At 37.7% G+C, this 72,089-nt stretch overlaps 1 protein-coding gene across 1 annotated transcript; it reads left to right on the top strand.

Annotated features, from left to right (window-relative positions):
* The first annotated feature begins 19,236 nt into the window (after positions 1 to 19,236).
* Positions 19,237 to 71,317, top strand: MTNR1A (melatonin receptor 1A). Its single transcript, XM_058838028.1, has 2 exons — positions 19,237 to 19,658; positions 70,441 to 71,317. Exons 1-2 carry the CDS (start codon positions 19,466 to 19,468, stop codon positions 71,307 to 71,309), a joined length of 1,062 nt encoding a protein of 353 aa, XP_058694011.1. The 5' UTR covers positions 19,237 to 19,465; the 3' UTR covers positions 71,310 to 71,317.
* Positions 71,318 to 72,089: the final 772 nt, after the last annotated feature.

The raw sequence follows: 72,089 nt of genomic DNA, 5'->3' as shown, positions 1-72,089 counted from the left end.
AGCTCATCCTGCTCTCTATGCAGCAGCAGCTTGGGAGCGCTGCTCAGATAGAGACCTTGAGTGCCAAAAACTCTTCTGGCGGTCACAAGGTGCCGCTGTTAGCTGTTAGAATCCAGACATGAGCTTGGGAAGCCATCCATGCATCCGCATCAAGGAAAATTCTCAGAGCAATGAAACTGAGTGGTCAAAAATGCGGGAACTGCTCCTGAACTAGAAGACATATAGGTTTCTTCCAGGCGAGAAATGTCTTTTTTTTTTCACTTTTTGGCACAGGATTTAGATTACTGCTACTGTTATCAGGGAATGGAACCAGTGTAACACTATGCTGCTTATTAAGAAGCCACAGAATTACAATACTTGAACTGACCTTTAGATAGTGCAGATGGCATGCCAGCCTGAATTAGTGAAACTGGATATTGTCATGGCTGCCCAGTATACAAATTACAGAGGGAAACTCTTGCCTGGAGTAAACAACCACATAAAGACTTTAAAGTAATGTGTGTGCAAGCTTCAGTCATAGCCAAAATGTAGGATATGATGCTGAATGACACTGGACAGACAAAAGAAACCCAGGGGACCATTGTATTTCAGATCTTAGGATGGCATCAAACTGTACAGCTGAGAAATCATCACCTAGTCTGACACACCTAGAGCAATACTACCTTTGCGATTATTTGTATTACTAAAGCAGCAAGACAGTAAGGGACCCTCAACCTGAACCTGATTCATAATTATTCTCTGAAGCATCTAAAAAAAGTATTTATTTCTAGCTCAAATGAAAATATAAATGGATTTTAAAATGACTGCAATTTCTCTTCAGCTTGTGATCACAACACCAGCCTGGTTTCTTGTGCTTAAAGGACCTGTTCAAAGACTTCTCTGCTATTCTGGTTATACTATTAACTTCAGAGCTTGCCCAAATGAATTGCCAGCCTCTCAGGCTGAAGGAGCCTGCACCCAGCCTTTTGGACTACATTTCTGGTGCTCACTGTTGCTTGGGTAGGAGAAATACCCAAGACAGTACTCACAAGAACTAGGATTACAGAACATTGTTTGGTTTGAACTTCAGTGCATGTTGCTGTTCACATACCAGTAAACTTCTGGTTTAAGCCTCAGAGAAGGGTCCCTTCTCCCATTTTAAACAACCAGGCATCAGTGAGGGTGAAACAAGTGATCATATTATTCCTCTGAGGTAACAAGGAACTAAACTGAAAAGCAAATTAGTAAAGATTTGTCTTCTATAAAATTGCCACACAGTCCTGACAGCTGCAAACTGACTGGAGGTGGGCATTAGAAGGAGCAGTAGTCAGTCCAGAATCTGCATTAGTAAACAAAATCGAAAAATGTGGTGAATTTTCTTCTCCAGTACAATAACAAAACAAATACAAGGAAATCACAGTGAGACCTGGACAAACATCTCTTCTTTTATCAGATTCATCTTACACACATCTTCTCCACCTCCCTTTTAGGAAACTGGATTAGAATATAGAGATTTTTATCCCTTGGTCAGTCTGGCCTCTCGTACAGGCTCATGTCCCTTCAAGTCAGCCCCCAAAGCAGCTCAGCTCTTTGCTGGATTCCCACATCCCACATAGCTCCAGCCAGACAAGCAGCCCTTTTGCAGCTCACCTCTGCTGGAGGCATTAGCCACAGTAAAACTTCTCTCTGCCTGTTCCTAAATAAAGGCTGTGCCAACCTTCCTACATGCTCTCCTTGATCCTGCCCAGCCCTCAGGTGCAATGCAGGACACTGGGGACAGACACTCTTATTAACCCCTTCATATCAACATGCAGTACTTAATGCAAAGCTTCATAGGAGTAAATTTTCAGCAAGGATCTGAAGAAAATTCACATGACAATCTGGATGGGGGGGAAGGAAAGGCAAACAAGGATTTCAGGAGTTTGCGGACTCAGTTACAAAGGGTAGAAATAACTGGCCTTTTACAATTAGGATTGTTCACAAGCAGCTCAGAAACAACTGTAAGATAAAAGTGTAGCCCTTTGCTTTATTAGTCATCTAAATAGACAGAAGCTGATGTCAGAATGAGACAGACCAATTCCCTTCCAAATATATGCACTGCAGCTTGCTTAAAACCTCTATGCATTCCCTTCAGCCATGACCCCACTGTTCAAATTCCCACTCTGGCTAATCTCCAGCTTGAACACATCCTTCTTGCCACTGTGTATTTGCAGTCTTCACAGAACAATAAGCAACACCACATTATCCTTGAAGATTTACCCCCTGGTAAATCCCCTAGTTATACTCATCTAGCTTGTTAAAGAAATTCTCTTCCTACATTAACTGCAGATAATTGCATTTGGGTCAGCAATAACAATTTTTTTTAAAATTTTTTTTTACGTACATATTTTTTTGTTTAAAATTCCCTTTCTTAAATTGTTCACCTTTGCCCTTGTTTACTCACCACCATATATACTGACTCTTACAATCAAGTTGAAAGTTCACAGTTTTCCAGTTCTGTCAGCCAGCAAATAAACCTCAAAAATCTTAACACCAATTCTCTTGTGACTGATTCAGCTTCTAAAATATACAGTTCATTGGTTTCAACAGTACATTTTCTTTCACATCAGATATGCTGTACAGTTGTATATGACACTAAATGAAGAACAGCTTTCCTGAAATAGCAAAATAATAGTTGTAAACAATATAGTATTTGTATAGTATGTGCTCTGAAGTGGTTGCTTAATTTAGAAGACAGAAAAACACACAAAATCTTTCTGGAGACCTTTTCTTGCCCATGCATATTTGTGTGTGTGTGTGTATGAGGGCATTTCTTGGGTCTGTAAATAGATTGTTTGTCCATATCACTTTCTAAACATGCTGCATTGCTGAGTGAGAGGCTTAGGGTTTCATCAGTTCTTTGCTGTAATTGCTGTAATTGTTAATACTCTGTTCCACCATGAAGGATATCTGTTTACTGTATTGTAACAGCATCCTTACGGGTGCACAGTGAATACATATTTAGAGAGAGAGAAAATTACCTTGAAAAGCAAATACAAAGATGGATGTGGACAAAAGGCTACAGTAATAAGACAGTCCATTAAAAACACAGTTAAATCAATAGAACAAGACAGGAAAATGGGATAAGTTTCTAGAGCACCCACCAACACTTAATAATATGTGGTTGCAAGGGACAACTACATCAACTGGGGGAAAACGTCCTTTTTTTTTAAGCTTTTCACTATTATGTAACTTCTTTACAGTTAAGTTGTGCCCAAAGGGCTTTGCCTATAAGAAAGGATACAGAACTATTCTAGGAGACAGTCTTGCAAGATACATGGATGCTACATTTTCAAGGACACCTCAAAGCCACTAAAAAAATCCATAACTGACAAAAATCCCCCAAATAAAAAAACCTAAACCCAAAATAAACCAAAGGGAAAAAACCCCAAAGCAACCATGCAAACAAGCAAAAAGCCAGCCAAAAAAACCCCAAGTAACCAAATTATAAATAACAACAACAAAAAAAAACAAAAACAAGAAAAACAAAATGAAAAAATTACCCAAACAAAACAAAAACCCATAAAAACCCCACCCACAAAAAAAAAAAAAAATCAAACCCAGTTCTGATTGTGTTCAGACAATGGAATCAAGACCAGATGCACAGTGCACTGTGCTGGGGTACCAACAGTCTGTCCTGGCCAGCACTGGCCAGCTCTGCTGCCCTTTCCCTCACCTACCCCTGAGAAATCCAGCTCCCCACCTCTCCACTACACTAGCGCTACTTCTGCTGGTACAGCCTTGAGAACCAAAGCAAGGAGTCCATGTGAGACAGCAGTTGAACTTGCCCACAAAAAACAGTACTTCAAAGGGCTGAACAAATGAGGGTATTAGAGGGCAAAAAGTTAATTTCCATTTCTCTTTAAGAAGAGCAATATTGTGGTTTTGGCACTCCCTAAACCAGTGAAGCATTGGTATGATTCTATAACCCATTGAGGTTTTTCACCTTTCATAAATATTTGATCAGAAAAGACACATTCTCTTCTCCACCCCACATCTACTTTGTTTCAAGCACTCATTCCTCCTAACTTGTAACTACTGAGCAGTCTTTGTCCCACTCTTCTACTGTGGAGGACCATATCTTCTTTCTCCTTACACACAGCATCTGCAAATCATTGGTTGCTTCATCTCTCCAAGAAAAACTGAAAACTGTGTCTTCTAGTACATGCCATAATAGGGCTAAGGCTCAGTTTAAGAATTTTTCTTAAAAATTCTTTTGTGTGTATTGATCCAAGCTTTAAGGTTCATCTGGTGTACTTTAAAATTTGTTCCTTAGCGGTGGAGAAAAATGCAAGGCTAACAACATCCAGGGTAATAAGAGATGGAAAATTCTTCCCTTACAATTAAATATATATTTATATTAGGGTTCATTTCCCTGATTCAGCTGTTTTCTTGGTTTAAGCAGGAAGTTATTTTCCTTGATTCATCTACCTTTTTTTCTATTTTTTTTTTTCCTTTCTCCAGGTCTTAAGAAATGCATAAATATAATAGCTGTCCAGAGTGAGATGCATAAATGCCTCTGGTATTTAAACTGCCTCTCATACAGCACAGGATTTTCTTTTCCAACTCAGCTATCTAATTCTTTGTTTTTCAGTTCCCAAAGTGCAAGAGGGGACTTAGAGAAGAGGATTATAAGGTCCATGTTCCCAGCGTACCCAAATGCCACTTTAAATCCAAATTCCATTTGGAAAATCCTTCACTCTAGTCAAAACCAGAACACAACTAGCTTACTAAGGAAGAGCCATGACAAGGCTCTTACAATGGTAACAAGGACATTTAATTGCTACTAAAGCCATAAATCATCACACAGAAGATGAACTTCATGATGATTAATTACTTCATTTGTTTTTAACTAAAGTAACAGGATAGGTGCTAGGAATAATAGAACAGAAAAAGCAGAAAGACCGAAGAGGACGTGACATCTATACAGGGCTTGTCCTTCCTCTTCTACCTCACTGGGTGATTTCCCTTGCAATACTGACATCAGGACAATGGACTCCCTGATGAAGTTGTGCCAGGGTCTCCAACACCACTCCTGCCCAAACAGATCCTGCTCTTTGAAGGATGATAGAAATTGCATATTTTGACAGCAGATCTGCTTCCTATCCTTCTAGAGTAGGTTCTCCCAGTAGCAGTGCCCATGGAAAAGTTACCTTAAGGTCCAGTCACCTAAACCATATTACTTGTACTGAGCGTAGCTTCATACTCATTCAAACACAACAGGAATATATAGCACAGCTGGCAAGTTTGAAGAGGCTATAGTACTCAGAAAGGAAGAAAGGAAGAAAGAGCTGGATCTTGTCTAGCCAATGACAAAGAAGGTTTTGTTACATTATTGAGCACTCTCTTTCTCATACCCATTTGAAAAGAGTATTTGTCTCCCAAAAGAAAATTATTGTATGTCAGAGTGATTTCAAATGGAAACACAAAGAATATGACAGAGGGACAAAGGGTTCATGTGAGAAGAAAGCTTTCCCAGATTTTTTAACCTGCCTCTCCTGACAGACTTCAAAAAGCTGAAAGAATCTTAAAAAGAGAATTTACCTTGATTTGGCTCTTTCTCATGTCCATCAACTCCGTGCAGGAAATGAGAAAACTCAAGAAAAACTTCCAGGCTCTGGCATCTAGGTCTAGAATAGACCTTGCCTAAGAGCACAAGAAAAGCATCTAGAAATACCGGTTCTCTACTTTCACACAAAATTTCATTTAAGAACAAAACATGCCCTCCTCAAGAAATCTTGACAAAATTCAGACATCCTGTCCTAGAATGGGGACACCATTGCTTCAGTGTGGGCTCAATCACTTCTCACAGGAAGGATATGGCTGTTGAGTTCAGGGTCTCTCTCAGAGCTCCCATGCAATCCCACAGCTCCCCTCTGGAGCTCCATAAACAATATTTTCCTCATTAACAGGGGAAGGCTCCAGGTTTTACACCGACCCGGCAGTGCAGGGTCTCAGGGTTGCCTGTGCCTTGACCCTAGCTGTATCTGCAGGGCACAGCATCTCCTCCAGCCCCCATCTCCAATCAACACCAGGGTCCACACCTTGTTCTGCACAACCCCAGGGATCCCTTCTGTTTGCTGATATGTCCAAATCCCAGTTACCCACTGTGTTCTTAATGTCCAAATGCAGAATGAAATTTGTAGAAAAACAAACATACACTACACTGAAGTTCACCTTGCATTTCAATGGCAACATATTTTCTGGCTTGTGTCCTCCAACTTTGCTCTGAAATAGGTCAGTGTCGTGCAACTACAGCTCACAATGCATGTTCATTAAAGGCAATGCCTCACTGACATGGTCATACAAATGCAGGATAACCTGAACAATCACACAGAAAAGAGACATTAAACAGCTGGCAAATAAAAATAAAAAAGAAAGGAAAAAAACCCAACCTGTTCTCGCGTGTGGAGTTTGATCACACATTGGAACATGTCGTACAATACTGGAAAAACACACACATGACTTCACTAGGCAATCCTCTAAGTCTAGGCTGTCTTTCCCATGCACAGAACAAAATAAGGCACAGATTCTCTCTGGACTCATCAGTAGGCATGTATGCTTGTGAGGAAAGCCTAACAATTTAATTTTGTGCTGTTTTCCCAAGAGTTTTCCATTTCTTGTTTCTGTGCTGGGTGGTAGGAGTGCAGCTTACATTCAGTGCTTGTCATTGCTGCAAAAACCATATGGGGAAGAACATAGTGGGGCAGAATGGCTCTGCTCTCTTCCTTAAGGGCCACCCACTTCTGTGATGTGGTGATCAATTCCATCAGGTTTACTGGTATTTTATTATGCAGATTTCACTAGATTGGAAATAGATTACACTTAACTCAAACTTTCAGATTCAAAAATATTTAAATAAAAATGTTCTCCTTCTGCTACTGCCTATATTTTTATTTGCCTTTAAAAAAATGCATGACGATGGAACACACCTAAAAACAACTCTAGTAATCACCTAAAGGGTGACAGCAAAATTTGGAAAGGAGTTTTCCTTTGAAAAAATAACACAATAGATGACAAAACCCACTAAAATAAAAAAAAAAGCAGTGTGAAATCAAATGCATTTCATTTTCTTTTACTCTCAATATACCTGTTGCCTACATGCAACAGGCATCCAGCAATGAATTAAGGAAATCCACAACTGTGCTAAGAATTTCATGAATCATTTAAATTACAGATCTGTTTCCACTGTTTCTTTGGTTTAATCCTTAAAAAAATTTAAATATCAAAAGATCTGGCACTCCCTACAGTAAAATAGCTCAGCACTACATGGTGAATTTTCTTAGAGATTCTTGAGGCTTTAGTAGCACTGACAAAAATTTACTAACAGTGCATAAGACAAATGCACCATAAACAAAGCCTAACACTTGTTTTACTTGGAGACCAGAGGGCTATATCAAATTAAGGTAAATTAATAAATAATAGAAAAATCTCAGCCCATAACTTAGTGAACATTGTTGTTCTTAGTAAGAATGTACATGTTAAAAAGAGGACCTTCAACCTATTATATAACTTACAAATTATTTCAGGAGGTTTATCAGCAAGAGAAAGAAAGACCATCCTAATTTTCCTAACTACGGATCTTCTCTCTATACTGAGAGGTAGTTATAAAAGATTATATATTTTTTTTCTTCGTTCTCTTATCTGGGATATTTTGTTACAGGCAAATAAAACTCATTATAAAGCACATGCTGATCCCAAGAAATACCACTGAGACCAGGGCCTAAATGTCTGGAGAGAATCAAAGCAAGAGATACAAATAAATCCTCTTGTACGATATGAGAAGAACTGAGAGACAGTTCTTCATAACTAACAATTCACATGACAGGCAAAATGACAGATATATTTCTGTATGATAGGGCAACCTGGCAATCCATTTTCTCATATAAGGAAATATCTACAGCACCTGAAAAATTACAGACAAAAATAGAAGGGATAGTTAATAGCAGTGAAAGAAACTCATAGAGTTCATATTCATAGATAAATGAATACATTGTGAAAGACTTTAAAATTGTGATTCAAAACAAAAAAACCAAAACCTTTTAAAAACTTCTCTCAGAATAGAAAAAAAAGAAAAAGAAAAAAAAAAATCCAAACAAATCTCCAAACATGTACTGGAAGGTTTTGTACCATTTATTTTGTTTATTTCACTTTATTCAGCGGACAGCTTTTTTGCTGCTTTTTATTTTGGGTCATTTCCTCCAGATACATATTTAAAAATGTACTCTAGTTGAACAAAACCAGTCAATAATGCTACATAAGTCTTGCCAGGAAAAATAGTATTGAGTTCAAATTATCCCACATCATTTGAAAAGTAAAAAACTCAGGAGTTGGCTTTTAATAAAAATCAAATCACAGGAGTTCTTCAGTTATAATGAAATAGCTGTAAGTTCAACCATCTCAATTAAAACATTTTAAGTATTATATCTGCATTCTTTATTGGTCAGATAGTTGTTCACCAAAGATGATTTTAAGTGGATTCAATCTGCAAATAAATTGTTGGGTCACTAGCTATAGAATAGAAAATTTCTCAACAGACTAATTAAAAATATTAATAACTTCCAATCAGGCATGCTAGCTGTAACCTTGAGTTATACTCACAGATAAAAGAGCAAGTCATTTTCCACCTCCATTGCTTTCTTATTGTGTCAGCTGAATGTGCTACAAAATGCTAATAAAAGGAGTTTTTCTTCTTTGAACATTGTTTTGATCCATTAACTAGATGAAAAGCACTAGTTTATTTCATATAAAACACTGAATGGTGAAAATTTATCAGTCAGATATAATAAAGATAAGGAAAATCAGTCTTTTTTAGGAGATGATATGTTTTTAGAAGGTGATATGTCACAGCTGCTGGAGTTTAGAAAAACCTTCAGTGTTTAATATCACTGAGATGATATTTTGTATTCCCCTCCCACTTAATATATTATTAAAGAATATACAATTTTGGAAATTTTTCTTATTAACAGCTCCACTGTTTCCTCCTCTCTTGAAGAAGTAATAAATATGATTAGCATTACTGGGATTTATCTCTTACAACAGGCTGTAGACCACTTCCTCACACATAAACAGGGGAATATCACAGGAATCAGAGTCAAAATGCTGGTCAACATTTTCAGCAATGGAATTACACCCTTGTTCCAAAATAAATCCAAAGGATATGTGCACCTGTCTGAGAAATCACAGTGATATAAATATAGCTAAAATCTGCTATGAAATTCTAAATCAAAAAAGCTTCCCTGAAATGGATCACTATAACAATTTCAGTAATTATTCAGATAAATTCAACAAAGTCAATGCACAGTATCAAAATGACAGCCTTTATTCTCTGTCCCAGATCACATAAAAAACACGTGGCAACTTTATATGATGTTTTACTATATTTAGATTAAAATCAAGCCTAAAAGGAGTATGTCTTTTCATAATGGAGATCAAAGTTATATGAAAAGTTCTACAGATTTTATCAATGACAGAAAATTCAAACTTCAGAGACAACATGTCTTCATCAGACCCTGTAGCAAAACACTGCTGAAATGAATCACTCACCTAATCAACACACTTGAAATGGATGGTACCAAAAATTGCTGGCTAATATATAACTTTACCTAGCATAGATGACTTTTGAACATGTCTGCACTTTCATACATAGGTTACTGCTGCAGAATTTTTCATAGTTGAAGTCCCAGAAGGTAAAAAATTTAGATGAGATGAAATTGCCAACACAAAACTGATCAAACGCTTCACCCAGTTCATCACAGAATCACAGAATTCTTTGGGTTGGCAGGGACCTTAAAGATCATCCAGATCCAATTCCCCACCATGAGCAGGGACACCTTCCACTAGACCAGGCTGCTCATCCAGCCTGGCCTTGAGCACTTCCAGGGATGGAGTGTCCACAACTTCCCTGAGCATCCTCTGCCAGTGCCTCACTACCCTCATAGAGAAAAAAATTACTAAAGAAATCCTTCATTAGCACTTTATTTATGTGCCAATTTATATGCTCTGAATTTAAGTACTTTCCTATGTTTTTTCATAACTTTGAGGTTTTCTACCAAGAGTGGGCTAACTGTTCATGTCTGTTTTTCAAGAGCTGTAAAAAATCATCATTTGATCATGTCAGACTAATAGGTATTAAATCACAAGATGAGTTACAAATATTATAAATTCTTATTTTATAAGAATTATATATAAAAGTTTAAGAGAACTTAGTCCAGAAGCCTGGTGCATATAATTATACTCTCGTGAATATTTTCTAGCATTTTCATGATTAGAAGCTAACTGGGCACTTTTTTTTAATAAACTAGTGAGAATAAGTACACTTTATGGTAATCATCACAATTCTCACGGAGTAAAGAATTTTATATTACTTTTGACTCTTTCATTATACATGCTGTCTTCTCATGCACTTTTGATTTGCATATTGTCACTTTTTTTCATTTTGTTTTAGAATGCAAAACAGTTTCAGCAAAATGAGAATTTTTATTTTCAGAAATTAACCATGGATTGATGATGTCAGATTTCTAAGCCAATAAATATAAATGGTATCCCCTAAGTGCATGTGTGTACTACAAGGGGTGCTTATTTAATGATTAATCACCAGATTTATTTTATTCTGTTCTACTGTCTTCCCATTTTTCTTCATCTTTTGTGAGAGACATGGGAGGTTTCTTGCTGAAAGAAGGGAGTAATTACCAGGAAAGAGCTTGCTCTGAAAAAAATAGAGAGCACAAAATAATAAATACCTTTGTCTTATTGTCCCAGGCTGAGGATTCAAGGATAGAAAGAAGTGAAATGAAATCTGTAAGTCCAGAAATTAAATGTTAGGGTGAAACTGCCTCAGAACTGAAGAGAAATTCTCTGGCTGAGCACGAGGATTGTGACTAAGTCAGACAAACAAACTGGATTTCTCAGCAAGAGGATGGGATGTGCAGAGGGAGATAACACAAATACTAAAAAAAGCTGCAAGATTATTAAGTGTTAGATAAGCGCAAGCCCACACAAATATCTTGACATGAGGATGCAAAACCAGCAGATGAAATGAATAGAATCAGCCCTGAGTAGGACGTGTGAGGAATCAAAGACACAGGTCATGTTACCTGCAACAAGCTGCACCAAGTGACAGAGTGATGTAGTGCTGACCACTGACTTCAATAATATTTCACAGCCTCCCATCACCACTCCAGATTTTCCCTGAGCAGATACAGGAAACGAGACATGTCTTACATGTTCTGAATAATATTAACTATCTCAACATAGCAGGTATCCTGCTTGCAGTTTCAAAAAAAAATAGCAAGTTCTTCCTCTGAAGGCAGAATTGCCCTCTCACGCCTCATTGCCTCTGAAATATAAATACAGGTACAAGAGTAACAGAGACGGCATTTCTGTTCCCTGGATGCACTGTACCTCTTCCACATAGAGGAAACATTTCTCAGAGCTGTTACTTGTCTCTTTGAAGAGCACTGTATTGCAAACACAAAAGTGTTTTTTGATTACTGAGAAATACTAAATGTTCAATCCTTTCTAAAGAACCTGTGATGTGTCACTTGTTTAGTCTTTGAGGAAAGCATCACATTTGGTGACTTTGAGATCCCTGAGAAGATTAAGTAACCTTTGTTGAACTTGTGGTTTATTTTGTGACTAGGTTTTATATTGACACAACTCTTAGCTACCTGAAGAGTTACTAATACTAATATGGATGAACTCTAGTGCATCACACAGAGAGGGAGTTAAAAGGGTACAGCAGAAACTGTCACCAAATCCATTTTTGTTTATTAGTGAAACAAAAAGAAAATAAAAATAAACTAGATAAAGTATGAAATAACCTGTTGAAAGAAGTAAGGAAAATTAATATAAAGAACTGCTGAGCAGAACACAATTGCCAGCTCAGAAAAATTACTTATTTGGCCTTTCTAGCCTCTATTTCTTCATGAACATTTTCCCCTTCTGAAATTCAAGTTTAGAAACTGCTCACAGTGGCATGTCACCTGGATGATTTAGTGGAAGTTTTGTAATTTTCACAGGCAAACAGGGAAGGTAAATAAATCACTGTCATGAACCCTATTATCATCTACAAACTGTATCCAAGCCTACCCTGGGAATACTGTGGGGATGTCTCTATATGTGTGTGTGTGTGTGCGTACAGGGGGAGGAGGGAGTGTGTGAAACAAACAAATGAAAAGGCCCCTAGAAGTTGTTCTTTGTAGACTCAAGCCTGAAAAGATTTCTGGAAACACTGCAGACAAGGCAAACTGTCTAAACATCTCTTCCTTGACTTGCTGGTGATACTCTAATTGAAGAAAATGGCTCAACCCATATTTGCTGAATAAAAAATTAGAAGCAGCTATGTTGCTGAGTCTTTTTTTTTTTGAGATTCTGTAGTAACAAAACCATTATTGAATGGTTAGTACAGCATCTGAGGACTTCAACTCAGATTAAATCTTTGTGTTTTCCCATCAATTCTGATTGCAAATGATTCCACATTTTTAAAGGTCCCATTGTGAAGTGCTCCTTAGCATTACAACATGGAATTGTGTCATCACTGTTTCAATCAAGTTTTATTCCACTGATTTCAGTTCCTTAATAGCAGCCTAAAACCAGAATATTGACTACACACAACAATCCCATGCTTCTCCATTTTAAGCATTTTACCCTCTTCCAATCCCCCAGACTCAGCACCCCACCCCACTCCTCCCCTGGCTCATTCTCATCTAGCCTCATGTCAAAGGCTACCAGTTTTAAGACTAACAATTTCAATTTTTCCCATTCATTTCAACCATTTCCAATGTAACTTCTCCATGCATTCTCTGAGGCTGTGGGCATTTTTCTGCTTTTCTACACTTGGTAAGAACTGCACTGGCTGGATTTTAATACTTAAGCTTTACTAAAGTCAATTCTTTTTGTAGTCCCTTTCCAGTTCAGTGATTTCAATTCAAGACATGTTCCCTCTATTCCCCATATTTAAACAAAAGGAAAGCCAAAGAAAACATTCACTCAGACTGACAAAAGAGTCATAAAAAAGAATACAAGGAGATATTGAAAGGTTTTAAAGTTGCTGCCAAGGAGGAAAAAAATAAACACAAACCAGCAGAATATTCAAAGGTGAATATAAAAATATACAAGAAAGTGAATGTTATTTCTATTTTAAACCATACTCTATGCTCTGTTAAAGGAATATGCTATTTTGCTATTTCCCTGACTGTAATAGATTGCTGTATAGAAAAAAAAAATACAAATCAAATTCAAATGTTAAGTAGACAGGCTGAATTTGGTCAGCACAGTGAGAACACCAGAGAAACGGGTGGGCTGGAATCTGTGCAATTCTGAGTTTGCTTAATAAAAAAACATTTTAACAGCATATAAAAACAGGCTGCAGCCTTGCAAGAAAAGAATACCAGCTAACAATCTGAATGTGCAGGTACATTCTGGCTTCTGGCAGAGCTTTTATTTTATTGCAGGAGTATTTAAACCTCTATAGTTTAGCACGTAAATGGTATCTACCACGAACTGTGGAACTGTGCTCAGAGGGCAGGGCAGAAGAGTGACATGTTGTCATGACACTAAAAGCACTGTGAAAATCCTTACTCCTAACATTTTAAAGGCAGACTTGGAGGAAGCAGAAGGCGACCACAAGTAATAGGACAGTTCTGTTTCCTCGGTGCACACACGTGTGGTAATCCAGAGTGCTCTCTCTCTCTAGCAGCCTCGCTTGTTACTGCACTGCTCACATTGTGGAACAACCTACGTCAATAAGCTCTCAAAAGCTGTTGCTGGGGACCAATATCCTGGAGAATCACAGGACAGAAAAATAGACATGGCAAACAAATAGACCAGAAGAACAGTCTGAGGTAAGCAACCGCACTCTGTATGTAGCAAGGTAGGTCTCTTAGTGTGATCTACCACGAGATGCACTGATTGAGAATTCTTGGAGCCCCTGAATATAAAGCTGATAAAGCTCACCTATCTCAGCAACAGTGGTGTGTGACTGTGGGCTTCAAAAAGTACCAGTTTCTGATCAGGATTTATAGCCCTGAACCTTACCCCATCTCATCTCCCCAACTTCAAAATTAGCTCCAAATTAATCTTTAAAATCAAAATTATGAGGTAGCATGCTTGAAACTGTCAATCACCATATACAGCATTTCACTTTCTTATCCTAAAATACAGATAAGCTGAGATTAGTTATCTTTTCTGCTTGCAAAGTTCCAAAGATAATTTTCTAATCACCCTGGAGAATGCTTTAACAATTATATAATATGCCATTCTACAGTGAGAAGCTAGTATTTCTTCCTTTTAAGGCCATTTCATATTGGAGGAGAAGAGAGTATTAATGCAGAGAAGAGTCCTAGGATGTAGTTTCATTTCTAAATTAAATTCCCTGTCCTAGCCATGTGGTGAATGGTGCCTCACCTTAGAAACCCCAAAGCCAGAAGCAAAAGCAGACTGTGTTGCCCAAGAATTGTCATAACAGCACTCTCTGAATACAAAAACTGTGCTCTAAGGCAGCGCTGAATGAAGAATTAAAGAGCTGGCACATTTCCCATCAATCTCTTACATCATCTGCCCAAACCCGATACTCACAGAGAGAATGCGATTTACAGAGCTGTTTTATGACTTATAACATGTAGGTAGGAGATGCCACAGATTGTAACTAAGAAAAAAAACACTGAAATAAAAGACTTATCAGGGAAAGAAAGCTGCACATCACAAAATAAAACATGGCAAAATTTCAGCACTCTGAATCACTCCTCTAAAAGACAGAAGGAATAACAGCTAGGGATTTTTTGTAGTGCAGCATCACAACCAATGGTCTGATGTAATGAAGAGTAGATGCCTCCTGCCACGGGATGAGCTGCAACAAACCTGCTGCTACAGCAGTTTAACTGTTGAGGAGGTGGAATTGCTCCATAGATGTATCAGCAAGATTTGTGTACTGAACAACAGCTGTTAAGGGAGGTTTATGGGGAGAATTAAATGACTGTGTCAGTGTGCCAGGAGAGCAGCCCAAGAGGCTGGCAAATGTAATAGTGAAAATGTCTCTGAGCACCACAGTGGAGAGGAGCTGTGGGTTTCCTTTCTTTCCTAGAGTGCTCAAGAACCATCAGCATCATAACTTTCTTCAGCATTACAGGGGAATTGGGAAAGTCTCAAAATAGTAAGGAATGGCACCAGACAGAATCTGCACCCACTTAATTAATGCTAAGCATTCAAGTGAGCAGCTGCTCCTACTCTCCACACTACTGCTCAGCCCAGAAACATACTGCCAGTTGGCTTACCTCATTTTTTTCCACCTCTAAGATAGTTTCAGCTTTTCACTACAGAAACACCTATTGTGACTGAGCAGAATAGAGTCTGCACTTATATATTTCATGCAGCTCCTGGGATTCTCTGAAGGAGAGAAGGGCACCAAAACACACAGGATATCAGAAGCTGCTGCTTCACTGCCACAGGCACCACAACTTACTTACCTCCCTGTTCCAGTACAGCCCTCCAAGACCTTCCTCTCATATTGGTATTCAAGCCAGCCCCTTCCAAGATACCTTATCTGCCATCAGACTCCACAGCTATTTCCTCTGATGGAAGAAAACCATGGTGAAAACTCCTCCAGAAGGAGATAAATGTTCTGCCTTTTGCCCTCCCATTCCATTTTCTGCCAGGCACCCACACCAGCATGCTCTCAGTACTTGCCCCTGTTACTGACCATCTCAGTCCCATCTACCAGGCAGTCTCCATGCACTGACTCAGAGAACCAGCTGAATTGTTGATTTCTTCTCATGTTTTCTATATTTCCATCTATTTTTTCAGATGGACAGTGCTCCCTCAACTCATCAAATGTCATTGCTGTGTAGTTTTAAGAACTTCTCCACAGGAAAGGCAAACCAGGAGCCAAGGAAAACCTGAGCCCAGGCAGTGCCCACACCAACCAGACCACAGTCTCACAGGACCTAAGAGCAGCAGGCAGAGCCAGATGCTGACAGCAGACTCATGCTGACAACAACTGATAGCCCTAGACAGGACAAAAAGAAGACCCAGGCTTAGCACTGATCCAGAGAGGCCAGGTTGCATCAACAGGAGGCAGGACCAAAAACAAAACTACAACATCATTCCAAGATCAGCCAGGAAACTTGGCTGGAGACAGAATGAGCAACAGGCACGTCCCAAACATAACTCAAGCAAAACTAAATCAGGACTCTTTTATGACAGATCAGTGCTGTGTTTCTTCATATAATAAGATCTCTGCCAACATTGCTCATTACAGTGAAGTCAACTCTGATTTAAATTATTATAATATGGAGTGGCTGGCCCAAGTGATTTGCTCGTTCTTGTGCCTTGATCTTATCTTATGCTGCTTTCATGTAAAGCATCATTTAACTTCACTCAGTTGTACTTTAAAAATGCATATGTAGAAAAAGTGTAGAAAATGTGAGTGCAGAAAGACCAGTCTCAGAGGATGTAACAAACATCTGACTGGCTGACTGACTCTGAATGTTGAACAGTGTGAAGAAGCCTGATGTTGTTAGATCCGCTCCTCTGCAGTTTTCCCAGCTTGCTTGTTTTGGGTGGCATCTTAAAACTTCTAACTCCAGAATGTGAGTAAACACATGCAAAACTTTAAAGAGCAGCGTTTTCTAGTATGAGGCATTTCTGTCAAGGTGAGAGGGAGGAAAGAGAAGGTTGTCCCACTCCCTGGTGGGGAATGGGAAGGTGGCTCTTGCAGGAGCCTGCCCCTCATCCTGATGTCCATCTCCCACTCTGCAGGAACCAAATCCAACACACAGAGCAGCAGCACAAGGCTTCTCAATGTGTCATAGCCCTTGCTGGTGCTTGGGTCACCCTTAGCTTTCATACAAGGTTTTATGGTAAGTCATCTTCAATCCCCTTTTCAAGAAGTGCTCCCTTCCCTAAGCATTGCTCTCGCCACATAAGCAGCCTTGCTTCAAGGCTAAAATGGAATGGATGGAGTGATATCTCCATTCCCCTGTGGGTCTACATTACAAATATGTCACTGAACATCCCAGGAATGAGACAAATAACAGCAGGTCCTACATGGACCAGATTCCCTTTCTTTGAAGCAAAATTCTGGGCTGATCCTCATCGCTGCTCTACCTTCTGGTTAAAAATACCTGACCTTGTGAAATTTCACAGCTCTCTCTGGGCAGCCAGCCCCTGCCTGTCCAGTGGAACACCCGTGGAGGTCTACTGAGGGCCAGGCAGTCCTGCCTGTCTCCACGTGCGGCTGCCCTTGATCTGATATCCCCCTGATACTGGCTCCTCCTATTTTTAATCTTCTCCCACAGCTTGATAACCTACTTGTTATGCACCTACACGGACGCATGCACTAGCCCGCCGGGGAGGATGGAGGGCGGGGGCTGCTGTGGGTGGATGTGGATGTCAGGACGTGCTCACCACCACGCCCTGGCCAGCAGCTGCGGCGCCGCGCTGAGGGGCTCCTCCCGCAACCTCCTCTCGTAGCGCGGGCTGCTGCTCTCCATCTCCAGCGATGGATGGGCTTTGCTCTCCTCGGGAAGCGGTTGGAAGGAATGTTCTGTAGTGCCGACACATCTCCCCGGGTCGGCTGTTTATCGGGGCGGCGGGAAAACACGCTGCCGGAATATTGAGCATTTAGTAAGTGAGTAAGTGATCAAATAAATCAGCACTTCCCCCACGAAACACAAGCGGGAAGCCGAGCGGCGCTGCTCCTCGCTCCGCTGCCCGCGGTGGTGTAAGAAAACCGTGCGTGAACGGGAAGCTCGGGGTTTCCCTGGCACTCAGCCGTGCAGGTTGGGACTGCGGCGCTCGCCAGGTCGGGGGTGCCGCCGCCGCCGCCTCCGCCCTGCCTGTCCGCGCCCCTCCGCGGCTGCGGGCCGGCCGCTCCCGCGGTGTCCTGTCACAGCCGCCGCCTTACGTAACTGCTGCTCACAGCGGGGGCTTTGGTTATCCCTCGCCTCGGCTGCCACCGCACACCGTCAGCCCCGGCGGCTGGGCACAGGCTGCGCGACACGAGCCCCTCCCGCGCCGCGCAAGGCACAGCCGCGCAAGGCACAGCCGCGCAAGGCACCGCCCGGCCGATGCTGCGCCGCGCCTGGAGGAGCCCCGCGCTCCCTCTGCGGACTCCCCGCTTCCCCCCCGCAAGTCGCGGGACCCCCATGAGCGCTCTGGCCGGGAGGGCGGTGGGTGCGCAGGGTACCCTGGCCGCCAGCGCTGCGCTCAGCGGAGAACAGCGCGCGGTGCCATCCGCACTCGCAGCCCCTTATCCTGAATGGGAGAGTGATTCCCACGCCCAGTTTGCTCAGAGATTTTCAACAGCTCTACACCACGCGAGCGAGAAGGTTCAACCAGAAGAAAGCGCCTTTTTTTTTTTATTTTGTTTTTATTTATTTACCAGAGCGCCCACCGCACGAGAGGGTGAAGGGATACCCTGTTCAGTCAACTGGGTCCTCCTCACGGCTGGGCAATGGCTCCCCGTTCCCTCCTTTCTCTGAAGCAAACGCTGCTTTTGGGGAACAGGGGAGCCAGACCTCGCAGGGCTCGTAGGGGTGGCACAGGGCATCCCCGCTGCCTTTCTCTCTGTCTTGGCCGTGCGGATCGCCCCCGCTGCCCGGGGTGCGGGGGAGGAAGAAGGGCTGCAGGGGAGGAAGGGGGGGCTGCCGAGGCGGTGCGTGTCCCCCCCGCCGCCCCCTCGCTGCGGCGGCACGTGGTGCTCCCGGGACGCGGGTCCTCAGACGCCCCCCCTGCCCAGCCAGCCAGCCTCCTTCGCGAGGAGCTTTTTATAGCAGCCCCGACCCGCTCCCCGATGGGAGGTTTCTCGCCGCGCTCACGTTACCGTGCGGGTGCGATGTTAAATAAAGGAGGGGGAGGAGGGGAAGGGAGTTCGGCGGGCGCCTAATTAAGAGCCGGCGTTAACCAGGAGGGCTAAAAATAGCGCCGAGCGCCGCAAACCGCCCAACCGCAGACAGCAACCCCCGTGGATCCCTGCCGCGCCTCCGCCGGTGAATGGAGCGGCCGGCGCTGAATGGAGCGGCCGGGAGCATGAATGGGGAAGCGGAGCGCGCTGTGAATGGGGCGGCGCGGGCGCCGCGGGGGGGCGCTGTGGCGCCGCGGCGGCAGCTGGGGCCGCGGCCGCGCACGTGCCGGCGCGGGGGCGGCTCGGTGTCACCTGGCGGCAGCGGTGGCGGCGGGCGGGGCGGCGGCGCGGGCGGGCTATAAAAGTGTCCCGCCGCGGCACATGCACACTTCGGGGAAACTTCCTGCCTGGAGTGGCGGCGCCGGCCGCCATGGGAGGCGCGCCCGCTCCCGCCGGCCCCGCTCCGCCCTAGGGCGGGCAGCCCCGCGGCGCAGGGCGGCCGCGACCCCCGCCCCGACCTGACCCGACCCGCCCCCGCCGGAGGCAGCGCTGGCGAGCGCGCCCGCTCCGCCGGTACCCGGTTGCGCCCTGGGAGGCGGTGGCAGGATGAGAGTGAACGAGAGCGAGCTGAACAGCTCCGTCCTCCCGCGGGACCCGCCGGCCGAGGGCGCCCCGCGCCGCCAGCCCTGGGTGACCTCCACTTTGGCTGCCATCCTCATCTTCACCATCGCGGTGGACCTGCTGGGCAACCTCTTGGTCATCCTCTCCGTCTACCGCAACAAGAAGCTGCGAAACGCGGGTAAGGGGCGGCGGGGAGGCCCGGGGGCGCCGCCCGGGCTGGGGTGGGCGGGGGTCCCGTGGCCCCGGGATGCGGCGCCGTGGCCTCTTCGTCTGCCGCTGAAACTTTCCCCGAGCGCCGAACTCCGGGGCTGGGCTCTTTGCCTCCATCCCCAGCTGGCGGTTATCGGCTGTGACAGATGCCAAGAGCTCCGTCTTTCCTGCCGAGTCGGTAATCGAGCGGGAAAGGTTATTTTTAGCTCCCGCCACTGAATCCTGGTGTTATTTTTAGCTCTCGGCGGTTCCCACCTAGCAAAAGGGAATGGCAAGTAAGTCCGTATTTAAGAATGAAATTCAGACACGGTACCGGGGATGCTGCCTTGGCATACAGTGTGTGTCTGTGCATGCTGGATGCTGTTCTTCTGATTGATTTTCTTTGAGTTACAGAAATGTCTCCAGTAACAAATTCTATGGTTGGAGCTTCAAATCAAGCGAATACGAAGTTATAAACATTGCAGGATTCAGACAATTCCCTCCCCCACCTTTGTTCGCCTCCTACTTACCGTCTAGGTCTTTGGGAATGGAAAACATCTAACAGAAAACAGCTTTAGGCACTTAAAAAAAAAAAATCTCTAATTTTGACAGGATAGAATCTGTGCTGGTCTATTGAGTAAATCCCTCTTAGTTCATGGATTATTGGTCAGACAGGCAGGAACTTCTTCAGATTCATTCTGCTTTATCATGTCAGACCAGCTGCTGTGCACGTGTACCAAATATGTGCACTCCAAGCCCTATGCATCTTTCATTGAAAAAAAATACAGGAGCATGGGAAGAGAGCTGTATTGGTAATGAAAGCAGAATTTCACTCCCTGACAACTGAGAAGCTGATTTTATTTTTTTCACAATTGGGCTGTCATGGTCTTCATTACTACTGCACTCAGTTCATTAGTTAGTGGTTTAAAATTCATCTGAGGGGGTGAATTTTGAGCCTGGGCTTTGCTCTGAGCTAGCCTAAGGAAGGTATCTTGTGTTGGACTCTGGCAAGCAGTGGCATGCTTATCTTTCTAAGGTTAATTCAGGTAATTCAAGTGGATTGTCTGCTTCATTTTCATTCTGCCATAGTGGCGTGCCACACACGAGATCAGAATGAAGAGTAACGGATTTTAATTTTTTCCTCCCTACAGTTGCCAATGATGTAAATTCTAAAAGCTATAGTATCTTCCTGCTTCCATTGGCAGAAATTTCATTCACGGGAGCCGGCAGGGTAGCACGTGCAATAGCGTGTAATTGAGAGGAGACTCCAACTCCACAAGTCCCAGTGAGCACTTGACTACCCTTGTTCCCTGGACGAATTTTAGATGGAGGGAGAATGGGTTGAGACAGGCATATTACTTGGGTTACTCTAGGGGAATGGGTGATATTCTCCTCCTGAATTAATAAATCTGCTTTAGTACTTCTGTGGGTAGTTTGCAATATGGACAAGTCTGCTAAAGTCTGAAGTAAACGTGGTGTCTGTTTTCTGGAGACAAAACTGAATCCTTGGTTCTATGTATGTGCATACTCTCTGCTGTAGATACCATGTAATCCCTCCTGAATCTCAACACGTGCTCACTTGCTCACTCTTACTGCATTTCTTGTTCTTGCCTTTTCTGTCATAGTGACTGTTAAGAACTGCAATAAACTGGCAACAGCTAGGCGAATAGAGCATTCTTCTGAACATAAGTTGTTTGAGACTGGAACGTGAACTAGATACTGCTTGACTCTCTGAAATTAAGGATTAATTAAAACAAATAGACACTTGGTGCAATGTGGTAAATAGTTTCTAGTCTTGATTTAGGAGAAAAATAGGAGCAAGCTTTTAAAGTTCTTAAGTTTGAGTTTGTTGGGGTTTTTTTTCTTTAAAATATGGGGGAGAGGGGTTAGTAAATGGATTAAAGGAATCTTTGGAAATAACACAAGTTTTAAAAAGGTGTTCTAAGTGTTCTTGACTAATCCTGAAAAAAAACCTGTGCCTGGGCATAACTTTATTTATGTGAGCACCACTATTAAACTGGGCCTTCAATTAGGAAGGGGTTACTCAGACAAATAAATTTGTAACAGGGAATAAGTATTTAGAAGACCCTGGCCTATAATTTGTAAGTTTGAAGACTAAAGTCTCCCAAGTCTTGTTTATCCTAATGCAGATTATTCAGGAAGAGGCATTGACAATAATCTGATTTACACATACATTTATACAACTAATTTGTAACTTGGTAATGCGAAAGGCAGTTATGAGTTTTTACAGAAATGTAATAAGAAAGAAACTTCTACTTTTGCAACAACTTATATTAAGTCTTGCTGGCACATTAATTGAGGAAAAAGGACACAGGATGAAAATTCCACTGGAAAAAGGTCAGGGAGGAACAGAAGATGCCTCCTGAAGAAAATGTATCTCACTGAAGATTTTCTTCCCTCTTTGCAAGAGAGGACTAACAGAAATAAGGAGTATATAACCCTTTCACAAAAAGGTGGATTTGGTGGGGGAAAACATCTTGCATCTCTGTCCTACTCCCTATTATATACATATCTATTGGAAGATACTACAAATTGAACCTGTGGACTTACGATTTAAAAAGTGCATTGGGGAATAGTAGGAAGGCCTAAAAAAACCTTCTCAACAAGTGGTGTAACCTTCCTGACAGTCAGAAGGTTAGTAAAAGACACTGATCAAAGCAGAGGAGTCAGTAACTCAAAGAAGTTTGTCTCAGCAAGCGAGGAGTGTCTGATACTACAGACTCCTTCATAGGCACAAGCATGGCTTCAATAGATGCTCTTCTAGACACAGAAGCTGATGATGCAACTGGTAGGATCCTCTTTTATTTAATGTACTTGACTTGTAATAAGTTTAATAGTTCTGGTCTGTTATTTCTTTTATGGTGGCTTGTAATCCAAGAGTTGCCTGACACCAATTCAGTCCTGATGGGAATAGCTACGATTTAAAGCTGACCTACACAAAGACTGAATTTGGTTTATGATATCTGTAATCTTTTAACTTTGAAACAAAGTTCAAGGGAAACATTCAAGGCATAAGGATTTTAATGACCATATCTCAGTAGCATATTCATGCAGCTTGAACTTTAAACTTTTGTGCTTTCTTTAATAACTAGTTTTTAAAAAGAATGAGAATGGATTGTTTCAGAAAGAAGTTTTGTGTAAATCCTTGTCTCATTTACCACTATAAATATTCATAGATCATTCAGCAGATCCACCCTGGGAAGATGCAATTACTATCCATAGGGAAGGTATATTTAAAAACTCTTGGTACTTTTAACAAGTGGAATTTTTATTTGAAACTGTCAACATCACATCAGAGCATCTCAGAAAACTGAGGAGCTCACTTAAGTGATTTATGTAATAGTCCACTCAAATTTGGTGATTGCTGGTATCCTTATGCCTTTGTTGTTACCCACACCAAGAAAAACAATGCATCAAGAACAAGGTGAGGGAGCAGTTCTAAGTCTTGGACTGTGGAGATTAGTTTTCTGATAGTGACATTAAAATGTCAACACACAGCTGTTCTTTTTGGTGACAGGCGGATTTGGGTACTCAGTGATTGCAGGACTGGACCATTCTTAAGGTCAATGAAGAAAGTTTTCTTGAATGGTATTACACCTCTTGCTCTTCTTTCTCTTCCTTTTGAAACTGTTCTCTTGGCCTGGCGGGTTGCTTTTTTTCTGGGTTCTTCGTGTGCTGAGGTCCAAAGGTTCCCTGACTACCCCCTCCAACAGAGTCCAGTGTGAGAAGGGAGGCCCAGCAGTCTCACCCTCACTCCTGTGTGCTAACACTGTCCTGTCTGCTAACACTTGGCCTGGGTTGGGAAAATCCAGGGACTGGTGCCAAGCTGGTAACTAGCACCTACCAAACCAGGGCAGAAAGCTGCGTTCACCTGCTTCTCGCTGATCTCTGTTCTGTGATAGGTGTATTTGGGTTTTTGTACTTTTTTCTAGTTTTCCACCTCCTTGGCCCAAATGTTTTGTTGCTAAAACTTTCTTACTAGTGAAGAAGGCATAGAAGAAGTTTGACATAGCTGAGGCCCCAGGGCAACAAGATACAGCTAATTTCACTGGGACTGCACACATGCTTAAATTTACCTATGTGTGGTAACTGCTTTTCTGAATGAGATGGCAATGACAAAGAGAAAAAACCCCAATGTTTGTATGCTCAATCTGCCTCACCTGCTTTAGATCCCAAGAGTTCTGTGAAGACAGCTTTCTGAGTGCTCAAAAGAATACAATGAACTCAAGGGTAATCTTGAGTAAGGGTAATCTCTCTCAAATCTCTTAAGATCAGTAAAGTCACTCTTGAAAGAACTAACACAGCTACTTCCGACTTTTTTTTTTTTTTTCCCCCCCCATTCTTTGCTGAATAGTACAGCTATTCCAGAATTAGGGTTGGGAATCTATCAGTGAGAATTTAATTTTGGAGGCTTTTAAAACTGGCCCTGGGTTTTGATTTAAGCAGTGTAGGAATCTAGTTGTGGAGTGCTCCTCTCTTACTGCATTTTCTAGAATAAAAATTTTAAAATAAGGATGGAGCTGTCTTTTGATATCCAGATTGGAGATATCATCAGCCTTTTCAGAAAAATACTGTTCTTGATGATGTTTTGTTTTTTAGTTTTATAATTATAATATTAAATGCTCTAGTAAAGATTGTTTTATCTAATAAATGAAACTCCTCTTATGAACTGAGACTAATGAAATCATTCTTTTTGTCACAGGTGAACCGTGGACTTCATTTTGTGCCCTGAGAGACTATGGGTAGTCCGACAAAGACTTTACTCAAGGAAGAGAACTTAGAAGATCAAGTTATAGCACAAATTCAGGGCTCTGATAAAAACTGAGATGTTGATGGCAATGAACATTATTTCAGAAATTAATAACTTCCAGTATTAAATGGTAAGCTGTTTGGGAGAAGGGAAAATATCTAGAGGAGATGCTGAATTTTGCCAATTGTTGAACAGAACTGAGCATAAAAATACAGTTTCAATAAAGTTGTTCCTCAGACTGGTTTTGATTGATAATTTACTGAATCAAAGGTTTGATTCAAAGACTTGTTTAAATGATGCTGTGCTGTTAGTGACCCAAAAGAGGTGAGTATTTCAAATAATTAATAATTTATCTTACTAATGGGTCTGTCAAGCTCAGCTATTTATTCTTTTTGCAAGATTCTGCATTTTAAAGTTATTAGAGACATTGCTTTTTTTAGTTAGCTGCTGCCAGTGGACAGTGATACTCATATGCTCTACTATTTGCTGTCTCTTTTAGGTCATTTTTTTAGGGGTTTTCCCCTTTCTCATAAAGTCTTTTTTTCATTTTTGCTTTTGTCATTAGCAATATCCGATTTGCTTCTGCTCTTATCTCTTTCTTACTTCTTTTCATGCCATCTACTTTTCTTTCATAACATAGATACTTCATGTCTTTCCAGCAGTCAGACATCGTCAGCAAGTCTAGGTTAGTGACAGAAAATGCTGCCGAGAGTAGGCATCCAGTGCTGGGGTGGCAGCGTCCATTCTGTTTCCCTGCTGAGGCTTGCTTTCCTAGGGCAGTAAAAACTTTGCAGGGTCAATTCAATGCTATGCATCAGAGTTTAGTTTTGCAAGGTCAGTAAGGACATGTCCCCCTTGCTCTGTTGGCAGTTTTTCTTCTAGTCACATCTCTGAGCTGCCTTAAACACCACATTTCCACTCCTGAGAAACAATTACAGACCTCTGTTTTAGGAGGACAGGTGTTACTAAGAATTCCTCAGGATAACAGAACACAAATTGTTAACAAAGCAAAAAATGTTTGCTTACTGAATGAACATGTAAACATGTTTATTACATCTAATATGCATAGTTAAGTAATGCTTGGGACTATAATACAAATGCTGCTACTAAACAAATCCAGAGTTCTTTCCAAATGTAGCCCTCCTGAAGTCACTGGTGGGGTAACAAGGTTTCTGCCTTAAATGATAGAAAAAACTGTAACTTCTTACTTTGTTTTTTAAGAATGGATAAAATATGCAAATGAACATCACTTAAATGGATGACAAGCATGCTGCAAGTTTCTTAATATTTTCTTTTTTTTTTTTTCCCGAGCAGCAACTGAAAGTAATCAGCAAAGGTATTTACAGCATTTAGATAGTGACTTCTATAGCTTCTAAGTAGCTTTGTGGTAATAACTGACCAGTATGTGTAAAAAGTTTCATGTTCTATACTTTTTTTTTTTTTTTTTTTAATGAGGAGGCAGACTTCTTGAAATAAAAATTTTCAGCTTATTCTATTAATTTTATAAATTTCCTAATACAGTGCCAGGTTGTATAGATGGATGTGCTTTTTTGAAGACCAGCTATTAGACTACTGGCCTTAAAAATTCAGGTCTTGATTATATCAGAGTATATATATATATATATATATATATATAAATAATCTGTGCTTTAGTTGGGGACTTAAATTTGGTTGTTTGGGTTTTGGGCTGGGTGGTGGGTTGGGTTTTCTTGGTGGTGGAGGATTCATCTTTTCCATTGCTAGAATTCCAAAAAAGTCCTTCAATGCTTCATTTGGACTCTCTACCCTCTCCTAAGAGCCCCTGTTCTCTAAAATGAGAGAAGATAGAAGCAGTTGATTTTAAACACTTCTATGTGTGATCAAGCACTAAAATTCTCTAGGCAAACACAGACTAAGCAGCTGGAAGGGTTTCAGATTAATTATTTTTTTCAGTTAACACCTTTAAACTGACTGTTCAGCTACCTTTGTTGTGTAAGTTGAACTGGATATGTACTTTTTTAATTTAGGTCTACAGAAACCCCATTCAACCTGATGTGTACATGATATTCTACATCTGGTGCTGAAATATAAGGTCTATTTATATGATATTACCATGGGGTTGGTTGTTTGTTTGTTTGGGGCTTGTTTTTGGCTGCAGATGGAAGGTTAGCAAAACTGATTTATCTTCAGGGAGAGGTTACCAACAGAGGTAGTTTGCCCCTGTGCTGACAGAGGTCAGTTCCATGCCTGGTTTTGAGGTCAATGTGATTTCTTCTGTTTCAGCTGTACCAAGTATAATCCTATTGAGGTTATGGTGCAGCTGCCAGAACTTTGTTACTTGGCTAGACAACATGGCCAGCTCTGTGGAGATGATGCAAAGTGGTGGATGGGTATGAGTACAGGGATCAGCTTTGAAAATTGATATCAAATCACACCATGCAGAAGTTTCACCAAATCTTTGCATTCTGGGAGAAAAATATGAATATTCTTTTTCCCAGTAGTGACTACAGGTTTCATTTTATGTTTCTTTTTTCCAGAATGATTGATGAGCATTTTTTGATTCCTTAGTCTACCTTGATTTTTAAGGGCACGTTCATCTCCATGTCTGTATTTGGGAGACAAAAGTATTTTCATTTTCTCAGGTGAAATAGTCCAGTACAGCTAGGGCTTGACATTTTTTGTAAGGAATACTTTGAAAATATGGGAGTTGCATATTATGAAGAATCAAAGGTTGCATAAATGCAAATTAATCACTTCAGTTGCATTTTTGTTTCATTTTGGAAGAAGAATTAATGGTCTTTAAATAAAGAAGTTTATCTATTTTACATTAATATGCCCTGTCTTAATTACAGTAATATGTCTCCATATTATCTCTGACAGTGTAATGCTGAGGGTTGCCTTCTGTAATTTTGGCATTGTAGTGTGCTGCAACGAACATGCAGGTTCACATAATTTTATTTCTTAAAACCTAGGTTCTTCCGCACATTCCCATTATTCCATATTACATCTCTGAACCTTCCCTGAATCTCTGTCACTGAATTAGCTCTCACTTAGAACACAGGGTTCAATGGGACCTTTTTGATCATCAAATACAACTTTCAGGTGTTGTAGGAGTTCATGGAAATCCTTTTGAAATCCCCAGCTGAAGAAGAGTGTTGATACATTGGAAAGTGGCTCAGTGAGGTTGTAGATGCTGCATTCCTTGAAGTGTTCAAAGCCAGGCTGGATGATGCTTTGAGCAACCTGGTGTAGTGTAAAGTGTCCCCACCCATAGCAGGGGGGTGGAACTAGATGATCTTTAAGGTTGCTTCCAACCCATTCTGTGATTCTCATAATGCCTAAATTCTCATTTGTCTAAATGTATTTTCTCTCAGTTTATATGCTTTTGCTGTTGTACCAATATTACATAGCATTGCTACTCCTGTAATGAGAATAAAAGTATCACCTCTTGACTTTGCTAGTCAAAGAAAGGTTGATATCAAATTCTGTTAGTCTTTCACAAAATAACCTTTCCCCTTTACAAGAGAGTACCACCTCCAGGAGTATGCCTGATCTCTGGAAATAACTTACCTAAAAGTGAAATCCTGGTTTTACTGAAATCAATAGCAAATCTCTTACCAAGGTCAGTGCCTGTCTTGCTTCACGTTTTATGTCTGCAATACTTGCCAGTGAGTAAGAAGGCTGCTATACTGCTCAAAGCCTTAAACCCAAAGTGTGGTAAGCTGAGAGATCTCCCATAACTCTGGATTGGAATAGGATTTTTATTGGTTCACCGATAGTGTTGTAATAAAGTTGAATATAGGTAAGGGCCGTAAGTGCCTGACCTATATTTCCTGGTGTGAGTGCATTATAGGAAGCTACTTACAATTTCATGTATAGTAGGTATGCAAGCTATTAAGTCTGAAAATTGATTATTCAAGAATACACTTGGGAATAAAGAAAATACAAGAGACCACCCATGATTACTACTGCAGCAGTGTCCTTTGTAGAGTTACAAACTGGAATTGTCACTTAGGTCAAGGACTGGTTGTCCTTGTACTAGCATTGACTGGTCAGATCACACAAGTATACTCTTGATATATTTATCCTCTTCTACTTTCTAGGAACTCATTATTCTTTATTATGTTCATTAATCAGAATAAATTGGGGTTTTGCTGCTGTAGCCCCACTGTGCAGATGAGTGGTTCTGTTGTGAATTACATCATTATATATATGTATAATATTCCTTTGGAAATTTCTCAGTCTGGCTGTCTGTGACCACTAATTTTTCAGTTCTCTTTTGTTGTTTTGTTTGTTTGTTTGTTTTCCCCCCTTGTCTGAAGAACTGTACTGTTGAGAATCTCTGCAGTGCTTATAAACCCATCTTATTCTCCGTTCCTGATGAGGTAACACATTCCAACACTCGTCGCTAAGGATTTTCATAGCATTGGCTGTGTCTTGTCTTGGGTATGTACAGAACCACATTTATATTAAAGCATATGTAAATACTGCTGGTTTTTACTGTGTTGCAGAAGTTATTCAAATCAAAATCTTAATTCTGTGTAGTTTGGGTTCATGAATTTACAGATACAGGTACATCCAGAAATATCTCCTAATTTGGTGGTTTTTGCAGAGGGGAGCTTTTCATTTAATGTTGTTTTTTTTTTCCCTACTCCAACATCTACTGGCACATTGTAACTCATACTTTTGTGTATTGCTTGTGGATATACACACTCCAGAAATTACAGTTTCATACACAGGAGGACAATATTCAGCATTCCTGAGGGGAGGGAGGACAGTAAGCCTTTCCTCTACCTAGACACAGGTGCTGGCTTTAGTTCTTAGGATAAATCAGAAGAATTTCAGTGTTTTTGTAGTTCATGGTTACTGAGACAGCTACCACAGGAATTTTTGTATTGATGAGTGTCATGTGCGCATAATCTTCATTGGCCAAGCTCATTCTAACTGTTCTGGATGCAAACTTTCAGGACTACAGAGTTAACAAAGTAATCCTCATCAAGCTCAGTAGAAGAGCTTTTCATCTTCTCTGTGTACTGGTAAGTATGGGGAAGACAGTAATTTGTGTCTTAGCATATGTATCTAATATCAAGCTCAAAATGCAGTCAGATTTTCTTACTCTTGCAGCAAAGGTTTTTGAAGAATTTTTTGGCAAATAATTTGGCTTTTTGTATTTTCACTTACAAATTTGTGTACATACTGTTGGTTTTTTGCAGCTCTTCTGATTCCTTTTTCTCTTGCCCATCCAGTGCATCCCACTATTGCAGTGCCTGATAATATTCTCAACTACAAACATTGTATTGGTTGATGGGGAACTGCCTTGATTTTCTAAATTTCTGTGGCATAATACTTGTTTCCTTTGTAGGCAATCTCCAAAAATATTTTGTATTTACCTAACATACCCATTTTTGTTCAATTACTTCTGCATGTTCCTATGAATTTATTGTGCTTCTGCTCATCAGACATTGGCACTTTTTCCTTTGGATGATCCATACCCATTGGGTATTATGCTGAAGATGGCATGAAGATGACTGCTCCTGTATTGAAGAACAACTTTGCCCTAGTCTTCCTAAATTGTTTTCTCCTGATTTTTTTTTGTTCTGTTTTCCTTTGTTTTTTTCCCCTTCATTTTTCCACTGAGTATAGATGTCAGGTTTTTTCTAAAAGGCTCTTATTTTAGAGTTGTTATTGACTTGGGTCTCTCCCTCATGGTCTCCTTTACACATTCTGTCAAAACTGGTATTTGTACACTCTGTAAAAATAGAATTCTGAGGTGCTGCCCTATTCCTTGGGGCATTAGCAATACTATCATTTTAAACAAAGTGCTGCTTTTGTAATTATTCCTGAGAAGAATTTCTAATGCATAATTTGTGACAATCTAGGGGAGATTATACAGTTGTGCCAAGCTTGCACTTGTACCTTGTTAATACTGCTTCCAGCTATTGTTCTCTGCAACGTGACCTAAAGATGTGGCTGAATCTTAGAAACGTGGACATGCAGAAGTATGAATGGAAAAAAAATGAGGTGTACAAGATAAGTTTAAGTAACCTAGTGGGCGTAGAATTTGCAATCTGCTTGTTATTGGTTTGTGCTGGGATATCCCATCTGTCACAAGAGTGATGCATCTTTTCATTGCAAGCTTTTTTCATTGCTAGTGGGTGTTTTTGTTTTCTTTTTCTCAAGCTATGCAGTGGCAGGACTTTGCTGCCAGAATGCTTCCTGGGGTAAAGCTGCCTGAGCACATCTTTCTAGTGCAGACATAACTATCACCAAAGCAGTGAAATGATTTCGAAGATATTTTGCATATATTTAGATATTTGTATTATCTCCTGTCCTCATATTTACTCTGAAAACTTTCTTAATCAAATTCAAATTTCACAGAGATTTCACCTGTTTCTGTCTTTTGAATTGCTGATCATTGGTCTTGGTGACTGGACAGAATGTGTGCTTACTTTACTCAAAACCAAGAAACTTGCTTGTCTTGCAAATAAATCTCCAAATCATGAATTTGCTTGTGTTGTTTTTTGGTCTCTTGTACAGGTGTTCCAATGAAGTAAGTGAAATTTTCAGTAGTGACATTGCAAGGTGCTCCAGTTTTATTTAAGCTAATACCTATTCTGAAGACATATTTACCAGCATTATTTTAAGGATTTATTTTGTTGGAATGTTTCTACATATTCATTTGATAAGTGCAAATGCAGTATGTGGTCAAATTCTTTTTATAGGAACACAAAATGTTGACTTTTTTAGCACACTGAAAATAAATGACTGTCTAATGACCATCTGTAAAGTAAAATTGTTTTGTGTGTTCTATATTCAGAAGCTCTGAGCCTATACTGAGGTAAGAAAAATATGTCATGAGATGACAAATTAGGAATGCAGTGTAAATGGAAAAATTATATTACTATGTCAGCTATAGTAGGGGACTCATTAGTCTGTAATCCTAAACCCAACCTTCCTCTCAAAGATGTGATTTTTGAGTTGTTAGAATCATGTGTACCTGTATGACTGCTTGGGGCTGGAGTCTCTCTGTCTTAGCATAGACCACTCTCAGGATTAAAAGCCCCATCCCGCACCCAGTGACTACAGCTGCAGCAATTCCAGTGCTCTTGGTGAGCAGAAAGGGTCTCACTGCAAACTTTGATTCACTCGAGGTGATTTCAGGGTGTCATTCAGCTAGCAGCCTCAAAAGGGTGCTGTTCTTTCTTGCTTGCTTTAGTTTCTCTTGCTTCTGGAAAAGAAATAGGATGCTTCAGAGACCAGAATATTTCAAGATGAGTTTTGTGCTGTTACTGTCATTTAATAAGTATAATTGATAAGTATTGATATCATTAAGTACCCTGACTTATTTGCCCTGAACTTAATTATTCAACTTAGTTTTTAGCTCCAACTTGGAATTCTTAGCCACCATGCAGAGCAGTATATCTGCTCAAGGATGCCTCTGCACCATCTGTGAAATGGATGTGCATGGAACTAGATGCCATCATAAACCTTGTTACAAAGAGGCTTTCCAGAAGGAAGCCTCCAGAAGCCTCTTTTGTTCACAACATCTTGCTTTTACCACATTTCTGATCATCTTAGATTGCACTGTTAAGGGAATGCATTTGATTCAGTTCTTGTACCTGTTAATTATCTGACAGGGATAGTGAAACATTTTGTTGCTCATAAGTAAAATAAAACATGTTATCCAGCATGCCCTGAAGGTCTATATAATACATACAAGTAGGCATAGTTAATTTTATCTTTTTTTCTTGCCCTCTTTTTCTCTGGAGTGTTAAGCAGCTTTAGGTTGTTTTTACAGCTCTTCAACAATAAATGGCAACAGTCTCTCCAATGCTGTTATTTTTGCTTCTTCAGAGGAGCAGACTTGAAAACTTCTATTGGAGCTCTAATGAAAGGGCATCAGTTGCCCTTTTCCTTACTGTCTTCCAGAACCATCTCCCCAGTCCTCTGTAGACTTCATTGACTCCATATCCATACTCAGAGTTCAGATGTGACCTTTATCTTTCAATCTCTGTCCATATGTTGAATACTAAATTTCTGAGCACTTGCGTGTGACCTGTTGTTCTTGTTCTCCCTGAGATTTTTGCTTTAGGACTGTCCTTTTTCTCCTTCTATCTGTCATGAATGTTTTTCCCATATTCCCAGCCAAAGCTTATAATTCATTATATTTCATTTGATCCTCTCATTGATTTTGCTTTATGGCATGATTTTCAGGCTAACACTGTAGAAAATAAAAATCCATTGTCTTCTATTGCTTTTTGCAGTCCCTAGACAATTTTTTTCTACACATGTTTTCTATATCAAACCCTGTTTCATTTTAAACTGTAACTATGTTTAGGAAACAATGACTTTAAAAATTACACTTTATCACTTCATATGCTCTGCATGTACATCAAATGTCTTCACTTTACAAATCATTGTTAAACACCAGGAATATTCAGCTGTAAAGTCTTTTCTACATGTACAGATAGGCTTGACAGCATTCCAGTTAATGACTGCTACTAGTAACATCTGGAAAAAAGTACAGCAACAATGCAACTTCAGTCAAAACAATTTCAAAACATAGAAATATTTTTACTAAATTGGGGAAAAATAATTGAACAATCTGAAATGTAGCATTTAGGATTTACAAACAAGTGTTCGTTGATTCTTGCTGTTGAACTTTTTGTTTGGATTGTGGCCACTGGACAATATAGTCTGCTTGGAGTTAAGCTGTTTAAACCAGTACCTAATGCTTTGTTAATTGTCCAGACAGATGGCTTATTTTAGTGAATCAACATTGCCTTCAAAATTCTATGGTGCACTGGCACTGTTCAGAGAGGAGGGCCTATGGAGAAAGGAATTAATAGGAATTTTGAAATTAATCTCAGTGAATTAAAGCAAATGGTAGAATAATTTTGAACCTGAAATTCCCATTTCCTAGTTTTGGGAATCCAGAAAAAAAAAATCACTGCATGTTTTTATGTCAGTATTGACTTTTACTGATACAGTTAACTATTGCTTGGGTCTAAACTGATTTCCCTGATAACAACTAGAAAGCCCTTCAAGCAGTAGTAGTGTATGCACTGTGCAAACCATTGACACAAAAAAAAGTGGCAGAAGTATGTAATGAAATATGTCTTTGGCTCTGGAACTGAAGATGCCACCAACGCCAAAGATTCTTACAGATCCTTAGTTTTCAGAGCCTCTAAAGTTCTGTCAGAGTCTGTTATACTTTTTCAATTAGACTTGAACAGTGTAAAAAATTGGCCCAGAACAAGAATTGGATCATGATCTGATTTAAGATTAACAGGCAATTATGTATAAGAAAGTTGTAGGCAGAGTTAATTATGTAGTTGAAGAAGAAAAAGGACTAGGATGATCTCCTAATTCCTTTCTATATAAACTGAAACAGGACTATGAGTTTATGATCACTTTTTTTTTTCCAACTGATGTAATGCTCTGCATAGCTTGGGAAACATTTTCCAAGAAAATGAAATACTGTCTGGAATTGACATCAGTCTGTTTTATTTGACCCATAGTGTTTATATGTTGACATTTTTTGAGGCATGTGCAATGCTGTTATATCTTAGTAATCAGCTGAGAATGAATTTCCTTATTTTACAACTGTCTGTCTCCTGTTACATCTACTGTTGTAATATTGTAAAATCACAGTTTCTAAGCCATTTTTGGTCTTCACTATTTGGGTGATAGTGGCTTGTATGTAGCATTATAGTTCTGCTACTCAATCTACTTGTTCCAATACTTTATGTTCTCAGGAACATTTCTCAGCTTCATTCTGGAACAGTCTTTTGTCCCAGTATGACAGGCAAAGTTTCTTTTTCCTAAATAACTGCAGGAATTATTATCTTCCACAGCACCTCTGTTCTATAAAGAAGCTTTGTACCAGACTATAACTGCAGCTTTTCTTCTGACTTGGTTTTTCATAGAATGAACATATAGTTAATGCATTTAATTTCTTTTACTACATCCCCAATTTTATCTGATCCATCTTTCTACTTTCTGTCACTTGCTTTCTTCAGTTTCTCCTCATATTCTCTCTGAATTTGTATAATTTCTATTGCATGGATGCCTCGAGTATCCCTGAATTAGTCGCTTGGTTCTTTTGTCAGTGTTGCACTAATTCACTGTTGATTTTATCCCCAAAAAGAATAAAAAAGATTATACTGTGTATCTAGCATGCATATTTTTTTTTTGTAAGTATCCATTTTCTTTTTTCAGAACAGTTCATTTGTTTGCTGTTTATATCAATATCAAACCTATTTGATAATCTGATCTTGAACATTGCTTAAGTTATGTGTATAGACTCTTATTTCTTAATAGCTGTGTTGGGATCTACTAGATCAATACAAATTGTAGTTGGGAGGGTGCCTTAGGGCTGAGCTGTTAACCTTTCTCATGACAAATTCACTCTGATTATATGGCTCTTCCATTTCTAGGTGTATTTGTGAATCTATTGGCCAAAGTCCATTTTCCTAAAACTTGTATATATGTATTAAAGAACCATATGAATCATGACAAATAGACAATACTCAGGAATGCCCACAGCCTCTCAAAGAATTTCAAGTGCTGCATAATGAGATTGAGTGATGGGTGCATGTTCTGACCACACCTTGTTTAGCATATTTAGGCATAGAAAAAAGGAAGTTTTTCCACTTCAGTGGCACTGTAAAACTTTTTGAGAATATTGAGTTATCCTGATTCTGGACTGTTGCTTCCACTAACGTCATCTCACCCTGGGCTTTTTGTATCCTTTCACATCTTAAAGCACAGTGGCAGATTGTCTTACCTGTGTGAGACCTTTTCTCTCTGTGAGTATCCATAATAATCCAGTATGTTGTCCTCAGTCACTTTAGAAAACTTGAGAGAACCTCTAAATACTGTGAAGGATACTAAGTTTCTCAGAATCCCAATGCTATTTATTCAGTAGCACTTTAGAGACGAGACAGAGATTTGTGAATTTCTGTTTAGGGTAGGTCACCTGTTCTGAGTATGGCAGATTGTGATGAGTATTTCCAATACACATTCAAAAATGAAATTATCTGTGGAATTAGATGTTTTTTCATGATCATGTACTGACACAATTTCTTACTTAACTTGCACAGCTGTTTTTGAATGAGGTGATAGAATGAAGATAAACATTAGGGGATGTTTGCTTTATTTTTTTCTTCTATTATTCCAAAATGTATCATTTTGAGAGACATCAGTTAGATGGCAAATCTAGGGGATTTCATGAGACTGATTCAGCTGATCCTTGGTTCAACTCCAACGTAGTCTTTTCTGTACAGCTGTAACTAAACATTTGTTACTGGATTACAGGTATTGGATACTGTGACCTCCCTCTAAAATATTTTAATTTGCCAGCATTTTCATATAATACCATTTAAATCTCCTATGGCCATTTATCTCTTTGATCTAGGTACATCATGAAAATCATTCACTAGTGATACAAGTTCCATAGGTGGTTCACATTCTTTTAGCTTTATGTCAGCCCTTTTAGCCATGCTGTTTAATTTACTTTTCTGCCTCATATTGCCTATCTTCAATGAAAATAGACCTTGTAGACATTTTCTCTCAAGAGACATTTCTAGTAATGTGTAATATGTTACAGAATATATTTTCTATCACTTTTTGCATTAGTAGCTAAAGCTTGTGGTACTCATTTTGCCAGGTGGAGTTTCATCTCTTCCACCACACTTCCATAGTTTTCCATATTATTGAAATCAGAAACTTCACAGTAGGAGATACTGTACTCTGCCATAAGCAGTAGATGGGCTTGAGTTGCATATTTCTCCTTGCTAGATTGCTCCCATCAAAGTTACTGATGATCACATTCAGAAGACTGCAGGACATGTGCGAATAGATTTATAGTAAATTTTACAGGTCTCCTTTAGCTTGTAAATTTTTAAACTTCTAATAAAATTGTTTATGTTCTTGTAAACAAGGTGAAATACCAGTCAATGGTGACAATGCATGTGTGAAAATTCTACTGACAGCCATAAAGTAGTCATAAAATATAGGCTTGGCATAGCTTTAAAATCACTACAAGGAAAGCTAATACTGTTTCCTACTATAGCTATGGTCTTTGCCACTTAAATTGTAGACTTAAGAACTTTTCTAGAGAGTTTCCGTTTAAACAAAGTTTCTGTATGAACATTGATGTTTATACATTGATGTTAATTTTGAGGGCTAATGAGTGACTTTGACTTACAAGTGTTAGTATCAGAGAATTAACAAGCTTTTTACATGAAAACATTAATCTGGCACTAGCAGCCAAATGTTCTCTCTCATGAAAGCTAAGGTAATCAGAGAAGACTCCTGAAAAATCTTGTCCCTGAAGAAAATAAGTAGCAGAGCTGAGGTCACAGAGTAAACCACAAATCAAGCCACTAGCATGGCTCAAAGACTTTTTTTTAGCACAGCTGTAAATTGTAAGCAGAAATTTTCTAAAAAGCATTGCAGTGGGCCCTCTGTTTGTAGAGCAGTGATTAAAAATAGAAACTCTCATGACCAGTTTAAGGGGAAAGCACAAATATGGAAAGAGTCTTGTTTTCATTTCCACAAGCCTTATCTACCAATTTGAAAAAAGTGTTTTTTAAACCAGAGCAAAAACATGAAATAGACTTATGTTTATGGCAACAGAAATTAAATTACATACCAATAGGAATAATATTACCAATTTAATGCTTTTATCTATGCTGCTCATCATGGATTGAGCTTCTATGTAGTAAACATTGCAAAAGCACCAAAAAAAGAGTTCCTTCTTAAAATGGTTACAATTAAGCCATTATGATCTCTGTTTGTGCAATTGTTTATTATTTGAAGTTTGATCAAAGCAGTATTCCATAATTCTCTGCTAATTATTCATTCCAGATGTGTCCCCAGTTGGGCAAGACGTGGCAGATTAAAAGGCTGTTTGGTGTTCATGTACTGTGTATATCATATACTAAGGGAAATATATCCTTATTATATAATAGCTTTTGCATTGCTCAGAGCAATTATCTTACAATAATTTCATTTCTAATTAACATCTGCATAGCTTTGGCTGCACATTTTCTGCCCTCTCTGTATGTTAGAATACACCTACTGATATATTTATCTTCAAACCTAATTTCAGATGGACTGAGTATCTCAAACTGTTCTTTTCAACTTAGTGTCATATTTCATCTATTGTATGAAAATCCAGAGCCATCTGCTCCCTTGAATTCATCTGTGTGGACTTTTTATCTTGAACTGAGATTCTCACAGTGGATTTTAATAGCTGTTATATTGCCTAAGTTTTGTTGTGTGAAAGTAGGGTGTCTGTGCCACCAGAGTTTGGTAGTTTTCTCCTTAACCTGCTTTAAATTAAACCCATCCTTAACTCCTGTTAGTCCCCTCAGCTTTAGTACTGGAAGGCTGCTCTAAGGTCTCATCAGACCCTTCTCCAGGCTGAACATCTCCAACTCTTTCAGTCTGACTGCCCAGGAGAGCTGTTCCAGTTCTCTGATCAGCTTTGTGGCTCTCCTTTGGACCTTTAGCTGCTCCAGCAGCTCTACATTATCCTTATGTTGGGGACCCCAGAGCTGGATGCAGCATTCCAGGTGAGGTCTGAGCAGAGCAGAGGGACAGAACCCCCTCCCATCCCTGTTGGCCGTGCTGCTGTGGATGCACAAGCCCAGGACATGAGTGGCTTTCTGGGCCATGAGTGCACATTGCTGGGTCACGGTGAGCTTTGTGTCAACCAAGACCCCCAAGTACTTCTCCCCAAGTCAAAGGTGTTGACACACCGAGACTGCAGTTCAGAAAAACTGAGAGGTGGAAAGCAAGTACCAGCTTCTCTACCCCAACTTTGGAGCAGAGGAAACAGCAGCAAGGTTGGGCTCACAGGAGCATTACTGGGATAAAATTTTCCTGATGAAGAATGTACAGTGTGCATACTGTTATGGGCAAGCATAGATTTGTGAAGATCTGTAAGTATTAGCGATTTTCTCTTTCTCTCCTTGAGATAAAAGACTTTTTGTTGTTTTGGGAGCTACTGACTGGGAAATAGTTCATTCTGTACTCTTCAGAAAAACCTGGATAGGTAGGCAAGGCTTTACAGCTTGCTGTAAGGACTTTTTTAGAAATTCAGTTCCTGCTGTCTTTTAAATATAGTCACCTCACAGAGAACTCACTTGAATCTCCTTTTTTTTTTTTTTTTTCCACATGACCATTTTTGTACAAATGAAGAGGACAAAAGGTGGTCACCAATGGGTTATTATGGTTTGGCTTTTTTTCAGGGAAGTTCCATTTAAACACATAAACATCTTAAGGATATTGAATGCCCCAGTCAAACAGTGCTTATCCCTGAAGCTAACATATGTTGAATCGCTTTTGCAGTGCTTAGCTATGCATGTCACTACTGAAGTGTCTGGTACTGAAAGCCATTATGAAGATTTTTTTTGTTTTGTTTTGTTTTTCTTTTTATTTCTTTCTTGTCTAAACTGAATTTAAGATTGAAATGTAAACAGAGTGCTGACACTAAATTTGCAACAAGTCCCAGGAATACTTCAGTTACTTCAGATAGTTTTGTCTTCATCTTATTGCAACACCTCCACAAAAGCAGATCATGACTGATGTATTAAACATCTAGGGGGAAAAATAGCTTCAGTGCCAGTTATTCTTGAGAAGAAGAAGCAAAAGTATTTTGTTTTCTATCCAGATACTCAAGGCACTTTCTGCTCAAATGACTCGACTCTTCTTCTGGTAAACAAAATATTCAAAATGAAGCTCCTAAGATATGTTTTCTAGCAAGAGTAACAGCAAAATTTCTTATGTCACTTTATCTACGTGCCTCCTATGCCCATGCTCCAGTCACTCAAATACATGGATTTATCTAAAATCAAAATTTATTCCAACACACTGCATTCCCCTTTGGCTTTTCCTTAGCTGCTTGAATTGTCACAAAAGTCATATTAATAAAGGCAGCTGCTTTTCATCAAAATAAAGTTTGTGATGCTGTTTTTTGAGTACTGAAAGGCCAAAGCTGTGCACATTAATTGCAGTCCAAAGTTCAGAAAGAAATTTCAGCAAAATTTTCTGGGGTGTATGTGTTTTTTGTTGTTTTCAAGTTAATTCCCAGGTGGTTCTACATTTTACCCCATCATCCAATATTTTTCATATGAAAGCTCTTATGAATGTTAGGAAGCAGACAGGGTTTTTCAGGTTTCTAAAGGTAAATGGATGGTTTGAAAATGACAAATTTGACCATTTCCAGCAAGGAAACAAGTTGACTATTTTGTGTCAGTGATTCCTTCCCCTAATCACATCTTTTAAGCTAAATGGCACTTTTTGCAGTTTTTTATTTTTTTTTTCTCCCAAAATTTCGAAGAGCGTGACTGTCATAAGGGAACATCATTTCTGTTTAGAAATGAGATGAGGTTGCTACCTCATGGACTGTCAAGCCAAATCTGCCTGATATATATGCTTTGTGAATAATATCATTAACTACTGCATGAAGCAGAAAGTCTCTTTAGACTCCATCTGCATTGTAGTTATCCACAATGGAAAAATGTCCCACTGCAGTATTTTCAACAGTTTTGAAATAGATATAGCCACAGTGATTGCTGACTGATTTCTGCCTGGCAGATAGCAGTGTCTGAAAAATGATCTATGACATTACAATGGCTTTTGAATTCTGAGTGCCGTGTGTAAACATGACCTTAAGAAGAAAATTTAAAATGTTTGGGTACTTAGAATGAATATATAAATATATATATTTGTAGTTGGAAATTTTGTAAAAGTCTGTTTGTAGTTGGAAGTTTTGATTTGTTACACTCTGTGTCTCTTCAACCATTTAGTCTTTGGGGAATTTAGAAAGCAGCATTAATAGCTCCCAAAATACTGGAGATGTCAAATTCTATAGGGATGAGAGAAAACAGCTGTTATAAAAATGTCAAGGAGTCAATCTGCCTCTTATCCTGCCTAACATAGGATCAGCTCTAACATGACCCTGAAAAAGGATCTCCTTGGTCAATTCATTCCTGGATCTCAGAATCTTCCTGCTCAATTCTGTGCTGGGTAAGGTTATGGAGTAAAACCTGAGCTTACACCTATGCATGCAGGAACTACTTACTCTCTTCTGAGTTGTTTTTCTTTCTGCTTCTAATGACATGTGAAATTGATGAGAGAACTCAAAAGTATCACCATCAATTTATGAGGAGCCTATCTTTGTCATATGTCTGTGAGGCATACAAAGACTAAAAATACATAATAATTTTTCCAATAACATAATATGAGAAATATTCAATTGCCCTTTATCCTTCACCCAAGACTTTATGAAGAAAATTCTCAAAATATTTTGATCAGTTAGAAATCTACTTTGGGTCCTGTGAATCATCTTCTTGAGGTTGATGACAAAAAATGTCATCACATCAAATGTGTTGAAATGTTTAAAGTTTTTGAAGGCAAAATCTTTAATTTTATATTATGTTAGTTGGTTTTTGTTTTCTTTTTTCTTCAAGATAGATTATAATTTAAAAAAAACAAACATAATATTATTTGTTTTTAATTAAAAAAATAAGGTTTTTGTTTCTATAGCTTGGAAGCAGCAAGGTATGGCTTAACAAGGAAGTTTCCATACTTGTGTGTTGAAATCAATCTTTATCTTCATGCTGAAGTTTAGTCTGGTTTTTTTTTTTTTTTTTCCCTGAAAGTTGTTTCCAGCACCCCACGGATGTTAATGATCCATTACTCTTTCAGAATTCTCTGAGCCTAATTATGAAAGCTTGGTAAGTTTGATATGTTGCCAAACTCAATTTCAGTTTCTGTTTCCTTTTTCCTGATTTGGTCTTGTAGAATTTATTTATTCTTTGTAAAGAAGTTCAAGAAAAGCACCTTGGTCTGTTGATATTTGGGTAATGATAAGAGGACCCAATTTTGGATGATACACAAGTCACTGTCTAGATCAATTCAGTGTACTTTTTGCAGGCAACACCTAAAAAAATTACATAAAAACAGGGAGAAAAATATATTTTTGATAGCTTTTCATTCTGCTGAGGATGGAAGGGGTAAATGCTGTTTCTTCTGTTATGATTTCTGGGCAATTTAATCTGTTTTGTGCATAAGGTAACTAAATTAATATCTAGAGGCAAAACTTTTCTTTCTTTTCTAGTAACAAGTACTATGTATGTTTTTACTGAGTATAGGCTTGAAAAAAGCCTTCCAACATTTTCACATGTCTTGCCACCTTTCTTACATAAAGTCCTCGTTTTATCAGCCATGATTTTAATGACAGTTCTGGAAGAAAAACTGCGTAACAATTCCTTGGTAGATATTTCCAATATTATTTATTCTTTTTTCATCTTCTGAAATCTAATTTCAGGTATTCTCTTTTGAAAAAGTTTTCCATCAAATTATGAAATAATAACTCTCTATATCTAATTGAATCTGAATTTATTTCAAAGGCAGTATTAAGATGATGAAGTAAATGTTGGCTGACCCTTCATATTTGGAAAAGAAGAGTGAATGGCAATATTAGAACAATCATGAATTATGCAGCAAGTCATGATACCAGTATAAAATTCAGATGCTTGAATTTGACTAATACATCAATCACTGATGTGTAGATGTAAATTGTAGAGAAATTGGACCCCTGTAGTTCACCCCCTAAGTCAAATTGTTCCTTTTGATAAATTTTTTAGGGGGTATTTTCCTGAAGTCTTAACCTTAATCATCTTCTGCTTTACAGTCAGTGGACAGCTCAGCCCATTATCTTTGCACCATTCAGCCTGTCAGAATTCATTAGTATGCCATCTACAGAGAACTCCCTCTGCAACCAACTGTTTGTTAATTCATCTACAGCAAACTATGAGGAATTTTGTTAAAGAGCCATTTTAGGCAAAATATTTGACTTATACATCCTTTGGCACTATTTAGCCAAAGGTTCAACAAACGTCAGATTTTTACATCTCACCCACACTTGGTAAGATTTTTTTCTTCTTGAGATTTTGAAAGTAAAGTACTATGTTAGCAATGATTCTGGCAGTGGGTAGATAGCGCAACAAAAATCACGCAATATTATTGCATCAATCTGTTTAGAACTTTTTTTTCCCTGTAGAGAATTTATCTTCAATAAAGTACACTAAAAATAATAAGTTGCAGTATCTTTTCATTTTGGAAGTTCTATAAGAGACATTAATTACTTGATTTACCTAAAGCATATTTTTCTGAGATTGCTACAGGGAGTTGAAACTGTCTTCTTTTGGAATGCAATTTCTTCATTTTTTGTTAAGCCTGACTTACTTTTGTAAGAATGTTTCCATGAGGATGACCAGCATCTTCTTTAACTGAAATGAACTACCTGATTTCATTCTTATATTGGAGTGCCAAATACTTTATACAATAATGGACTTAATTATTGTATTTAAGTTTATAAATAAAATTCCTATAACATTTTTTTCACCTTTTCTTTTATGCCTTCATAGATAGGAGTGTCAAAATAAAATGTTCTGTCATATGCAGGAGTTCTTTCTCTTCCATATATATTTTCTAGGCCAAAAATGCCTAGGCAATTTCCTGAACAGGAGATATACTGTATTGTGTCAAAGAACTAGACACCAAAATGTCTACAGATTAAAGTACCAACCAAATTTGCTGTAAAGTAACAATCAGAGTACCTCAGTTAGGAGTACAGTATCAGAGTCATCTATAAAATCAATGGAAATGCCTCAAGAAAGCTGATCAGCTGAGACAGAATTCCCCATTAAGTTTTTTCACAAAGTCTCAGATCTTCATAAGAGTGCCATACACAAGGCTGATAATAATGAGCACTATTATGAATTTTCGGAGAGCCTTCATTTTCTCATTAATCAAACATTTTGTTGCTTTTTGCTCCATTCCCCTAGTAACTATTTCTGGGTTCCAATTTGGTTACTGGGATAACTACTCATTCTTAAAAACATACAGTGTATCTGAATCACTGAGAGGAAGAGAGAGGCCTATTAATTATAACAGAAAAGGAGCGATGTGAGAGGTTTCATTGAAAGGCATGAAGTTTCATTTTTCTTAATAAGTACACAGCAGTATGGAACGTCATTATGAAGACATCAGAAGCCAAAACAATTAATGTGTGTCTCTGCAAGTTGGAACAGGGACAGAGGGACTAAGAAAGACACAACTTCTTGCTTCTTTTTACCTCTTTTTTTAAAAAAAAATCTTGATTAGAAAATAAAATAATTGAAGCTGTCATTCTTATTTTTTGCCTCTGGAATCCTGCTCTAGTTGTGCCGGAGTTAGCTTGCTCTCTTTCACACTTAGCAAATCTTTAGTAAAATGAAAACAATAAACCAACACAGAAATAAAGAAAGGAACAAAAAGGTCCAAACCCAACTCCAAAAACCCAAACTCTAAGGGAAACAATGTTCAAAATCTGCCATTTCTAACCAATTTGGAAAAGTTACAGGAATTTAGTTATTTGAGTTAAATTTCACCCAAAGGGATAACTTTCACTAAAATAATGCCTTGAGAAAAAATACAGACTTACAAATGTAGACTCCTCTAATGAGAGCTGAGAAAACCAAGTGCCATGTACACACAAACACCTTTATTTTAATATAATTGTACAATAGATTGTTGACTCTGTAGGAATGTACATTCAGTGCAGAAAATTAGAAACATTTCATTGTTTAGTTTGATTTAATAATATTTACCACTTGCTGGGTACATTCAGAGAATGGACTCTCAGGCCTGTGAGAAAATCTGGTCACTGTAGTGGCAGTGGAAGTAGCAATTAATGGTTCTGTCTGTTCTCCAAAGCACCCCCACACACAGGTAAAGGCCATGTGCAAAACATCTACTCTCAGTCCCTAGACCATGTGCCTGCTTTGCCTGTGATGGGTACAGGTAGCAGCCGCCTTGAATTGCTTTTCTCGATTTCTTGAATTACGCTGCTCTAGAAAGTGGCAGGATCAATTTATGGCTTCACAGTATTAAATATATAAAGCTTAGAGGCAAGCTTGGATGGGGCAGATCAGGCTCTGACTGCAAGTTAACAGATACTGGCTATTGCCAGAAAATATTACTTTGTAGTGAAGATTTTATTGATACATTTGAAGTTTCACAGCTTTTCCAAAAGTTAAAGATCCACGTTATCAATACAAATTCCAATCCCCATCTGCTATAATTACTTTTAACTCAGTACAGTGACGTGACTTTAACTAATCTGAAATTTCTGAAGATGTATCTTTTCCCCACTTGTTTTATTTTAAGAAGGTATTAAAAGCCCATTGACATCAACGATAAAACTTTTGTAAAAATTTGGATAAGTATGAGTTTGGATATGTATGAGTTGGGTCTGATATTAATTCTTCATTAGAAAATAATTTCAAAATAATGCATTAGTGTTCATGTTAAAAAAAAAGAAAAAAAGAGGTATAGGTTTAAAAAAATACAGTTTTTTTTAATTAAAAAATGCATTCAACTCGTTGTCATTTCCACTACCAGACACTAGAGGGGAAAAATGTTCCATGATTTTAGACCATTAAGGTCCAAACTAAGCTGTTATGTATTCCATTTTATGCATCACTTCTCAGAATAAGGATGCAGAGTATAATACATTTGTTATAGATTTTCTAGTTGTAGCAGGAAATGATTAATTATACTGTATTCATATTGTTATTGATTCACTGAATTAGCACCAGACATGGGGTTCATATCAATATTCGTTTCTAAATAGTCATCTGGCATCAAGATGTGATACAGTCTTATTATTTAATCCTTGCAGCATATGAAAATCCATTAAAATAAAATATATTTGAATTAGAATGTAACAACTTTGTCCAGGTGATGGTAGCTGGTTCATTTAATTTCTATGTACAGATAAGTTCTTGTGAACATGTTCATTCATAGAAAGTGCATTTTTTCTTTTCTATGAAATATTTTCATGAACACAAAGAATTCTTTTATGCTTGTGATTGTGTTTCTTAAAACAAATCTGACAGTTGTTATTTCTTGAACTCTACACTATGTTCTGCTTTACCACCAAAAAAAAAAAAAATTGAATACTTAGAGCTTTGCAAAATCCAAATACTTTGAATATTCATATCCAAATGTATGTCACAATACATTTTACTGGAAATAATCAGGAGAACTTTAGAAAATTCAGTGGTGTTTTTTCCCAGACAAGCACAGAAAGCAGAAATGTTGAACAGTGATGGCAAACAGGGAGAACAACAGATGTGCAAGTGTGCTCCACAGTCTAAGCCAAAAAACGTTCTAACCCAGGTGCTGGAATTTCTTTAGTACTACAGGGCATATGGCATTGAAGGGCAGTATTAGAACCAGAGGGCTTGTTACCGGCTTGCTTTCCCCATCTTCCTGTTACAATTCCTTAATACAACCTGCTGTACTGCTGGCAAATGTGATTGAGATTCCCAAAGGAGCCCAGAGAAACTAGATTTCTGGTTACCCCTGAACTTGAGATCCGGGCACCCAAGTCCCTGAGGTCCATTTTAGAAGCTCAGACCAGATTATCCTGTGAAGACATCTCTCACCTTCCTTCCCTTGCTGGCTCTCATCAGGTTAGTTTTGGCAGAAGGCGTAGGAGTACTCCATGTAGGGCAGAGATGTGTGTTGTTCTGTTTTCATATTGATAGATGCAAGAAACAGAGTAAAAGGGAGGAAAGATAAATAGAAGTGTCAGCCAGGAGAATTACTCAAGATAATTGGTTACCCCTTGTCTGAGTGCTACAGTACAGTGAGAAATGATGCTGTGCTAGTTCTACTAGGTGATGAAAGATGAATTGACAAGTAAAGAATAATATGAACTTCTATTTGATACTCATTTGCTAGGTGAGAAGACGAGGCGGCAAGTACACTTGGGGGCCACAAAGGTAGAAAAAGGTGATCATAAGAAGCAAAAGACCTTTCTCCAAAATGATCTGATTGGTTTGTTGTTTATCAGGAGTCCCCAGACTTTTGATGAGATTATTTTCGGAAGTGTAAATATATCAGAACATGAAGGAAAAGAGCTCTAAAACCACATTGGTTGGTTTAGTCATCTGGAAGTAGATAATTTTATAGAGAGACAGCCAAATACAGAGTTTAGACAGGATTCCATACAGAATTGAATACCTGGGAAGATTTAATACTTTTATTCTACAAACGTAGATTTATAGAGATTTTTCTGAAAATTCTCTTAGTGATTCTTCAAAATTTCTGTGCCTCTCTCAAATTAAGGGCTTTATTTTTAATCAAAATGTGCAATTAATTAGATAAACCAAAGCAACACATACGTGAAAGTAATACATCTACAATGGAATGCTGTATAAAAGGGAGCTCTTCATATGTTCTGGACAGCTTCATTCACAATGTATAGCAAATGTGACTACTTAACAAGGCTGAAACAATTTCCAGACAATGATTTCCAAAAATGAGTAGTTGGATTATCTGAACACATATCTATTACTGGTGCACTTATTAAATGTCATCTTCAGTTTTGAAGAAGCTTTAATCACTCCCACTAATATCAATGAGGCTGATGTATGTTCAACAAGGGGAAAATATATCCCTAATGAATGAGTTGTCACTGAGATTTCTGATTATGTTAAATAGTTCCATTTTCTACTATTCTATCACATTGCTTTCTAACATTATTAGTCAACAACTTTGTCTATACTATCAGTGAACAAGAAAATGTGCCTAAAAAAAATCAACTTTCTAAGAGTGAGACTTTTGCCATAAACTAACTTGCTATAAACTTAAACTTCTCTGGTAGTCCTGGAGGCCTTTATCACAGCTACCTCCATTTTATTTCTTGTTCTATATTTATACCAGAGACAATTTGGCATCACATACCTGTATAAAATATATGTGTATGTAAGCATTATTTTTTGTATGTATATAAGGACAAGATTTTTCTCCAGTAGTTGCATAACTATACATAGAAGTTTTTAAAGAATTATTCTAGAAGGGAATTAAGAGAGGTCCCTATGAAAGAGACTGTATATATTCAGAAAAAAACTTTATTTTGTTCTGTGACTTCTAATTTTTTTGTCTCCACCTATTTCATAGAGATTCTGTCAATTGCAAATGCAGTGCTTTTCCAGTACTGAAATCATAACCAATAAAGCTTTTGGTATTGGACTCTAATATATGCCAGTTCTTAATCTCTAGAAACATTTATGTGTAATCTAGAAGAAACGGGGAAATATAATTTGTTAATCTGCTAACAAAGATTAAGTGCAATTCAAGCTGGATTAGCCTGCTGTACTCATTGTCAGTCCTATTTCATAGTACTACAGATAATCTTTAATGGCACAGAATGTTATGGAGACAATTAGCAGTACAGTAGCTGAGAGCTAGTTCAAAAAGCCAAAATGAAAATCTGGCATGTTGCCTCTACAGTGTTCTTTTCTTTCCTGTTGCAGCAGTGTGACATATATACATGGTCCTCTAATATCAGCCAACTCTCCTGGACCATTCTATTCCGAGACCATATCCTCTGAAAAGGCTGAAATGTCAGGCTGTGGTCCTGCTTTTGTGCCTGACTTCTTCTCTTAGGATTCTGAACTCCACCATTTTATGTTCACTGCAGCCAAGGCTTCCTCTGACATTCAAGTTCCTCATAAATTCTTCCTTGTTCAGAAGTACCAGCTCCAGTGTAGCACCTGTACTTTTGGTTCCTCAATTGCCTGTGCCAGGAAGATGTCTTCGGTGCTCTCCATAAACCAAGGTTGCTTGAGTCCTTCTGTGCAATCCTTCTGGCAGGTATCAGGGTGGCAGAAGAGTTCCTTGAGAGCTAGGGTCTTGTAGAAACTTTGCATCAGTGTCTTAGAGACCCTCTTTCAAATTTGATTGAAAAGTTTCAAACATGAGGAAAAGGAACATCCAGACAGGAGTGAGTTTAAAGGTTTGGGGATTTTTTTGGTTTGGTGTTTTGGATTTTGGTTGGTTGGTTGGTTGGAGGTTTTTTTTTTTTTAGGTTTTATAATATTTAAAGATTTTACCTAAATAAGGATTTCTTAATAATTCAAAGCCAATATCAATCCTTCTGCTGGGATATTTAATGGATTTTTTGGATTTTACCTCATCCTGTTTTTTCATCATAGTATGTACAGCAAAAGATTACCAATAGGTATAAAATACTAAAAAAAAATCCAGAAATGTTCAATTTTGCTTTCTTCATGTAGATGGAAAAGTATTTGTTTTTCCTCTATTCTCTTGTATGGCCATTTTAATTTTAACCCAACAACTCCAGGGAAGTGCCTAGTATAACAATTGGGACATTTTAGCACCAGCTGCTGATAAACTAAAATAGTAATTGGTGGGTAATATTTATAAAGCCACCTCAAGCTGCTAGATGGCCAATTCCAGTTAAAATTGCTACAAAATGTGAGTCTAAAGATTAAATGCAGCTTTGAAAACCTGAACTAAAGTTATTAAAAAAGGCTATGATTGAATCTGCTGAAGCTTCTTATCCCGTTGTCTCTACTGTCAAATCATTACTAAACCCACTCTTCAAATGGTATGTGTTGGCTGTGTAACCAGCCTACACAACCAGTTCTGTATGAACAAAATTAAAGTCTACATTATGCATATTCCTAGCACAGCTGGATGGTCCTTTCTGAGGTCTGTGTTGTAAGTTAGGGCCATTTCAGATGCAGATAAATTGACTGCAGACTCTGTTCTAGCCAGTTCCCCACAGAGTAGTAAGAATCAAAGTCATCTCTCTGTCTTGACTAGCAAGTAGATTGGAAAGTACTTCTGTTATATATGTACAGCCATCTTTCCACTGCAACTCACAGTGCAGAGAACATGTTTGCTTACTCCTTAGAATAGACCACTGTCAAATATTACAGACAGCTTTCATAATATCCTGTTTAAAAAATGACAGCAAAGATCCAGTACTGCCGTGTACTGGGTTGCTAACTTGTGCACTTATTTGTTCTGATTTGGAATAGCACTAAAGAGTTCTCCTTAGTGATTTTTTTCTTAAAGCACTTTGTACATAATTTAAAATTTTGTTTTGAAAGGGAAGACTGGTGACTACTTGATCAGCTGATTACTTATGCAGTATTCATTTCTCTTATAAAAAATCAAAAAATGTCCAGTTATTTGCTTCTGCATGTTCCCAAGTCATCTCTCCTAACTGAGATATTTTCATAGAATCATATGACCGTAGGTTGGAAGGGACCACAAGGGGGATTAATCTTTATTGGCAAGAGCATAGTAAAACCACAGTCTGGGCATGATGTCTCAGCACCATGTGCAGCTGAGTCTTAAAGATGTCCAACGCTGGGGAATCCTGCACTTACCTGGGGAGATTATTCCGGGCCACATTGTTCTCATTGTGAAAATTCTTGTGTCTGATTGGAATCTTCCCAGAAGTAACTTGTTCCCAACACCTCTCATATTTTCCATGTGGCTCCTTGTAAAATGGAGTTATCTTAGTCTTTAAATACAGGAACATGGTGATAAGGTCTTTCCAAGCCTTCTTCTCTGAAGAAGATTCTCAGGCTTTTTTTGCAGCCTTCCAATCATTTGGTCATCTTTGTGGCCCTTCTGTGGACTCCCTCCAGCCCATACAATTCTCCTTTGTATACTGGGGATCAAAAGTGAACAGAGTATTCCAGGTGTGCCCTGACAAACACTGAGCAGAGTGGCACAATGATTTCTCTCTCCCTGCTGGTGATGCCCTTGTTGCTGCTACCCAGCATCCTTTCTCTGGTGCAGCAGCAAACTGTTCACTCATGTTGAGCTTTTTGTCCACCAGACTTCAAATCAACAAAAGTGAAGCAACCCTTGTAATCATCAATCCAATGCTGATTAACTTTTGAAGATGGACTGCATTTCAACTACAGATGCAAGCATTATGAGCAAGCTGCACTGTGTTCAAGTCATTAACCTACTACTTTACTAAAATACTTTTTGTGGGCTAATTCATGGATGCACATATGAAATGCTAAATTTACAGATTATTGGCTCAGAAAAGATTCTTGACTTCAACTTGGACACCCATCTGTTTTTCAAAAAAAAATAAATTTTAAAGATGTCATTGCAACTTTATATTTGACTTTTCTTTGATTACTGAATTTTGAGAGCTGACTGGTCTTTAATATAATTTGAAATGAGTGGAGCTTGGCAGGCATGTAAATACTATGTGTAGTTTATTGCACGAAAAAAGTACCTAGGGTATGGTTCTCTCATTATATTTCATTCTACACTTGAAAGCTATCTAAAATATTTTTAAAACATATTTCAATTGTAAATTTAAACTTTGTGGAGCAACAGAAATCTTCTCTATGGCAACGTTATTCACTGGACTAATGGCATCCTTTAATTAAACAAGCATATTCCTAATAATGGCTTCGGCTGGCTCTTTGCAGAGATTTTTGCAAGCAGTATGATCATAGCTCAAAAAGTCAGTGGGTGGAATTATGGTGTCCAATATGGAAATTCAGATTGATTTGATAATTTTGTCTCAGAAAAACTTAGAAGTAACTGAAGATCTTGAGATGTTAGTCTCCTTAGATGTGACTGATTCCAGAGCCATCTTTTGCATACAGATATGATCTGGACCTAAGCCAAAGCTTTTATCTGTACAATTTCTAGCTTAATGGAGAAGGAAAGTGTTCAGAAGCTTAAGTAAATCCCTGTCTATATCAAATATTTGGGCATATTGGCTCATAGACATGCTTTCAGGACTCTGAAGAACTTACCTTTTCCTTCTAAGCAGATCTTCTTACACTCAGTGGTTCTCATTCAGCTGACTACAAGAGCTGTCTGTTATTTTCAGTGTTTAACTCTGTTCAAGTTCACAGTCATCTACCAAGAAAAATATTGATAATTAGCAATAATAGCTAAGAAAACAAGTATTTTTCCTAATTTATCATTATTTTAATTCAAATGTACAGAGTAAGATCTGAACCAAAATAAAATGTTCCTAACAAACAGAATTCCAGCTGGTGGCAATTACAATATCCTCTGAAATATTATAGTATTATGTATAGGAAATAACTAAAAATTATTATTTCCCAGACCTGTAGCTCAAACAACTGGACAGAAATTTCATATATGCTGAACTGCTATGTCTCCCAATAGCATGGGATTTGTGAGTACAAGAAATAAATAGACCTCTAAAAGTTCAATGTCTCATAAAATGTATATCTGCTCCGGTTATAGAACAGAGATTTGTTCCTGTGGTAAACATTGTTACTTCTGAAGCTATTCGAGCAGATAGGATATGTCATTATCAATTGAGAATTACACATGCTTCATTTTTTAGTCCTTTTTTTGTTTGTGCATATTGTTCCCAAATTATCTAAAAGCCAGAAATGTGGGTATCTTGCATCATGATGAATGAGGTGATTTAAAGAACATTCTCACCCAGTCTTCACATACAAAGAGCAGTACTAATGAGAAACAGGCCATAGAACGGGTGGATTATTTATATTCTGAAAGCTTTCTGAAAATGATCCTTAAATCATAAATCTTAAATATTAAAATGCTCCTGCTATTTGATGTTAAAACTGATTTTTTTTATTAAATAAAATTTATAATTAAAAGTTAAAATAACAGTTAAAGAATAAAGGCTATGTTAAGGATATGTTGATCATTTTTAATAAGAGTTTCTATTTTTACCAGGGCATTATGCTGTAATTATTGGATAGATTTCAATATCATAAAATTGGGGTTATTTGAAATCCTATAGAATAGTAATGATAGATTTTATGCCTTGATAAGGACACAGTGTCAAATGTATATGACTGTAAATTTGAGAAACCACAAAATGGACTTGTTCTCAGTGCTTGTAACCGTGTATGGTTTCCTCAAAGTTGCTGTGATTATGCTGATTAACTTAAGCAAACGTATTTGGACCTGAAACTTTTCCTGCAGTACAATCACAAGAAAATACTGAGAAATGACACATAGCAGTCATAGTTTTGCTTTGTCTTCCATTTACCAGAAGGTGAACACACATGCAGTAGCAGTACTTTTCCTACAACGATCATCACAGTTACAATTTCTCTCAAACACAGAACCCTTTTTAGAGAGTTAAGATGTATATCAGCACAAACACCGGCCCTTTCACTTTTTCTGTTCTTTTATAGCTGGCCTTTGCAAAGGAATACAGGGCTATCACTGGAAGAAGATTCATTCAAACTATTAAATCTAATGTGTAACTTGCATTCATTCTTAAACACAATACAACTCAGAGCAAATAAGACAATTCTATTCCCAGAACATTTAACTTTGCAGGAGAAAATGTCAGACTTGATAGATTTGTTAACTTCAGCGACTGCACCATTTAATGACATAAAAAGTATTTGCCATATAGAATAAAAAAATTACCTGAAAGATTGAAAGTAGGTTTAGTGGTAAAGTTTTGATAGAGGACATAGGCTTTTTTTTTTTGTTTTTATTTTTTCATTCTTTCAAATATTTGATGGTTCTTATAGTTTTTATAGAAATTCTAGTACAACCTCCATGAGAAACTGCCATGTGTTTATAACGTCAAGATCACCAGGATAGGGTATTTATATGATAATTTCTGAAGATTTTCAGCAGCTAGATAAGAAACACATTCAAATTCACTTTAGTTTACACTTGCCACTGGCAAAGGCACCAATTTTTTATTAACTTCATGGCATAAAAACTTCAGGACAAAAAGCTGTCCATCACTTAGTGATGGACACTGTCATATCCTTTCATGTATCTACTAGACTAAGGAATATGAAAATTTTTTCTTCAGATGCTGCATTTCTCCATATGCCATCCAACATCAATATATCTTTATGAGGAAAAAAAAGCAAAAGGATTGTTCATAATGTGATTAAATTGTCTTCAAATACCTCATTCTTTTTTGTTTTTGGAGCATCCATGTGCTGAAAGCAGAGCTTGTCATTTGGACCTAGCATGTCCGCCTCTATTTGTGCCTCAAACTGCAGGTAGGAGAAGGGGAGAAAAAAATTAAAGAACAGAGAAGGAAGCAGAATAACAATAACAATAATAATATAATATTAGACAGGATAATTTTGGCAGTGATCCATCAATTTACTGTCTATAGACGTGGCATATCTTCAATATCTTCTGCTGGCTCAGGTGAGGCTGGACATGTCCACACTGCAGCTCTCTTAAGATTACTGGAAGCCCAGAATTAGTAACAGCCCTGTCCTAATGAATGCAGCCATTCTTTTGAAAATAGAATTTTTGCTTTTCTGACCTTTTAGCAAAATCTGTAACACACAAAGTTGTCTGTACTAGGTGCTAGGGTTTTTTAAATTAAACTCTTGATCCAGCCTCAAAACCATGAGATTTTTAAAAATTATCCCTTTGCTCAGAAAATGAAGATAAGGCTCCACAACCAACACTGATCCTATAGTATAGCAAGGCAAAGCATCACCCATTAGCCTAAAAGACACTTAAAATAATAACTTAATTAATGATTTTTTTCTCTGAAACATCTTGCAGACTGAGGGACATGACTCCATAATTAATTTCCCTGGTATTTTGTAGAAGAGTTTTCTACACAGAATTGCAATTTATTTCTGTACACAAAGTGCAGCCCAGATAGTGAAATACTTCTGCTTTCTGTAAAAAGTTTCTTTGCTTTTCTTTAATCTTTGTGGTGAAAACCAAAGCATTGAGATAGCTGGTTTTTTACCCTTGAATTTACTTCAAAGGATTATTCAGAACCTTATATGAAAGAATCTGTTGGGGTACTTTTATTCATTCTTAAACACAATTCAGTGCAAAGAAATTAATTCAGTCTTCAGAATAGCTAACTTTACAAGGAAATAGGTTATGCCTGATTTTTTAATTTTGGAAACTGAATCACAATGAATTAGTAAATAGAAATATAAAAAGATACTATGTTAAAATAAAAGCCCAATCTACTAAACACCCATTACACTTTTTTATAATGATGCTACTTTTTCTGGATTTGTTTTTTTTTTTAAAAAAATTTTATTGCTTCTCAGAATTTTCTTCTAGAAAAACATTGCTTTGATAACACTACACTCGGGTTTTTTTTTTTGTTGGGGGAAATAAAATTACTAAAATAATAAAATGCAGTAGTAGCTGCTACTGGAAATTTCTGCATGTGTTCCTTGAAGGGCTTGATTGTGTGCAATAATAAGTGTGAGTAATATACAATACAATATGTCTACATGGTGATTTGATAGTTCTGCTAGATTTCTGTCATTGGCTCTTTTGGGGATTTGGATTTCTTCTCATTTCTATGAGGTTCAATAATCTCAGTGAGCAAGGTTCTGTAGGGAACACTAAAAGGTCACTATATAATAATGTGTTCTCAGTGAATCATTTTATGTATGAACAATGTGCTTATAAATTATAAAATACTAATGCAGTCATTTAATACTACAAACCCTAGTCCCAATCCTCTATATTTGTGCAATTAAATGAAATAGATGTGAGGTTTATTTGCAAATCATGGATAGCATGATTTTTAAACCTTAAATCTTGAATGGAATGTAATCAAATTTACATCAACATCTAAATTTTTCTAATGAGCTAGGGGCAACAATGATTTCCAATAATTTTCCCTATTTATAGACACAAATCCATGGCAGTCCCTACTGCTTTTTCACCATGTAGGTAAGATTTTTTCTAGTCTTGTATAGCCTATGTTTGTTCTACCTATATCTTTTGGGGGACTTCAACTTGCTAGATGTCAGCTGGAAATACAGCACAGCAGAGAAGAGGCAATCTAGAAGGTTCCTGGAGAGTATAGAACTGCCTGACACAGCTGGGAAGTGACCCAGCCAGTGGGTGCTGGGTGAGAGCCAGCTGAACAGGAGTGTCCAGGTGGCCACGGCCAGTGGTATCCTGGCCTGTATCAACAACAGTGTGGCCAGCAGGACTGTCTGGGAATATCAGGACTGTCCCCCACAGTGGGAAGGGGATTATCCCACTGTACTCAGCGCTGGCAAGGCTGCACCTTGAATCCTGTGCTTAGTTTTGGGCCACATGCTGCAGGAAACACATGGAGGTGCTGGAGCCAGTCCAGAGCTGGAGAAGGGCTGAGGTCTTACAGGAGAAGCTGAAGGAACTGGGATTGTTTAGTCTGGAGAAAAGGAGGCTCAGGGACAACTTCACTGCTCTCTACAACCACTCAAAAGGAGGTTGTAGTGAGGTGGGGGTTGATTTCTTCTGCCGTGTCTCAAGTGAAAGGATGAGAGAAACTGGCCTTAAACTGTGCAGGGGAGTTTCAGATTACATATTAGAAAAAAAAAAAAAAACCAACAAAAAAAAACCCACTGATAGAGAGGTGAGGCATTGGAATACGTGGACCCAAGGATATAGTGGGTTCATCGCCTCTGGAAATATTCACAAGACATCTGGATATGGCACTTGGGGATACAGTTTAGGGGTTATTATAGTGGTTGACAATTGGACTAGTTGAATTTGAAGGTCTCTTCCAGCCTTGATGATTCTGTGATTCTGTGATCTGGACAAGCAAAAATAGGCAAAAATGCACAGGATAGTAATTACCCCCCAGTATATATATATATATATTTTTTTTCCTATTAGTAAAGGGCACAGAAGTTACACTTCTGCAGTTTATGGTAAAAATCACAATTGCAGTGCTAATTAATTTGTTCAACAGACATTTGTTTTCTGTTGAGATATGGTAGAATCCAAGCCTGAGAGGCCGCATTTCTCAGTGAACCTGGCTGCTCTCATGCTCCACCTGTGGAGAGACTTTCCAAAATGCAGTTCTCTGGGGCAGAAGGCAAGTGGAGCAAGTCTCTCCCCATCATCCTGCGAGAAGTACATCCATTTCTCTGCACATCTCTCAAGGCTGCCAGGGTCCTTCTGAAGGGCTGCACAGCACTCTGGGTTGTCAGCAGCTCCTCCCAGCTTTGTGTTCACTGAGCTTGCTGAGGAGGCATCTGCCCCTTCATCCAAATCATCAATGGATAAACTAAAAAACACTCGGTTTGTTCATTTGATACCAGTCCTACTTTTTACATCTTCTCACTTTTATACCTCTACTGAAAATCTCGTATGAGTACTTTCTTAAGCTGGAAGAATAAGGTTGGATGTGTTTGTTCATTTGTTTGACTTAGTGGTTTGGCATAGATTTTTAATTCCTTGCAGACTTGCAAGAGACATTTTCAGGGACTACATCACCTACTGTTCTTTTCTCCCTTAAGTCTAAGTAAGGGTATTTGTTACCTTTTTCCTATCTCTGCTTGCCACATGTTGTTAGTAAAGGCATATGTGGGTGAGGTTTATCTCCCAGAAGAAAGGTGAAGTTATTCTCCCTCAGAAGCAGCTGAGCAAGGTCAATAAAATCAAGCACCAGCCAACAGGAACATCAGGCAAACGAAGGCATCAAGAAGAGAGTTTGCAGCTACAGCAGGAAGTGGGATGGCAGAGAAGAACAGAAAACACATCAGGCCTAAGAAATGAGAAGAGGACCACAGGACACCATCAAAGTATGGAACTGAGAGAGATCAATTCTGGAAGAAAGGAAATGCCTTAGAAATACAAAAAATGCAGGGAGAAACTAGTTTGTTTTTATTGTTCTCTGTCTTACATGGTTTTCTTCACTGAGTTCACTGTAAGAAGGTTGACTGATCTGTTTTAAAGCCCTGACCTGATCAACATCCTTCCACACCAAACTTACAGGTAGCAAGTCATGATAATAAAATATATCTAAAAATACCGTAAAGAACTGACAGAGTCCTATTCCAGATACTGGAATTTATAAACAAAAATCCACTTGGACTTTCCTAAAATAAGAATTAAAGCCTATCAGGAAGTGACTAGAATGCAATGAAATCCTACTATTGCCCATCATTGGGTTCAGCTGACACACACAACTTCTATAAAAGATTTAGAAGGAGATTTTTTACCTGTTACCAAAATGATTAACTTCTGAGTCATGAACTGACCAGTTTTACACAACACAAATGAAAGCTGTTAGTCAGATCTTTAGCAGAAGCCCTTCTGCTATTAGTTTAAAAAATACATTAATGTGCGAAAGCAAAAAGTTTTGTGTTCATACATGGAAACAGCTAAAGTGGTTCTCTGAGGACCTCAAGCTGTCTTTTAAAAATTTTTAAGAAATCTTTTCACCTACAAAGCGAAATACCAATCTTTCTGGAACTAAAGAAAATCCAGGTGGTTTTAGATAATATGTGAAAGACACTTCCCCCCCCCCACCATACACCTTTTTTTTTAACTTTCAGTCACCTGTAGAACATTTTACAAAGATGTTGTTTTAAAAATGAGACGATTATTCCCTAATAGAACAAGGTAAAGAAATGTGAAGCTACTGTTCAGTGCTGTTTGAAGCTAAGGCTTCCTTACCACTCATTCTTCTTCACAATAAACTTTGAGTCAGGTTTTGTAACATCATATAAGTACATGGCATCTTTGGCATACACAAATTGTACATAATTTCTACTTTTTGGCATCCTTTCAACATAGAAATACTTTTTATTAATATTCATAGAGATAGTTATCCCACATTTCTTTGGGTTTCTTATTTTTAGTTTCATAAGTAGTAGTGTTGACTTCTGGTTTGCTAAATTTTGTTAAATAATGAAGTATGTTGGCACACAGAAAGCTTGTGCCTAAAAAAAGATGAAGAACTGAGCAGTAAGGTTCAGAGGGAGAACTGGAAACACTTTTACTGAATATTTAAAAGGATACTATCTTTAGCTGTCTATATATAGCTTTTCAGCTTGCTTAAAAGCTTTTTTTTCTGTAAGTCTTGCTAACATTTAAACAAAGATAAAAAGGAGTATAAGAAAAAAAATAGGCATTAAAAAGGAAAGGAGCTCCTCAGCTAAGATATTATATGCATAAACTTATGAGATTAAGATTATAATGGTGGTATAGTTTTCCAGATTTATTTTATTTTCACACTGTGAAAGGGTTCAAATTTTTACACTGGAGGTATTGAACTTAATTTTACAAATTCTGTTTGGTTTCTCAAAGTGCTCAGTTAGGGTATTTCTGAGTCATAACAAAAATCAATGGGTACAAATAATTCAGATGAGATATCATAACACAGCTTTTAAATGCACCCACACTGAAATTACTGTAATACAAAATCCAATACTTCTGACAGCAAGTGTAGGTTTCAGCAATTTTGTACTATTGTGCTGGACAGTCTTGTGCAACATGTTAAGTAAGAACACTGTGTGATAAGTTCTGGAGACAAATGTAGGTACTGAAAGTCAACACCATTTATATATTTCTTTCATATTAGCTAGTGCCATAGGCTCATAGTTTTTTTGACTACATTCACTGATAAACAAGCAGTTTATCCTTAAGCAATTAAAAAAAAAATGCTTTCTGAGAAATTCTACACCACTCTTCATGAAAGTAAAACCCAGAGAAAAGGAAAATAACTAAAGCAAGATGGATAGGAATAACAATTCAACAATGCAATGACCCACTTATTTGCTCACTTACACTACTTCAACTTGTCAGTGGAGTTAGCTGAATCATTATTTTAGCCATTTTTTTTCTTTTCAAAAGCCTACTTCTAAGGATTCAATGTTTTGGCAAATTCATCTGTATGCTGAATTATATGCCTCTGTGTAAGGGAGCTCTTAATAAAGAACTTCATTTAATAATATTAAGATAAAAGGCACAAATCCAAACCCCATTTTATTTCTAATAAGCATTAAATGTAAAAGTCATGTATTTTCTAATTAAATAAGCAAGAGGATATTGAAAAATTTTTGACTTCTATATCAGTAATTGCTAAAGAGAAGAAAAATCCTTCAAGTTGACCTCGCTTATATAAGGTGCAGTGTGGTAAGTATGTGAAATCTTCTATAAAGTCAAAGGGTAATCATACCACACTATTAGTCTAAAAATTTTCTGTAAAGTTATTAGTGCTTGAAAATTTTATTCTGTTCTGTTTTATTCTGAAAAATCCCATCATTTAGGGAAAAAGAAAAAAAATCCAAAGAAACGAGCAATAAATGAAGTCTCCTTATTTTATTATGACTTCCACAGATCTGGTCAACCCAGAGCCAACTTCTGTGGAAGTCTCATTATCCAGACCGATAGCAAAAAATTGATCATTCAGTTAAAATTTAAGTGGAGATATGTTAATTACCTACAAGTATAATAGTGCATCCAGTTGCAGAATAACTAGGTGATTTACCTGAGCATCAGTACTTCTCATATCATTGTATACTGTAGAGATATTGCAATGAATTTAGGATAGCTTAGTCTTTTTGCCACCAGTGAAGTCACAGTTTCTAATTTAGACTGTCTAGAAGAAATATTGAAACAAAAAATTCATATTTTTATTTTTCTGAAGAATTACAGGAAAAATTACTTAAGACTATTTTTCAAAGTTCTGTAAAATCTGTGGTCAGCTTGTTCCTGTTGTTTTGTCTATTCTGAGAGTTGCTTTTGTAATGAAGAAACTAAATCATACAAAGATAAGAAACCCAGGGAGCTGTAAAATAAATGAAAATAATTTGTGGTCTTTCAAATGTGTTCAAATTCACAAATATTAAACTTCATCTTAAATTCTTTATAGACTGTTGCTACTAGCAATGAGGATAACATTAGAAAACTGAGAATTTTATCCATTCACATCTATTTTAGTCCTATGAGAGGACTAGAAGTTAGATCTTTAGGTAAAAAAAACCAAACAAACCAAAACCAAGGGGGTTTAGGTGCAGATAAAGTGTATGTTTCCTACAACTTTCTTGATACAAATTAAAATATAGATTTTACTTAAGGTAGTGCAACATCTTCATTCTTTCTCCTCTAATACAAAATTTCAGTTATAGGTTTAATCAGTAACATATTTTAAAGTAATACACATCTAATAGAAGCAAACAAACATGGTTTCCAAGTCTTATACTGTGCAGGAGCTAAAAAATTATGATTAATGAATTGGGGCAATAATGAATAAACTACCTTCATCCATAATTTCTTATATATTTCTTATATTTATTTTTTTATTTATTCTTCCTCAATTTCTTAATTGATTTCTTATAAATCTATCCTATATCTAAATCCATTTCTTTTTTTAATAGTAAGTTGGCAAAAATATTCTCCTCTAAGCTCTTGAGAGATTTAAATTGCCAGAGCTGTCATTTTAATTGCTTGCTGCAACAATCCAGAATATCTGCTCTAGGAAAGTTGCTATTTGTTCTTCCGTCATATTTTGAACTTGCCTGACACTCAGTGTAACCAGTTTAAGGTCTAATTTGTATTTCTTACCACATTTTAACCCCATTGTGGATGGTGCAGTTGGTGTGGGTTCCCATCAAATTACAAAAGAAGAATATGCTAATCAAATGTTTCTCCTGGTACTCTGTGGACATATACAAAGAGAAAAAGGAGGATAGTATAGGTGTCTAGTGTTGGGCTGGAAGAGTGTATTTTGGCCCAATAGCTGGAGCAAATTTCACAAGGTTTTAAAATCTTTTTACAAAAGAAAGGAACTACATATCTTGGGGTCTTCACTCTCTTGTAATCCAGAGTTGTTTTCCCATCCCGTTTCTTTGATTCAATTGCCCATCATAAAGAAGACAAACAGTAGAGAAGATGGGTATTAGGATCCTTCACCTTGCTGTCATGCATATGGAAGTTCCACTTATTTGCCCATCTTTCAGTTTCCAGTGGTAATGCATTTCTGATGGTATAGACCAGCAAGAATTCTTGATACCGTCTTTCATAAACCCCAGTAATATTGCAATTTAAATCACGCTTACTCTGATGAATTCCCCATGATACCTGATACTGTTTCAATTGCTCCATTCTGGAGTGGGCGCATTCAACTTGACTTTTGCTGTAGCACCATAAAGAAAATGAAGAACTGAAAGGAAGGAAGGAAGAACTGAAGTCAGCCATGTCTGTGATAGTGGTAGAGTGGAATACACTGTGTATTTACAGATCATGATTCAAAAATCATCAAACTGATAAGGTGGGAATGAGTATGATAATTATCTGTGTCTTTCCTAAGAAGCTAGGGGCAAGAAAGAAGAGAGAAAAAGAGGGGGAAAGATGAAGGAAAAAGACTTCTGTCAGAAACAAAATATTTTGGGTTGTAAGTCCGTGAGGAGAGAAAAAACATGGTGATGAATAAATAAGAAAAGGAGGAAAAGGAATAGTAGAGAAATAGATGATGATAGCAGAGAGGAGACTAAACACATGTGTAACTATATATAAGTGATTTTTTTTTTTTCTATTATGCTTCTTTCCACTTTCTTGGCAGGTGTCTTACCACTGCTGATTTTAACTTGACTATTTTATGAACTCATTTTACTAGTTTTTCTGTCTGCTGTCTACATTGGCTGAATGACCAGCTATATATTTATTAGTCATAACAGAAGGAAAATGGATTATTTTGTCCTCCTGAGAATTTTTAAACTTCTTTTTCTTCCCATGAATAATTCTGGACAAATTCAGCCACAAAATCCTGTTACATAAAAGTGTGACTTTCAAAGAGATTCAGGAAAGTGATTTTGTGTTTGCAATGTTTTATACAGTATAGAAGCCTTTCCTGTCAGGCTCTCCTGTCAGTTATGTGGTTGCAACTTCACTCTCCTGTTTTCTCCTTCTTGTTTTCTCAAAATACATATTCGACTTTGGAAGGGAATAGACTGCATCTTCACATTATCTAGCATCAGTCCTGACAGATCTGTGAGATTTTAAACAGACACAAAGCGTAATTATATTTCATAAGCATCCATCTCTGCCTGTTTCTACTTTCGCACTGTATTATTAGTTTTATTTATCTGAGCTCTGATATTACTGTGAACAGTGTAATTTTTGTCTTTCCATATATTTCCAGTCTCTAGTGCAAATACAGTTGGAGGGGGAAATGTACTCACATTGATTCTACTGTGATGCAGTTCAGTAGCGTGATCCTCTGACATCAGCAGTATTGTTATTCTAATCGGTTTCATACAGCTTGCTGAACCTCAGTGTTCTGTAACATCTAGGCAATACCTTGTTGGAGAACAGGCTGTCCACACGATTTTTTTCCTCCCAAATGAATCATAGAAATTAGAGATAGGAAAGATCAAGTCAGAAGTGGTAATATAATTCCCTTCTGTAAAAGTGGATAAGTTATTCAGGCAAATCTATTTGATCTCTGAAATATTGTCATGATGATAGAAGAAGCTGATGTTCAAAGGGGATAGATGTTCTGACCTTGAAAACACACCCAACCAGTGAACTGTAGAAAGAACAGTCCAGGCAGATACCAGAGCCAAAACCAGGGTCACAGAACTTGAGACATTCACCAGTATGTCTGCCTGCCCTGGTTTCTAACTTTCACCTGTAAAACAGCAGGATTTGTTGATTCACATCAGTGTTATTACAGGTATTCTTGATATTTTATGCTATGTCTTTGTGCACTCTTGGCTGGGCATCAAGAGTCACTTTTATTTCTATGTTTTAAAACTATAAAGCCCTATGACAGTGCCAGTTTAATACAATCTTGTTACCAAAGTAAATAGGTATTAGCTGTGATAAAATTTTAGACATTTCTGTAAAAGAAAAGAAGTCTTATTTAATTCACTGCTGCTTCTAAAGCAAAATATCTTGGACATGAACCCACTATGTAGAATCTCAAAGCAAAATATTTCATGTCACTGCATAATGTAACAGAAAGATGAGCATATCCTGAGGTGCACTGTAGCTCTGAGAGCTACTTAAAGTGTTTTTTTAAAATGGCATTTCTTAAAAGTTGTTAAAAAAGGCCCAGACCCTGACCACTTTTATATTTTTTTAAGTTCTGTTTCACAGGAGATCTTCAGTCAATGTCAACTCCTGTTTAGACCTACATTAGGTGCCTAAATGGGCAATGGTTGTCTAGGCCTTTTCTTATAGTGCTGCTTTCCTCAGGTGCTTTATATTTCATGTCAGGTAAACTCATCCAGTAGATAGTGCTGCCCTTCTTGGCATACCCAGAAATACCTGAGTCTTACCAGTACTGAGGTATTCAAAATCCCATGCACCTCCTAAATCTGCCACATAGTACACATTGAGTATGCCTCTCATGTGAGAGGTCCAATATAGGAAATATTTTCAAAGCAGTCCTGGCATGTCTTACAAAACTGCCAGAGGCAAGGAATATCCCCACGTCTGTAGCACTCATCCAGCATATGGATTCAATTCCCTTATGTGCCTGAGAGTAAACTCACATCACTTTCCTTTCATGACTGAACTACCAAAAATAGCAGCAACAAATATTTTTAGACTGTGAGAAGGAGAGCAGGAGCTTTCACACTCACATGTGTACCATGGGACTGCAGAAAAAGATGGTAGGTGATAACACCACAGAAAGCTGTATGTTGTTTGGCATATCTGTAAAACCACTCAATCTCATCTGCATACTCTTTGGCTACAGTCAACTTGGACCTGATACACAACCATTCCTGTGGTTTGAATACTACATAATTTGTCACTGCCATTTTCTGCCAATTACTCTTTCATGCGTCTGATTTACTTGGCCAGAAGATGGCATAGGCATTTCAAATTTAATTGTTGCAGGAGCTTTGCTGGAATATTCTGTGTGATAATTAATCTAAATACAGTATAAAATTTTATTTTCTGAATGCATCAGTAATCTTTCATTTATGGTGAGCTGATTACGTAAATTTTTCTTCAACTTTCAGCACAGTGAAACAAGACATTACAATATGGATTATTCTGATAGCTCTTTAACAAATCTATTCTTCAATATCTCTCTAATACACTGTTATGTAGTTCTCCAGAAATCCAGACCAGTAAGACTCAGGATCCTGAATTTCTATTAACTGGAGGTAAATGTTGAGGTTACTTAAGTCATTTCAGTATCTGAACTTAGCTGACACCAAGTATTTCTACTTTAGTAAGATTGTAAATGAGTTTAAACCTCAAATACTTAATGCTCTTCTCAATGCTAACAAGTTACCTGCCTGTCATCATTACTTCTAATAGGCAGTGGCAATGTTTTTAATTGCCCTGTTGGTTTCATTAGCATCCCAACTAGATGATAAAATGTCTGAAAGTCCCTTCTATGATGTGACAGAAATGTACATTTAAATGAAGTTTTTTAAAAATGGCAAAGTAATACAAGGTCTTTTCTCAGCTTAAAAAGAAAGAGAGAGGTTTTCTTACATATGCTTAAAGCTACAAGGTTGACTATGGGCTTTAAACCTTTCAAATTACCCTGCACCACCGCCTGCAGCATCAGGGTTAACTTGCTAATGAGAAGCAAAACCCACAGGCCCATCATGCTATTCAAATTTAATGTGCACGTGGACTTCTTGATTCAGGACAGGTTTATAAATAGTGCCTTTAGTTTAAAAATAGGCTTTTCAGATCTAGGGGAGTTGATATTATGATCTGTAAAGTGAATGAAGCTCCCAGGAGTAACTAGAACTTATGTAATATTTATTCCTACATTTTTGCTCAGCTGTTTTGTGCCATTTTGATGCTGAGCTGCAAGGACTGTTTAGTTTCTTAGACATTTCAAATCTTTCTTCAGTGAAGCTAGGACTGCACACTTGCTTTTCTAGATAACCTTACTTGACTTTTGGATTTTTCCCAAGAAACTGCGGTCACTGTCCCCACTTAGAACTATTTTGATTTAGTATTTTGTTGTACATGATCTCTGTTGGAACCCAAACTGTGCTTCCAGGTACAACAACTTTACAATATTAGTTTAATGCTAGAAAAAATATGGACTGATCTTTTTCTTGAAACATTCTGACTGCTTGATCTCCCAGGTAGAAAAAACACAGAGTAGAGCTAAGATCTGTTTCTAGATACATGTACAGGAAAATTTTATTAAATTTGTATTAGGTACTCACAAAAACCACTTTCACTCCTTGATTTTGTAGTTGTTTATGATGTTTTGCAAGTGAAATATTGGTGCTAATGGAACAACATTCAGGGCAAAAATGTTCCTGGAATATGAAACAAATATAGCTTTAATATTTTCTGCATGGAATCATCATTAAATAAACAGAGGGATGACAAAATGACTCTCTAAGGAAGAAGTTCATTTCTCTGATGCTGCATCCAGTTATGAGGTATCACATTTAAAGTCTCTGATGCTGAAGACATTCACTGGTGAGCAGCTATAATAGACTTGTTTTCAGCTAGGAGCATGAGATTTTAAATTAACACCCTGAGCAAGGGCTAGATTAATCAGAAAGATTTCATAATGCCAAAAAAATCTGTGAGCTATCCTTGAGGAATATTCGTAGAAGTATTAGAAAGACAGGAAGCAGTGCTTAAAAATGTAAATAATTTTTTTTGTGCCATTAGATGTGTAAAAACTGTGTACATAACAAACTTGGCAGTATGATATTTAAATACAGTTTAATATCTACAAAATATGATCAAAATTTATAGGAAAGCATCCTCTTAATTAAGGTTAGTTATGAAACAATTGGAAATGACTTAACATACCTGGCAGTATCTTGCAAGCGGTGAAATGACAGTAGATAAGAATGACACAAATCTGATCATTAGAAACTAAGCTTGATCTTCTAAATATTAGCAGTGTTGAACCAATTACACTATCCTCTTTCTTTAAAGATACACTTAGCAAGTAAACATTAGAGGTCTGACACAGTGGCCAGTGAAACAAAATCCTTGTATGTGATTTCAATAACTGATGTTTAGTCTTATCTAAAAGATAAAGCAACTCCAGCTGGCATAAAGACCAAACCCCTCACCTAAAATTGGTCCAGCCTGAAGCACTAATGGAAGCATGATGGTATGTGTTTCAAAATGCAGTGACATTATGAGAACATGATGGCTCGTAGAGAGCATTTTTTTGTAAGAAGCCACAGCATTATTTATCCAAGAAAAACTTTGAAAAAGGTGAACAGAATAGTGACTTGGCAACCAATATTAAAAGGTATAGAAATAACTTGTGAAAGAAAGAAGAAAAGGTAGCTTTACTGATGTTGCCAGCAATACGAGATATTTTCTAAAATTCACTCAGATTTTCTGAGTACCAAATATTCTAGCTGGAAGCCCCCTAATACTTTAAAACATTGCTGGTTTTTTTCCATACATGAGCTGTTTCCTTTTTTTACTGTAGTTTATTTTTCCCAGTCTAAATATTTTAGTAGAAGAGTTAAAGTACTTCACAGTTTTAACACTTGGGGAAAGAACTCTGTATACCACATCACCCTCAGTTCTAAAATTTCCAGAAGAATTAGTAATTTCTGCCCTGCTGGAAAAGTGTTCAGCCCTCCATTCTAATTCTATGGCAGGCATTCAGCACCACCTAGTCTTTGTAACTTTAATCTTTTTCCATTAATATTCTGCACATATTTAAGTTGCTATAAATTTCTGGAAACTTTTTAATTATCATTCAGGACATACTTAGCACTAAATCTTGGGAATAACAACCCACACAGTAATTTGTATATGTTCTGCAAATACAAGTTGCTACTGATACAACTGCATCATGTAGTTCTTTTTGAGGCTCTTGTATTCATTTTGACATCTTGGCATTGCCATAAGCATTTTTCTTATAATCTGCCAGAGTCATGATTTTTACACTCAGTTAATGTTGTATCATGCTCTTGGAAAAATCAAATCGTCTATTAAAACACTTGTTTGTTTTCTGCTGCTTTAATGCAGCTTTATATTCAGCAGGTAGATCTGATGTGGCTATGTGTTTGCTGAGCAGAAAGGCTTCTTCTTCAGTAAGGGTGGTGAAAATATTTAGTGGAACATTGCTTTAGACAGCATCTAAAAACATAACCCGCTCAAGGTGGTTACCAGTAGATTATCTTTCTTCCCACATACATCCACTGCACAACATTTGCTTAAATTTATTAAAGCTTATTTGGCTTATGTCAAAGTCAAGAAATTCAACCTCTGCCTTCTCAGTTCAGCCAACGGGTGTTAATGAATAATAATATATTCTTAAGGTACACAAAGCACATTTTTTCACAGTAACGTGATCTTACTCTCTAAAGAGAACAAATATTTTTTTCTTCAAGGAAGAGTTATTCAAGATTTTGATTTTCTGGCCTTTTTGAAGGGTTCAGTATAGAACTTCAGGCTTCATTTATAGCATTCTCTTCAAACCAAAATCTGAAGATAAAAATTAACCCTTCCCTATATACATTTTTGTGATACTCACCTCTAAAATACCAAGTATTCTACAAATGTAAGAGTTCAATTTCACAAAATGCCATGATAATATGAGAATTTCATATGTTTGCAATATTTTTCAGTGGTCATGGTACCTAAAGCCAGGATTGTGTTTTAAAATTGTTTAGTATATAACATATGAAAGCTCAACTTCTTTTCAGATCCATCTTCAGGGTCTGAAACAATGAATCTCAAAATATACAACGATCATACTAATGCAGTTTTTTTTTTCTTACTTGAATTTTCTGTCTTAGCAAAAAAATTTCCATGCTCATAAGGAAAATACATCTGAACTCAAGTTCTAAAATAACCCTTCCCGAAAGGGAAATTAAAAGTCCTGTCTGCAAACAGGTATCTGGTTTCCAAGCAGTTTTCACACCTAACATGTTATTCTTTCAGCTGACGTGCAAACCATGAGCTGCCAGCTTGGGACTTGATTTCCAAACTCATAATTTCTCTTTTTTTTTTTTTTTTTTTTTTTTTTTTTTTTTTTTTTTTTTTTTTAAGACAGGCTACTAAGATATCCTGCTAGCCTCCTGGTAGCCTGCAATTTTCACAAGAAACAGCTTGTGTTTCCAAGTTTTTCAGCTTGCCATTCTACTGTAGCCAATTGAAAAAAGAACCATGGAACAACCATGGTGCATGAGTTTATGGAAGCCTGAAACTTGGTTGATTCAGAGACCCTACTCTTCCTAAATTCATTTGTTTCCAATGCTAAAACTATTCAGAGAAATGTGTACCATTTGTCACCTTTCAATACAACACCTTTTAACAGGAAGAAAACCCTTTTAACTTTGTCCTTATCATTTGGCTGAAGTGGTAAATAATAACAATATTGTCAATAATAATGGTGAGCAGGAGCAGAAGTTTTAGTGGATGCCAGAGAAAGAAGTTTAGGATGGGCTAAACTAAAACTAAACTAAAATTTTCCACCTAAGCAGAAAGTTAATAAGCAAGTAAAAATGGAATTCTTTCAAGTATTACATTTTATGAAGTGTCTGAGGTTTATATGCTACCATTTCATCAATCCTGCAATATTCTGGACAGGGGAAAAAAAACAAACCTGCCAACAGCACCTTTTCATTTACTTTCCACTTCTTGATTCATCAGATAAACAAAGAGCTCTAAGTTCCATACTGTCTCTTGTTCTTGTATCAGTTGCCACTACGTCAAGAATAAATTCTGAAAGCAGTGTTTTTTTCCTGTGCCATCTTCTGCTTAAAGAACCTCTGATGTTTGTGCTGAAATGATCTGGAATTCTGCCAAAGGCTTCAGGATAAGCACATTTCAGTCTGGCAGTGAATCCCCAGTCAAAGACAAAACAGCTACAGACACTATCACAAGAAAGTTATTTATAAATCCAGATACTAAATCAAGGGAAAACTAGTGCAGCAGTCTTTTAATTGAGGCCATTTGTTCCAGGTGCCAATAGTATAAATAGCAAACGTGGTACTTTGTGCATGTATCAAAGTTTAAACACAACAGTGTAGGTAGCATCCAGAGAAAGATAATTTCTGTGTTTTCCTCTGGCAGTATTTGCAGGTTGAACATTTCTAACTGGACATTTAAAGCCTGAGATTGGTAAGGGACTATGCATTTCAAGATATTTGAAGTAATAGATTCAAAAAGTTGTTTTGAGAATTTTAGCAGTTAAAATGCCCTGTTGGTCCACAGGTACTTTTGCCTTTCCTACTAAACTGCTCTTTTCTATTTATATTTTGCATGCTCAAAATAAATGCATAAAACAATTCACCAAGCCCACCTTGGCTTAGCACCAAAATTGTACATCATCTGAAAATAATAATATATTTTATTACAGGTTGCAATAGAAGCTCGTATTTCATCTTCCATGAATAATCTCAGAAATACAAAGTAGAATATCAAATGCCTATGTACATATGCATTTATATACTTACAAATGTGCATGTATAGATAATATTATTAGCTTTCTGTACTTATGGACTTGAATAACTAGAGCTTTACATGTAACAGTTATTTTAAAAAAATGAATAAAAGTGACATCAATGTTTCTTGTGATCTTGTTCTTAGAAATTAGAGTGGTTGGGAGGCGTTCAGATGGATTATCATTTCAGAAATTAAAAAAAGAAAATATAATCTGTTCTCAAAAATGAATTAAAAACATAATGGATTCTATTGTTTTTGAATAGTATAATCTTCCTTTGTTTAAAAATGAATCAGCAGAATGTTTCATTGCTTAATATTCCATTTTGGAGGCAGAGAAAAATGGGGCATCAGTATTGTGTGGGAACTGGCTAGGCCACTGTCCAGCATCCCTTTTTTTCACTGAAGAGCATGTCTTCAGAAAAAAGAACTGAGTCTGTGCTCAACTCGACTCTTAGAAGTTATTTATGTACTTGCTAGCAGATTCAATGAGAATAATGTAAAAGTCATACTAAAGTCATGGAAGTTTGAAGTAAAATGGGGGAACAGAGATTTTAATTTCAGGACTGAAAAAATTAAGGGCTAGTTAATGTAATGAAAGGAAGTTAAATAAAGAAGGTAAATGTGAGTTTGGAAATTTATCAGTAATATTATTTTAGCTGATTTTTCAAGAGAGACCATTTAAAACCAAAGCAAGCCTCAAAGTTATGAATATGTTGGTTTGATATGAATTCTAAGTCTGTGTGATTGAAAGAATCCAAATAAATGGCATGATAAAAGTAATAGGTCATGGTAGATAAGCTTAAAGATAGTTTTCTTCTCAAAGGTGTATCTTTAAGTTAAGCTACCTTTCTAAACTAAAAATGAGTGTCTTATTTCTGATATATGACAATGAATTTTGAGCTAGAAAGCAGAAACTAATTACATTTAAAGTGTTCCACTCAGGCTGCTCATTAATATAACGAGAGCAGAAATGACAGAAAAGAGCAAAAGAAAAACTAATACTTGCCTTTTTATATTTATTTTACAGGAAATTTGTTTGTTGTAAGCCTGGCAGTTGCAGACTTGATAGTAGCTATCTACCCTTATCCACTGGTCCTCACATCTGTGTTTCACAACGGATGGAAACTGGGATACCTACACTGCCAGATTAGTGGCTTCTTGATGGGCCTAAGTGTCATTGGATCAATCTTCAATATTACAGGCATCGCTATCAATCGCTACTGCTATATCTGCCACAGTCTCAAATATGACAAGCTGTACAGCGACAAGAATTCATTGTGCTATATTGTTCTTATATGGGTCCTAACATTTGTTGCTATCGTGCCCAACCTGTTTGTGGGATCGCTGCAGTATGACCCCAGGATTTACTCATGTACATTTGCACAGTCTGTCAGCTCAGCATATACCATAGCAGTTGTGTTTTTCCACTTCCTGCTTCCCATAGCCGTAGTCATTTTCTGTTACTTGCGAATATGGATCCTCGTTATTCAGGTAAGGCGAAGGGTTAAACCGGATAACAACCCTAGGCTGAAACCACATGACTTCAGAAACTTTGTGACCATGTTTGTGGTATTTGTGCTGTTTGCAGTCTGCTGGGCTCCTTTGAACTTTATAGGCCTTGCAGTGGCCGTCAACCCAAAAACTGTAATCCCTAGGATTCCAGAGTGGTTGTTTGTGTCTAGTTATTACATGGCATATTTCAACAGCTGCCTTAATGCTATAGTATATGGACTTCTGAACCAGAACTTCAGAAGAGAATACAAGAGAATTATTGTCACTTTTTGTACGGCAAAAGTGTTTTTCCAGGATAGTTCTAATGATGCAGGAGACAGAATGAGAAGCAAACCTTCTCCACTGATTACAAACAACAATCAAGTGAAGGTGGACTCTGTCTGAAAGTGGGAATCTTACTATTATCACTTCACAAAAAGTGTCCATCTTATTAGACCTCCTGCTAAATATTATAGTGAAATATATCTTCTACTCTGAAAGCACTTTGATCTAATTCCTTGCATGGTGTTTGGAAGCTTGTTACAGAGCCTTGACATACAGATCCTATTATACAATGGTATATCCCTTGTATAGTGACATAATTATATACTTGAGGGAATAAAAAGTTATGAATTACTACCTTTTTTTTTGTTAAATGGAGATGAGCACCTAGAAAGAGATTATATCACAAGTATCCATATTGCCTGGTTCAGTAAAACAAGTCATTCCTGACACTTTCCACATGCTTTTTCTGTCCATGTTACAGTCCTGATTCTAAAATCTCTGAAAACTTATTTTAAGATATGAAATCTGACCTTTATGTAATATATTATGAGATGTGAAGTGAAAAATCAAGGTAATTGAAAATTCATTAGGATTTTTGATAAATAACTCTATCAATATTTCTTTGCTACTAACATGGACACAAATATAATTTTTTTGATATTAAACCTCATCAGTCCTCCTAGGAATGACATTCTCAGTTGACTTCTCAATTTTAAAATAGCTTTTAGGAGGAGAAACATGCCTGAATGATTATCTTCAAAGCTCCAAGGGCAGGAGGATAAACAGCAAGGAAGGAAAAGAGCCATGATTCATCAGTTCAAGCTGTTTCAGCATGAAAAAGAGGTGTAGGAGGGTTGGGAAGAGAAATTTAAACGACCATTATTTCTGAAGAGACAGTAA

The sequence above is a fragment of the Poecile atricapillus genome, chromosome 4, assembly GCF_030490865.1.
Source record: "Poecile atricapillus isolate bPoeAtr1 chromosome 4, bPoeAtr1.hap1, whole genome shotgun sequence".
In the NCBI taxonomy this organism is placed as follows: domain Eukaryota; kingdom Metazoa; phylum Chordata; class Aves; order Passeriformes; family Paridae; genus Poecile; species Poecile atricapillus.
The sequence above is the reverse complement of the archived record's forward strand: the minus strand, read 5'-3'. Positions and strand labels throughout refer to the sequence as shown.

What these genes read in the sequence shown, in the direction of transcription:
- MTNR1A (XM_058838028.1), top strand. Translation starts at nt 19,466, where the DNA reads ATGAGAGTGAACGAGAGCGAGCTGAACAGCTCCGTCCTCCCGCGGGAC. An exon ending in CAAGAAGCTGCGAAACGCGG is followed by an intron (nt 19,659 to 70,440) that starts GTAAGGGGCGGC and finishes TTTATTTTACAG; the next exon opens with GAAATTTGTTTGTTGTAAGC.